We start from the raw sequence: 55000 nt of genomic DNA, 5'->3' as shown, positions 1-55000 counted from the left end.
GGGTGAGTGAGTGGGTCAGTCAGTCAGTGGGTGAGTGGGTCAGTCAGTCAGTGGGTGAGTGAGTGGGTCAGTCAGTCAGTGGGTGAGTGAGTGGGTCAGTCAGTCAGTGGGTGAGTGGGTCAGTCAGTCAGTGGGTGAGTGAGTGAGTGGGTGGGTCAGTCAGTCAGTGGGTGAGTGAGTGGGTCAGTCAGTCAGTGGGTGAGTGGGTCAGTCAGTCAGTGGGTGAGTGAGTGAGTGGGTGGGTCAGTCAGTCAGTGGGTGAGTGAGTGGGTCAGTCAGTCAGTGGGTGAGTGAGTGGGTCAGTCAGTCAGTGGGTGAGTGAGTGGGTCAGTCAGTCAGTGGGTGAGTGGGTCAGTCAGTCAGTGGGTGAGTGGGTCAGTCAGTCAGTGGGTGAGTGAGTGGGTCAGTCAGTCAGTGGGTGAGTGAGTGGGTCAGTCAGTCAGTGGGTGAGTGAGTGGGTCAGTCAGTCAGTGGGTGAGTGGGTCAGTCAGTCAGTGGGTGAGTGAGTGGGTCAGTCAGTCAGTGGGTGAGTGAGTGGGTCAGTCAGTCAGTGGGTGAGTGGGTCAGTCAGTCAGTGGGTGAGTGAGTGAGTGGGTGGGTCAGTCAGTCAGTGGGTGAGTGAGTGGGTCAGTCAGTCAGTGGGTGAGTGGGTCAGTCAGTCAGTGGGTGAGTGAGTGAGTGGGTGGGTCAGTCAGTCAGTGGGTGAGTGAGTGGGTCAGTCAGTCAGTGGGTGAGTGAGTGGGTCAGTCAGTCAGTGGGTGAGTGAGTGGGTCAGTCAGTCAGTGGGTGAGTGGGTCAGTCAGTCAGTGGGTGAGTGGGTCAGTCAGTCAGTGGGTGAGTGAGTGAGTGAGTGGGTGGATCAGTCAGTCAGTGGATGAGTGAGTGGGTGGGTCAGTCAATCAGTGGATGAGTGAGTGGGTGGGTCAGTCAGTGGGTCTATCAGTCAGTCAGTCAGTGGGTCACTGGGTGGGTCAGTGAGTCAGTCAGTCAGTCAGCAGGTCAATCAGTCAGTCAGTGGGTCAGTCAGTCAGTCAGTGGGTATATCAGTCAGTCAGTCAGTCAGTCAGTCAGTCAGTGGGTATATCAGTCAGTCAGTCAGTCAGTCAGTGGGTCACTGGGTGGGTCAGTGAGTCAGTCAGTCAGTCAGCGGGTCAACCAGTCAGTCAGTCAGTGGGTCTTTCAGTCAGTCAGTCAGTCAGTGGGTATATCAGTCAGTCCCCCCAGCTCCTCTCTGGAGCTACAGATACACCCCCCAGCTCCTCTCTGGAGCTACAGATACACCCCCCAGCTCCTCTCTGGAGCTACAGATACACCCCCCAGCTCCTCTCTGGAGCTACAGATACACCCCCCAGCTCTTCTCTGGAGCTACAGATACACCCCCCAGCTCCTCTCTGGAGTTACAGATACACCCCCAAGCTCCTCTTTGGAGCTACAGATACATCCCCAGCTCCTCTCTGGAGCTACAGATACACCCCCCAGCTCCTCTCTGGAGCTACAGATACACCCCCCAGCTCCTCTCTGGAGTTACAGATACACCCCCCAGCTCCTCTCTGGAGCTACAGATACACCCCCAGCTCCTCTCTGGAGCTACAGATACACCCCCCAGCTCCTCTCTGGAGCTACAGATACACCCCCCAGCTCCTCTCTGGATCTACAGATACACCCCCCAGCTCCTCTTTGGAGCTACAGATACATCCCCAGCTCCTCTCTGGAGTTACAGATACACCCCCCAGCTCCTCTCTGGATCTACAGATACACCCCCCAGCTCCTCTCTGGATCTACAGATACACCCCCCAGCTCCTCTCTGGATCTACAGATACACCCCCCAGCTCCTCTCTGGATCTACAGATACACCCCCCAGCTCCTCTCTGGATCTACAGATACACCCCCCAGCTCCTCTCTGGATCTACAGATACACCCCCCAGCTCCTCTCTGGATCTACAGATACACCCCCCAGCTCCTCTCTGGATCTACAGATACACCCCCCAGCTCCTCTCTGGATCTACAGATACACCCCCCAGCTCCTCTCTGGATCTACAGATACACCCCCCAGCTCCTCTCTGGATCTACAGATACACCCCCCAGCTCCTCTCTGGAACTACAGATACACCCCCCAGCTCCTCTCTGGAGCTACAGATACACCCCCAGCTCCTCTCTGGATCTACAGATACACCCCCAGCTCCTCTCTGGAGCTACAGATACACCCCCAGCTACTTCCTTGTGTAAGTTCCTTCCATCCAACCGCACCACGATGTAACAGTTTTCAGACAGGTGTCGTCTGTCTCGAAGTTCCGGACGTACTCAAACTTGCTCTTGGCCATTCTGTCGCTGCTGGTGAAAACCCTGGCTACTGGTCAGAGGATGCACGTCTTGATGCCTCCTGGTAATCTACACAGCACTGGACCAAACTTGAGGGTTCTGTGTGAAAGGACAGAGCAGATTAAATCAATGTAGAAGAGAGAGCAATGGGAGAAGAACAAGCAGCACAAGGTTGGCTGTGGTCTTCATGTCAAATTCTGCTTTCTTAATAGTAGACATACAGGCAATATTTTAGTGAAGCAAATATGTCAGGTAAGACCAGAAACACACCCACCCACAGGCTCAACCTGGTCTCAGAGCGTTTCCTATTATTCTGTACGTAAATCCGAAACACTCCATTTAGTATGATGTTTCGTATGGTATGTATTAATCTGTGGATGTCCATCATCCAGTTCCTGTGATATTACAAATTACAATTCGTATGATATGTTACAAATTCCAATTTTGTTGTGGCTAACGTTAGCTAGCTGGCTAACAAGGTTAAAGGGTTCATTAAGGTTAGCTAAAAGGGTTAAGGTTAGGGAAAGGGTTAGCTAACATGCTAAGTAGTTGCAAAGTTGCTAAAGTTGTCCGTCATGAGATTCGAAGACGGAATCTTCCGGTTGCTAGACATTCGCGTTATACGCCCATCCATCCACCCTGACAAACCAACCTCCTTTAATTTTTGCCTTATTAAGTAACCTTGCGCCTTATGTAGCCATACTAGAAGGTAATATCAGGCTGACAGGCTAGCTAGCTACATTACCAAAAATATGGGAACACCTGATCGTCAAACATCTCATCCCAAAATCATGGGCATTAATATGGAGTTGGTCCCCCCCCCTTTACTGCTATAACAGCCTCCACTCTTCTGGGAAGGTTTTCCACTAGATGTTGGAACATTGCTGCGGGGACTTGCTTCCATTCAGCCACAAGAGCATTAGTGAGGTCGGGCACTGATGTTGGGCGATTAGGCCTGGCTCACTGTCTGCGTTCCAATTCATCTCAAAGGTGTTCGGTGGAGTTGAGGTCAGGGCTCTGTGCAGGCCAGTCAAGTTCTTCTACACCGATCTCAAGAAACCATTTCTGCATGGACGCATTGTCATGCTGAAACAGAAAAGGGCCTTCCCTAAACTGTTTCCACAAAGTTGGAAGCACAGAATCCAAACCATGAAAAACAGCCAGAGACCATTATTCCTCCTCCACCACAAAACTTTCATCCATCTGACTGCCAGATGTTGAAGTGTGATTCATCACTCCAGAGAACGCGTTTCCACTGCTCCAGAGTCCAATGGCAGCAAGCTTTACACCACAGCAGTCGACGCTTGGCATTGCACATGGTGATCTTTGGCTTGTGTGAGGCTGCTCGGCCATGGAAACCCATTTCACGAAGCTCCCGACGAACTGTTCTTGTGTTGACGTTGCTTCCAGAGACCGTTTAAACTTGGTAGTGAGTGTTGCAACCGAGGACAGACGATGTTTACGCGCTACGGCGGTCCGAGCATGTGACTGAGCATGTGTGGCCTACCAATTCGCGGCTGAGCAGTTGTTTCTCCTAGACGTTTCCACTTCACAATAACAGCACGTACAGGTGACTGGGGTAGCTCAAGCAGGGCAGAAATTTGATGAACTGACTGACATGTTGGAAAGTACCACGTTGAAAATCACTGAGCTCTTCAACAAGGCCATTCTACTGCAGATGTTTGTCTATGGAGATTGCATGGCTATGTGATTTTCTAGACCTGTCAGCAACTGGTTTGGCTGCAATAGCCGAATCCAATAATGTGAAGGGATGTCCACATACTTTTGTATATAGTGTATTTACAAATGGTTGTCATCCTCTTCGGTCCATGATTTTAATAATTCCTTAAAACAATGGTATAACTTCGTTTACTTTAGGTGAATCAATGTAAGTGGTGCTATTGTCGACGCTGTGCTGTAAGTTATTAATATAAATGTTTTTGTGAGAATGTAGCTGACAAAGGACAGAACACAAGTTATTTTCGCCAGTGATTGTATGCAATCCATCCATCAAATAGGTCCTCCACGAACATATACTTCGAATTTCTGTTCCGGGACAGTATCTCATCTACGATCTCAATACAAAAAAGTAAGAAACAAAAACAAGCGATTATAAAATGTTTTTGTTGATTTTCTTTTGGTTCGGTTTCTGTGCCTAATTCCCTTTTAAAAAATAATAAAAAACAAAGCTTACAGACGACTAATATGTCATTTTGTTGCAGCTGCCTCAAATCTGCTGCATGGTCCTTCAGCGCCCCCGCCTGGTGAAAATAGAACAATGAAGCGGAAGAAGACCACCACTTCCCATGATTCTTAGCGTCGTGCACGTCTGCATTTGTTTTGAACATGGAGGAGAGGGAAAGAAGAGGAGATAAACAACAAAAATGTCCAGAATCAGAAAAGAAAGAGAGAGAATCAACAAGTGCATGTGCTTCAGATGCAACCGAACATACGGCAGAAGAAGAAGATGATATCGCGGCAAAGTTGGACGTCACCTCCGATAAATTTGATCCACTCCTGGCGCTATACTCGACTACAGTGCCTCTTCCATACCCAAACGTGAAATGCTTCAACAACATAGCCGAGTATGAGAGCTTTCTAAAGGGGGGACGGGGCCGCGCCAAGCCGGAGAACGTGGAGAAAAAACAGAGGAAAGCCAGGAAAGGTGTAGCAGATCCGGAGAGGATAGAGAAACTGAAGAGGTTGATGGTGAACAACCCGATAGTGGGAGAAGATGGAGAGGAGGGGACCAGCGGCACTGCCCGCCGTTGTAGAATACAGAAGGCTGCCAAGAATGTCCTGACCAGGATGTCTCGTATGTCGTGAATTATTTCTACATATTGTAGGCCTGCTCTGAATCCTTGAGTTTTTGGTGGTGTGGTTTTAGATCAAAACATGACCTCTTTCATTCTTACTTATGATCATTGTCTCATATTGTTACATATTTAGGCAAATTAAAACTCTTCATTGATATGTGGGGCATTATTGATGAGTCAAACTTGTGGTTGACAGCCAGGTGAATTCTATTTAATGTCTACTTCCTGTTTATACAGTCCATACAGGAAGTCCTCTGGGGGAGATGCACCGCTGCGTGCAGGAGAGGATCAGAGTGAAAGTTCACATCAGAACCTTCAAGGGGCTCCGTGGAGTGTGTTCTGGCTTCATAGTGGCCTTCGACAAGTTCTGGAACATGGTGAGAGCTCTTACCCGGTCCCTACCCATGCCCTCCACCGCCTTTCGACAGGTGGCTTGCAGACTAGACTATAGTCTTATGTAAGACAGTGCTCGAATAGCCTTACACATCGCTGTCCTCTCAATCTCTCCCTTCACCCTCTATTCCCTCTCCTCTCTCTCCATGTTAGGCGATGGTAGATGTAGATGAGACCTACAGGGAACCTCTGCTGGGTGAAGCTCTCTACCACGAGAAGGCCCTCACTGTCACACGGGTAGGTCTGGTGCCACCGAAGGACTCTGATCCTCTAGTCTAGTGGTGCATTCTAGAGAATGTTGTCTTGGATGCAGATGATGACATTTCCAGATCATGTGCCACTCACTAAAAAAAGTACAGCCATTATCATTCTCTGCAATCAGAAAACAAACTCATTAGCTATCCCTCTCTTTCCCTAGCTCTTTGACAAGCTGAAACTCCAGGAGAGTGCGGCGCTGAGAGAATATGAGGAGAAGAAGAAGCAGATAGACAAGAAGAAAGTTGAACCCTTCCATCCCCCGCCTGAGACCCAAACCAGAGACCGCAGACGAGGTGACCCCAATAGAGGGGACCCCAGAAGGAGAGGAGACCCTAGGGCAGTGGATCCCCGACTTGCAAGGGCCACAGTTGGGCCCCCAGTGGGCGATGACCCCGGAGCCCTAGGGGTCACAGGTAAGACCCAGGGGTCAAATGTTAAAGGTCAGGAGTCAGGGACTGAGGGGCCGAAGAGAAGAGGGTCCCAGAATAAAGAAGTGTCCCAGCCCTACGGGAGGGTTCATACGCGCCACGTCAACCAGCTCTTCATACGGGGAGAGAACGTGCTTCTAGTCAACCTACAACCACTCTGAATTGTGTGTTCTAGCCAGCAGGGGTGGCAACCTAGCCTGGACCTGGAAGCCAGTCTGTTCCTGCTCTCTTGCCAACTCCTTTTGGAGCTTTCATGCCAAACGCGAGCAGAAACCGACACTGCCACCCGGGCTAGTGGCCACCCGGGCTAGTGGCCACCCGGGCTAGTGGCCACCCGGGCTAGTGGCCACCCTCCAGGGAAGTTACTTGACCGGAAGGTCCAATGCGTTGAAGTTTTATCAAGACCCATCCACCAAGACCTACAGTATCTACACTGGTTTAGACCAACCTGGAAGTCTCACTGCTACTGCATATCATATTGATATTCTCTGCTTTACGCAGACAGGCATTAACTAGAAATAAAACATGAACTACCAAGCTGTCTTCTCTTGTCGTTTCTCATCTGGTCTTTGCCTCTGGGTCATATGAAATATGAAACACAGTATTGAAATGCGGGCATGGTGTGCACAACTGTAAATAACCACCAGAGGGCACTATACTCATTCGAATGCAGGCATGGTTTGCAGAGGGCATTATAGACTCATTCTAAGACATCTCACTGAGTCGTTGGAAAATAAACATAAATATTTAAATGATTGTAAAAAGTGTTCATATAAAGATGGAACTGTAAAGAGAAATGGGAATTTCTTTGATTTCACTTTATCCGGATATAGTGAGGATTAAAATGTGATCTAAAAGTAGCCTAACCTAATAAATGTCGTAAATATGCAGATTATAATCTCAAACACAACTGCATCAATGCAGAAACCCATAAATGTCATCCATGCTATGCCCAGCCTGCCAACTCCAGATAACACATGGAGGAAAGCCTACTGTTAGTCCCATTATCTTGCTTTTCTCTGTCAGAGCAAAAATGGCAGCGTGGTCTGGTCTCAGAGGACCTCGTGTGTGTTATTCATAATGGAGAAGCTTCAGATGGCACTAAGCAGCAACTCTTATTTGTCTAGACATTTCATATTGTGCTTTATTCTTTCATGGCCACATCAGCTTGATTGCAGGTCATTGGTTTTGTGTAGCTGCTGCTTTGTCTATAAACTAGGTCACCCAAGGACAATAAACCTGAACCTTCAGTATTGCACATTTTCCATAATATCTGGGAGCTGTGTTGTGCAGTATATGTTAATTGTTCAAACTGTGTCTGAGACAAGACATTATCCTGCAGTACCTGGCTTTACTTTCTTATATCTCAATCTGATCTATTAATTCCCAAGCCAAGGTCCTCCACATGGTTGCATACCGATGCACTGGCCAGATGGCTGTACTGTGTGTGTTGGGCTGCACTGTGTGTGTGTTGGGCTGCACTGTGTGTGTGTGTTGGGCTGCACAGTGTGTGTGTGTGTGTGTGGGGCGGGCTGTACTGTGTGTGCGTGTGTAGGGCTGCACGGTGTGTATGTGCGTGGTGGGGTTGTATGTATGTGTGTGTAGGGCTGCACTGTGTGTGTGTGTGTGTGGGGCGGGCTGTACTGTGTGTGCGTGTGTAGGGCTGCACGGTGTGTATGTGCGTGGTGGGGTTGTATGTATGTGTGTGTAGGGCTGCACTGTGTGTGTGTGTGGGGGGGGCTGCACTGTGTGTGTCTCAGCAGGTTCCAAGGCCACTGCTCTACTCCAATGCAGTAGTAACCATGTTGGTCTTAAGTGAAATAAACACTCCATTACCAAACTGTAATCAACTGTTTTAATGTCAGATACAGGATCATGATGGGCCAATCAAATCAAACAAAAAGAAAAACGACATCTTCAAGGCTTCTTTCCTTGGTGATGCTTCGCTTGTTCTTTTTACACATTTGCATGAACTAGTGTTTTCTTTCCAGTAACAATCCCACATTACCAAAGATCTCAGAACAATTGTAATAAGTAGAAAAAAATTAAATAAAACGAGAGAATAAACAACCCCCTAAAGACATAATCTCTTAGAAAAAACAAACAAGGGTGGATAGATTTTGGTCGTTTCCAACAGGTAATGCCTCCTCTCAGACAGACTACTGTGTGTGCAGGGTTGGGGTCAATTCATAAAGTAAACCAAATTGTAAAATATCTAATTGAAGACAATTGGAATTTCAGTGTACCTCCAGAATTGAAATGGAATTGACCCCAACTCATGGAAGACTGCGCCTGAGGAGTCTACATGTGAGGTACTTCACTGGCCTGGTACAGATGGTCCTGACTTCAACATGTACAGAGTGTGCATCCCAAATTGCACCCATGTCCAATATAGTGCACGATATTTGAGCCGAGTCCTATGGGCCCTGGTTGGAAGTAGTGCACTACAAAGTGAATAGGGTGCTATATGGGATGAACACCCCAAAAATCCTCTCCTTAATCTGGACCGTCTGAGAAACCTCCTTCAGAGATACTGTATGCTCTGGGGTGACGTTTCCCCCAAGTACAGATCTAGGATCAGCTTCCCCTCTCACAATCCCAACCATTGGGAGTGTGGGTGGGGGGGTGGGGGGGTGCAAAACTGAACCAGGATCAGCATCTAGGGGCAACTTCCCCTACTCCCAGAGGGCACAGTAAGAACCACACATACATACTGTGCTGTAGACTCCTAACCACTGTATCGTCTGTCTCCTGTAAGTTATAATGAAGGAAAAAGGCCTCCGTCTCACAGGCACCATGTGCTGAACTTAAAGAACACAGCCCACCAGGAGGTTGTTCCTACAGCTACTGATTATCTTACTTGGATGCAAGGAAAAAAAAAAGGTTATAGTTCTTTAAAAAATATATACCCATAAGAAAGGCCACAAAGGAGATCTGTGTTATCATTACCACAGCTTCCTCATTTAACAGCTTTTAATCATTTCTCATTCATTCACTTATTAAATCCATCCATCAATAAACGATTGATTGATCTGTTAAATCTAATATTGAACAGAAATTCCACATTGGGAGTGTGGAACGCTGATATATAAAGTAAGTATTAAAAGACCGACTCCATCGCAATGTACCTTGCCATAGCAACGTCTTGATTGACATCTGATTCCGTCCAATCGACACACACTTCTTCACGGCATCATCATATCATAGTCAAGAACTCAATAACTTATTTGTCCGTTGCATTATAGTAATATTTACAGTCGTAGGGAAGGGACAGGTCGAGGTAACATTCTAAAAGAGATGGGGAGTTATTGGGGTGGGGTTATGATATGAAACTATCTTTTTCCTACTCTGGACATTTAAAATGGTTAAGGAAAGCAAAACCTCTACTGACATTGTCTTCAAGGAAGATTCATATGGGCAATTCCATGGTAACAGAATGATTTTTAAAATGCAATTCAAAACAACATTATTGCAAAGTTAAGCCATACAAGTTTAAAAGTCATCCTTGTACATATAATTGTATGGGTTGTTTAACTTTGAAATCATTGGTTTTTGTTTGGCTTACATTTCAAAGTAAAAAATCTGAGTCTCATTCTGTTACGGTTTCTCACTCCCTCCCTCTTAGTTGTTCTCTCTTTCTCTCCGATTCAAACCCGAACAGCACACAACCATTACTGGACACCCTCTTGGAACTTGATTCCAAGTTCCAACTTTTTAAAACATACATACATTCATATCTCTATACATCACTTAAAAGAGAGAAACAGGAAGTGGAGGGGTGGCAGTCAGTATTTGATATTTGACAACATTCAAGTACTCTTTGTTTGCAGCTCTTTACAATCCTTCACAGACGGTCGATTGGATGGAGAGAAAAATAGAAACAACAGCCCTCCCTCCTCTCTTTCACTTCTCTTCCCTCACTTCCTGAAGTTGCAGAAATCTGAAAATGCGTCCAATCCTTGCTTGGGCTGCTGCTGTACCATGCCAGAGCCCATAGACATGGCTGGCATCCTGATCCCCATGCCCATAGCACCAGGCATGCCCATGGTCATGTTAGCCTGGGGCATGGAACCCATGTTCATGCCCATTCCCATCATGCCCTGGCTGTGGGCCATGCCCATCCCAGCACCAGGGTGCATCATGGGTGTTGTTGCCGGTCTGATGGGGGCGGTTGCGAGGCCCATGCCGGCGAATCCCTGGGAGAGCATGTTGACGGGTGGGAGGGGCTGGCCTCCTAGAAAAAAGAAACAGGAAGAAGTGGAGTCAGAAGACCGCATGGCCTCACACACACAGGTTCACACACTCTCCTCATACACTCCACAAGTTGTACCAAGCATCCTTCTATTCCATACTGAACAAGGAATCCCAAGTATAGAACTCTTAAGGTTAAATAAAAATGAATAAAAAAAAACAATTCTTCCATTCTGACTGAACCGAAAGCCTTGTGCCCATCCTGATAACAGGAAGAAAGTTCCACACCCTGGGGATCTTGGATGCTCCACAACTGAATGGATCTCAAATCAACATTTTGTTCAACAGACATTCAGCAGCGTTTTGAACACCCTCCAGACAAACACAATACTCTTTCTATCCCAGTCTATACTACCACACACTTGGCTCACCTTGGAGTGTGTTGAGGGTGGGCTGGACAGGTTTGGGGGGCTGCACGCCAGGTGCCAGGAAGTCCAGACTGATGTTGACCGACGAGTCAGACCAGGTGGAGGGGATCGCTGACCCCATGGTACCCAGCATGACTTCATGCTGCTGGGGCTGCAACGGCCCGCCCATCAACTGGAAGGAGGGGGAGGGGGGGGGGGGGTGACAATTTGGTAGACAGTTCCAATAGATAGTAATATTAGAGGTACCTATATAATGGTGACATATGGAGGTTAACCTTTTGTGACTAAGTATTTTCATTTTTGGAAAAATAACGTTCCCGTAGTAAACGGGATATTTTGTCAGGACAAGATGCTAGAATATGCATATAATTGACAGCTTAGGATAGAAAACACTCTAAAGTTTCCAAAACTGTAAAGATATTTTCTGTGAGTATAACAGAACTGATGTTGCAGGCGAAAGCCTGAGAAAAATCCAATCCGGATGTGCCTCGTGTTTTGAAAGCGCTGCGTTCTAATGCGTCCCTATTGAGCAGTGAATGGGCTATCAACCAGATTACTTTTTCTCCGTATTCCCGAAGGTGTCTACAGCATTGTGACGTAGTTTTACGCATTTATGTTGAAGAATACCCATAAACGGCTACATTGCGCAAGTGGTCACCTGATGGCTCTGAGTGATTCTCGCGTAAAATACAGAGGTAGCCATTACTCCAATCGGTCCTACTGAAAAACCAATTGTCCCGGTGGATATATTATCAAATAGATATTGAAAAACACCTTGAGGATTGATTAGAAACAACGTTTGCCATGTTTCTGTCGATATTATGGAGCTAATTTGGAATACTTTTCGGCGTTTTCGTGACTATTTCGCCTACAAAAATAATATTTTTGGAAAAAAGGAACATTGGCTATCTAACTGGGAGTCTCGTAAGTGAAAACATCCGAAGCTCATCAAAGGTAAATTATTTAATTTGATTGCTTTTCTGATTTCCGTGACCAAGTTACCTGCTGCTAGCTGGACAAAATGCTATGATAGGCTATCGATAAACTTACACAAATGCTTGTCTAGCTTTGGCTGTAAAGCATATTTTGAAAATCTGAGATGACAGGGTGATTAACAAAAGGCTAAGCTGTGTCTCAATATATTTCACTGGAGATTTTCATGAATAGGAATATTTATGTGCGTTGCGTTATGCTAATTAGTGTCCGTCGATGATTAAACCAAAGTGGTCTTTAAGTAGGTCAGGTTTTACTATTCTGCTAAACCAAGCTGGTCTTTAAGTAGGTCAGGTTTTACTATTCTGCTAAACCAAGCTGGTCTTTAAGTAGGTCAGGTTTTACTATTCTGCTAAACCAAGCTGGTCTTTAAGTAGGTCAGGTTTTACTATTCTGCTAAACCAAGCTGGTCTTTAAGTAGGTCAGGTTTTACTATTCTGCTAAACCAAGCTGGTCTTTAAGTAGGTCAGGTTTTACTATTCTGCTAAACCAAGCTGGTCTTTAAGTAGGTCAGGTTTTACTATTCTGCTAAACCAAGCTGGTCTTTAAGTAGGTCAGGTTTTACTATTCTGCTAAACCAAGCTGGTCTTTAAGTAGGTCAGGTTTTACTATTCTGCTAAACCAAGCTGGTCTTTAAGTAGGTCAGGTTTTACTATTCTGCTAAACCAAGCTGGTCTTTAAGTAGGTCAGGTTTTGTTATTCTGCTAAACCAAGCTGGTCTTTAAGTAGGTCAGGTTTTACTATTCTGCTAAACCAAGCTGGTCTTTAAGTAGGTCAGGTTTTACTATTCTGCTAAACTAAGCTGGTCTTTAAGTAGGTCAGGTTTTACTATTCTGCTAAACCAAGCTGGTCTTTAAGTAGGTCAGGTTTTACTATTCTGCTAAACCAAGCTGGTCTTTAAGTAGGTCAGGTTTTGTTATTCTGCTAAACCAAGCTGGTCTTTAAGTAGGTCAGGTTTTACTATTCTGCTAAACCAAGCTGGTCTTTAAGTAGGTCAGGTTTTACTATTCTGCTAAACCAAGCTGGTCTTTAAGTAGGTCAGGTTTTACTATTCTGCTAAACCAAGCTGGTCTTTAAGTAGGTCAGGTTTTACTATTCTGCTAAACCAAGCTGGTCTTTAAGTAGGTCAGGTTTTGTTATTCTGCTAAACCAAGCTGGTCTTTAAGTAGGTCAGGTTTTACTATTCTGCTAAACCAAGCTGGTCTTTAAGTAGGTCAGGTTTTGTTATTCTGCTAAACTAAGCTGGTCTTTTTTAAGTAGGTCAGGTTTTTAACATGCACATATTATCTATGCAAACAACCTTGTATTAGATTGAATGGTTTTCTGACTCAAACGGGTTCCTTCTCATTGTGTGTGTGTGTGTGTGTGTTTGTCCCTAGGGAAGGTGGAGCATCTGCAAACCTTGGCTCTCTGCCGTTTCTCTCTCGTGTGTGTTTCTCTAAAGCACAGGCAGTTACTGCCACTCCTCTCATTAACAGTGGATCAGACACAATAAATACAATTTACGATGTAAATTAATGTACTGTCTGTCCTGTATTCTTACCAGTGATCTGGACTGTGGCATGGTGCTGCTGATGGTCTGTGTGTTGGTCATATTAAAGGTGAGGCTCTGAGAGGCAGAGAGCGACTGGGTCTGACCTGGACCCATCAGATCAAACAGGTCAGCGGAGGCTGGAGCTGGTGCAGAGCTGGCCGACAGAGCCCCAAACAGGTCAGTGTTGCTGGGGGCCAGAGGTTGGGCAAAGGGGGTGGGGACGGGGGCCTGGCCACCAGGGAAAGCATTCCAGTCCCCAAAGTCACCGTTCCCACTGGAGGCTGGAGAGGAGAAAAGAGAAGAAAAATGTTATAGTGGATAAACTAGACTATTAAAAAAATTATAAACTATAAAAATCTCTGAATATTCTAATGCTTTCTAAACTCACCAGGTACTGTGGAGAGACCGACAGAGGCAGCAGGAGAAGAGAAATCAGCAAATCCTCCTATCAGGTCTGGAAAGAGACATGCATACAACACTTTAATGAGTGAATTGTGACAGCTTCCAGACACGGGCCCAGAGACCCTCCATGATGTCCTGTAACTACACTACCTCCCCGTAACCCTCCATGATGTCCTGTGTCATGACGTGGCCCTCTTTGGGTATAGCGAGTACCCCCCCTTCTTACACCCAAGTTCTGTTATCTCAAGGTCGTAAATTCCAGAAGGAGACTCTCTCCCTCATGGCCATGCAGAAAGAGACAGAGAGAACAAAGGAACTTCTTCTACCTCACAGAACTTGAGAACTGAACAATGTCCATGTTTTGGAGAATGTGTAAATGATTGGTGGAGAAGCCAGCTACGACCAGTCCATTTTGTTTTATGATCGTGACCTCAGAAAAGACAACACAGCCACATTACCATAACTCTGCTTATTTAGTAAGCCACCGATTGTGCAAGTTCTCCCACTTAAAAATATGAGGCCTGTCAACTATGACAGACAAAATGAGGAGAAAAAAATCCAGAAAATCACATTATAGGATTTTTAATGAATTTATTTGCAAATTATGGTGGAAAATAAGTATTGTCAATAACAAAAGTTTCTCAATACTTTGTTATATACCCTTTGTTGGCAATGACAGAGGTCAAACGTTTTCTGTAAGTCTTCACAAGGTTTTCACACACTGTTGCTGGTATTTTGGCCCATTCTTCCATGCAGATCTCCTCTAGAGCAGTGATGTTTTGGGGCTGTTGCTGGGCAACACAGATTTTCAACTCCCTCCAAAGATTTTCTATGGGGTTGAGATCTGGAGACTGGCTAGGCCACTCCAGGACCTTGAAATGCTTCTTACGAAGCCACTCCTTCGTTGCCCGGGCGGTGTGTTTGGGATCATTGTCATGCTGGAAGACCCAGGCACGTTTCATCTTCAATGCCCTTGCTGATGGAAGGAGGTTTTCACTCAAAATCTCACGATACATGGCCCCATTCATTCTTTCCTTTACACGGATCAGTCGTCCTGGTCCCTTTGCAGAAAAACAGCCCCAAAGCATGATGTTTCCACCCCCATGGAAACACCATGGGGGTCCACCTTCCACCTTCACAGTAGGTATGGTGTTCTTTGGATGCAACTCAGAATTCTTTGTCCTCCAAACACGACGAGTTGAGTTTTTACCAAAAAGTTCTATTTTGGTTTCATCTGCCATGCTCCCAATCTTCTTCTGGATCATCCAAATGCTCTCTAGCAAACTTCAGACAGGCCTGGACATGTACTGGCTTAACCTCTAGCACTTAGCCATCCCGGATCCGGGATCGTGAATACAGACTCAAGCTCATTACCATAACGCAACGTTAACTATTCATGAAAATCGCAAATGAAATGAAATAAATATGCCATCTCTCAAGCTTAGCCTTTTGTAAACAACACTGTCATCTCAGATTTTCAAAATATGCTTCTCAACCATAGGAAAACAATCATTTGTGTAACAGTAGCTAGCTAGCGTAGCATTTAGCGTTAGCATTAGCGTTAGCATCCAGCAGGCAACATTTCAACAAAAAACAAGAAAAGCCTTAAAATAAAATAATTTACCTTTGAAGAACTTCGGATGTTTTCAATGAGGAGACTCTGTTAGATAGCAAATGCTCAGTTTTTCCAAAAAGGTTCTTTGTGTATTAGAAATAGCTCCGTTTTGTACATCACATTTGGCTACCAAAAAAAAACAAAAATTCAGTCCTCAAAACGAATTCCTGTCGCATTCACAGCCATATAAGGAGATTAGAAAACAGAGCTTCAGAAATTCTGCTCATTTCCTGTTTGATGTGTCATCTTGGTTTCGCCTGTAGAATGAGTTCTGGGGCACTCACAGACAATATCTTTGCAGATTCTGAAACTTCAGAGTATTTTCTTTCCAAAACTGTCAATAATATGCATAGTCGAGCATCTTTTCGTGACAAAATATTGCGCTTAAAACGGGAACGTTTTTTATCCAATAATGAAATAGCGCCCCCATAGACTCAACTGGTTAACCTCTCTGGGATATGTGGGACGGTAGCGTCCCACCTGGCCAACATCCGGTGAAAATGCAGAGCGCCAAATTCAAATAAATTACTATAAAAATTCAACTTTCAAATCACACATTCAATGTACCAAAATAAAGCTACACTTGTTTTGAATCCAGCCAACGTGTCAGATTTCAAGAAGGCTTTTCGGCGAAGGCAAACGATGCTATTATCTGAGGATAGCACCCCAGTAAACAAAGAGAGAAAAGCATATTTCAACCCTGCAGGTGCGACACAAAACGCAGAAATAAAAAATATAATTCATGACTTACCTTTTGACGAGCTTCTTCTGTTGGCACTCCAATATGTCCCATAAGCATCCCAAATGGTCCTTCTGTTCTATTAATTCCGTCGATATATCTCCAAAATGTCCATTTATTTGCCGCGTTTGAGCCAGAAAAACACTGGTTCCAACTTGCGCAACGTGACTACAAAATATCTCAAAAGTTACCTGTAAGCATTGTCCAAACATTTCAAACTACTTTTGTAATACAACTTTAGGTATTTTTTAACGTAAATAATGGATAAAATTGAAGACTGGATGATCTGTGTTCAATACCGGAGGAAAACAAAGTGGAGCGGGCTTTCAGGTCACGCGCCTCTGACAGAGTACACTTCCCTCGAGCCTCATTCTGAACAGTGTTACTTCTTCATTTCTCAAAGGAAAAAACTCAACCAATTTCTAAAGCCTGTTGACATCTGGTGGAAGCGGTAGGAACTGCAAGAAGGTCCCTTTGAAATCTGGATTCCCAATGAAAACAATTGAAAAGAGTGACCTCAAAAAAGCAAAAATCTGAATGGTTTGTCCTCGGGGTTTCGCCTGCCAAATAAGTTCTGTTATACTCACAGACATGATTCAAACAGTTTTAGAAATTTTGAAGTGTTTTCTATCCAAATCTACTAATAATATGCATATCTTATCTTCTGGGGATGAGTAGCAGGCAGTTGAATTTGGGCATGCTTTTCATCCAAAATGCCAAATGCTGCCCCCTATCCTAGAGAAGTTAATGTGGAAAAAGTTTAACTTGTCTCTGTAGAAACCCAATCAATGTGGATATTATTTAAAAGATCCACTTGAGAAGTAAATTTGGCAATTTCACTTGTTAGTTAAATTGTATGAGACATCGATATCCAGTCAATTGCGATTGGCTGGATATCTTAATGTGATCCACGTTTGGGTATCACATACAGTGGGGCAAAAAAAGTATTTAGTCAGCCACCAATTGTGCAAGTTCTCCCACTTAAAAAGATGAGAGGCCTATAATTTTCATCATAGGTACACTTCAACTATGCCAGACAAAATGAGGAAAAAAAATCCAGAAAATCACATTGTAGGATTTTTAATGAATTTATTTGCAAATTATGGTGGAAAATAAGTATTTGGTTACCTACAAACAAGCAAGATTTCTGGCTCTCACAGACCTGTAACTTCTTCTTTAAGAGGCTCCTCTGTCCTCCACTCGTTACCTGTATTAATGGCACCTGTTTGAACTTGTTATCAGTATAAAAGACACCTGTCCACAACCTCAAACAGTCACACTCCAAACTCCACTATGGCCAAGACCAAAGAGCTGTCAAAGGACACCAGAAACAAAATTGTAGACCTGCACCAGGCTGGGAAGACTGAATCTGCAATAGGTAAGCAGCTTGGTTTGAAGAAATCAACTGTGGGAGCAATTATTAGGAAATGGAAGACATACAAGAGCACTGATAATCTCCCTCGATCTGGGGCTCCACGCAAGATCTCACCCCGTGGGGTCAAAATGATCACAAGAACGGTGAGCAAAAATCCCAGAACCACACGGCAGGACCTAGTGAATGACCTGCAGAGAGCTGGAACCAAAGTAACGAAGCCTACCATCAGTAACACACTACGCCGCCAGGGACTCAAATCCTGCAGTGCCAGACGTGTCCCCCTGCTTAATGAACACAATGACTAAGTGGACTCTGCAATGCAGCAGAATTCCACCCTTAGGTGCCTTCTGGAGGAAGTACAGAATGGTCACACTCTACAGCGTGACTACCTATCCAAGCAACCGGAGCCCTGTACTCACAGGACTAAAGACGATAGGTTTCAGACTTTGCCTCCCTCATGTGTCCCTCAGTCTTCTCCTCTTGGCCATTCGGCACTGAGTAATATGGAGCCTTTTGGCCAACAACAACAAAGCTTGGCTTCTCCTCTTGGCCTTTCAGCCCCAATTTCCCCACAGGAGGAAGCCAACCCTCTCCGCCCACTTGGCGCGGAATACCTTGACAAACTGGTCAAGAACTTCCGTACCTTTGACCCCGTTCCAGGTCAGCCTAAAGACACAGACGTTTCTAGCTGACATATAGGATGCATTGGATGGCTACCCGAACACTACGGGTTCTGACAGGTTTTACCTATTGAAGCGAACGTCGAAAAGACACGTGACGAGGTTAATTCGCCTACAACAGCAACACGTGCTAAATGACTCCACTAAACTTGCAACAGTTTTGAAATGGGAATTCAGTGGTTCTGCGACTCGCAAACAAGACTGTTTAACTTGTCATGCGCTAATTGATTTGGGCGTGACAATATCGCTCATCTGTCAAACATTGTTCAATTATCTCAAAAGGGCTTTGAAACCACCTCAACATTGGTTAAAAGTGGAACGATGCGATACTACACTTCGAGGGGTCACTCAGACTACCTCGCCTCTCACATTGAGTCATGCTGAAACTACACTTCCAGGACGTATCGCTCGTTCTTGCCTCTGTGTATGTTACCAGCCACGAATCTGAACCCCTGCAACTTAGAGCAGACATGATGGATCGGTTACTCCCACTGATGGATTAGAAAACCAACCATGTATGGTCACAGGCCACAGTGCCTTCTCCACTGACCACACCGTCTTCTCCTAACTCCAGCTGCAACGCAATCATTCCCGAGGGGTATCTGTTGAAAGCACTCCTTGGGAAAAAGACGTTTAGAAACCTCTTGGTGCAGAATCCAAGGAGATATTAAGATATCTCGATACATTCCATCAGCCAACCTGACTGACCATTCTTTTCAAGATTTCGAGCCAGCTGCCTCTGTGAATGAGCAACTTCCCTCCTCCTTGCAGTTGTGCAATACTGTAGTTGAGATGAACTTCTCTTGCCCTTTGGACACTTCCGCAAGCACTGCGGACATCTCAGCAAGAAAAACAGATGCGCAGAGTATACTCTGCTTCCGATGATACACCTTCCGACTGTCACCTCTTACAATGACACTAATGGCACCAGTCCAGCAACTGACCCGATGACTCCCACTGGTGAAACACTGCGATATCACAGACCAATATCCTCGTCTCAGTTTGCAGGTACTGAAGAGGTTGCCACACGCGGACGTGGTGGTGACTGACAGGCCAAGACAGCCACTGAGGGTGTTGAAGCACAAACACCAGGAGATTTGGTTGAAAAGTTACAGCCATTCTCATAACAACATGGACCCTGACAACTCGTACATAGGGTCCGACCTTTTAGTTTGCGCCACGGACACCAAAAGCACCCGCTGGTGGGAGGGTGCCGAGACACAAAGGGGGAGAATAGTCGCCCAGACCCATGATGAGCCTCATCGAGACTACGGACAACACCGTACGAGGCCGCCAGAGCAGAAAACAAATCTTGCTGTAAACTCCCCTATGAGAAGAGTGAGGAGCAGACAGGCCCCTAGATGGGGAAAATCTTAGAACACATCTTAGATATTAGTAGAAAGAGGAGGAAGGGAAGCTAAGGTACACAATAGTACATTTTGCATTTAGAAGGTGCTCTTTGGTTAAAGGGGTAGATTGGTCACCAAAAAGGAGGACCAAGGCACTCTTCATATAATTGATTAAAAATGCCTTTATTAGTATGGCATGTTCAATAGAAACAAAGTTTTTAAAAACCAACACGTTTTGGCTGCATTGCCTTCGTCAGGGAGTACAACAAAAAAAGGAATACAATGTCCTCTTTTGAACAGCCTTTCAATTAGCCCTAATTGGAAGAGAGTGGTTACACAATTGATTGGACACACCTAGTAAGCAATACTATACACATTAAAAGGTGAAATACTGTAGCTAGGTTATCATAAAAATACAACTCCAAGCTAGAAGTATCAGAACACTAAAAGGTAGTTCTAACCTTAAATATGACTGGGAGAAGTGTCAAGAATAAGAAAGCAATATATTCCATAGTACACTAGAACACCGTACGACATTTGGAATGAGACTAACGTGATGTAAATAATAATTAATTAATTAGAAGACTAATTGATCAGATATTAAAATATCTGAAAAGTTATATTAGGAAAATTATAACTTTGTAATCTCAAGATTTTCTTTGGTGCCCCAACTTCCTAGTTAATTAAGTAATAATAGAGAATTGATTTGATAAAATAACAGTCTTCACTTTTATGATGCCAAAGACACGGCACCTGTAACTACACTACCTCTCCCTAACCCTCCGTGATGTCCTGTAACTACACTACCCCCTCCCTAACGCTCCGTGATGTCCTGTAACTACACTACCCCCTCCCTAACCCTCTGTGATGTCCTGTAACTACACTACCTCTCCCTAACCCTCTGTGATGTCCTGTAACTACACTACCCCCTCCCTAACCCTCCGTGATGTCCTGTAACTACACTACCCCCTCCCTAACCCTCCGTGATGTCCTGTAACTACACTACCCCCTCCCTAACCCTCCGTGATGTCCTGTAACTACACTACCCCTCCCTAACCCTCCGTGATGTCCTGTAACTACACTACCCCCTCCCTAACCCTCCGTAATGTCCTGTAACTACACTACCCCTTCCCTAACCCTCTGTGATGTCCTGTAACTACACTACTTCCCCTAACCCTCTAGGATGTCCTCTCAGTGTGTGTAGTTACCGGTGGCTGCTGCAGGCTGGCTGGGTCCTGTATCTACCATCAATAGGTCAGCCAGACCACTACTGGAGGCCTGGGGTGCTACTGCGGACAGAGTCTGGAACAAAGAGAAGGAGAGGAGAGATGTGAGTAGAGACAGAGGGAGCGAGACTGCACTGTCCACACCAGATGGCAACAATAAGCTAGAGTGAACCAGCATGGACTGAATGCACATGGACGCATGTGCACATACCTGTTTTGCAGAGGTATCAGGGCTCTTGTCTCCTGTGTAGTGGGCTGCGGCTCCCAGGGACACAGTTTTGGATGGAACCCCGCCTCTCTTCTTGGTTGCGGTGGTTTCTGTTGCCTGGACGATCTGGACGCTCTTGGTCGTTACGGTTTCCTCCTCGTCTTTGAACACTGACCTCCCAGACTGGCCATTCTGCGACGGGCGACCTCGCTCCTCCTCGTTGTCACTAAGGAGACCAAAGAGGACGCTTTGTTTTGGGGATAATTCAATAGAAAAAGTGTGGGACTAAAGTATGACAGAACATCAGGTTTTTGATATACTGTAATATTTGTTTATTTAAACCTTTAGAGCCATTGATGTTAATAGCCTGTTGCTAGGGCGACCTGGCAAGAAGGCAAAACAGGGAAATAGCAGCGTGTATATAAAATATTACAGAAAAATACAAAAAAGACAAAGTGTCACAAGTTCCAGATACATTTGAAGATAAGAAACAACTGCTGCTAATCAAACAGTGTTGTCAGAGTCTTAACAGGCAAGGACACTAACTCCCCTAACTTTAATATATTTTGAAGCATGTTCCAAGATGAAGGGGCATTATGGGAAAAAATATTGTTTCCCCATGTCAGTTCTAGCCTTAGGAACAGACAAGGACAGCAGTGACTGTGAACGAAGACTGTATTAATTGACTGATCTGGTCAGTGAGGAACAGAGATACAAAGGGAGTTGTTCCATCAATGCTTTAGCCTCCTGGTGGAGAGAGACGACACTGCACCACAGCATACACATCACAGTGATGGCTGAGGCCTGAATATAAACAATATCCCCATACTCCAGCACCGATAACCAAGTGCTTTGATTAAGATCCGTTCTGACTAACATTGAAAAGCATGATTTGTTCCTAAAATAGACACCCAATTTCAACTTACAATTCAGCTTTTCATCTAACCAAATCCCAAGATACTTATAGGAGATGACCCTATCAATTTGCTGGCCTTTTATAGTTAAAATCTGTAGGTGTTAACTTTCAGGGAAGCGAAAAACCATACATTTAGTTTTCCTTGCATTAAGCAATTGCACAGTGCTCTTATGGCCTCAGAGTTTGGAGATAACCAGTCCCAGTTTAAAATCGCCAATAGGGACCATTTCATTTCATCCCCCCACTGTTCAGACAGAGAATCTAAATCTAAGTTCACAGGTTTCGATAACTGCAGTTTTAAAATATAACAAAAATACCCTAGTTCAGTAACCACACATCTATTTTTAATATAGATGGCTATACCTCTCCCGTTACTCTGTCAGTCACATTGATAAACATTATATCCATCCATGCCTGTAGACTGACTCAGAACTGATTTCTTAAGACAGGCCTGGAACAGAACTAAGACATCTGGGTCAGCAGTGTGAATGCAGACTGTTATCATGTCCATTTTCAGCATCAGACTCCTCACATTAATATGCATCAGTCCCAACCCTGATCTAGTTTTAAAATCATTTGGAGTCGGAAGTTCATCCATGGCCAATGGGACTGGGTTTGGGTGAATGTTTCCTGACCCATAGCCAATGGGACTGGGTTTGGGTGAATGTTTCCTGACCCATAGCCAATGGGACTGGGTTTGGGTGAATGTTTCCTGATCCATAGCTAATGGGACTGGGTTTGGGTGAATGTTTCCTGATCCATAGCCAATGGGACCGGGTTTGGGTGAATGTTTCCTGATCCATAGCCAATGGGACTGGGTTTGGGTGAATGTTTCCTGACCCATAGCCAATGGGACTGGGTTTGGGTGAATGTTTCCTGACCCATAGCCAATGGGACTGGGTTTGGGTGAATGTTTCCTGATCCATAGCCAATGGGACTGGGTTTGGGTGAATGTTTCCTGTCACCAAAAGCAGAATAATAATAAAACACCTTGATTTGTTGCTTCCTAAAATCTCTCTGCACTTAGATGATTTAAAATAATCCAAACTATAGTCATCTGATCCAACAAAGAGTTTTTAGCCAGACCAAACCCTGTAGATGAGAAAGGCTTATGAAGAGGAGTCAAATGGTAACACAATGGGATCCCTCTGAAAGATACAAGCTGCTATACTATCAGTTAAAGTAGGATTTGGAGGTATCTCTGGGTTAGGGAGATGAGATAGTCTCAGTTATCAAAAACAATGTAATGAGCCATAACCCATGAAGGTAGCAATTAAAACCATTTGTACAAAAACACTAATTTTTAACCACTGAATCCAACAGTTCACTAAAACAAAAATAAAACAAATAAAAGTATGCAGAGTCAGTCTTTTGAAATCTTAAATTCCCTAAAAATGTTCAGTTGTAGCCTACAGGTCCAGCAGTCAGAAACCAAGAGTGCCCCCAAGCAAAATAAAAATGCGCTGACAGGGATTTCGACCAGTGTGTGTGGATCTGGTCAATGTGCCCAGTGTGTGTGCGGATCTGATCAATGTGCCCAGTGTGTGTGGATCTGGTCAATGTGCCAGGTGTGTGTGGATCTGGTCAATGTGCCCAGTCGCCTTGCAGTAGGCTACCGCACAGTGAGGCAGCAGCAGGCCCAGTAGACCAGCCAATCAGCGGTGGCGAGCCCACCCGTTGGGGAAATCCTGGGTTAGGAAGCCCAGCGCATCTAGATGTTATGTCACAGTGCAGAAACCGACCTGCGGCTGCCACCACATAAAACACAGCAATGCAAGAGGGTCAGAAGACTCCGTCAGATGGAAAACCTGACCGTCGTGTCTAGTCACAGCACAGATGTATCCTCTCTCGGCTTTCAGGGCGGGCACCATACCCGTCTCCTCGTGTAGAAACCAGCAGATAAAATCGCTTGTAAACCAAAGCAATGTTAACACTTTGATCCTGTAGCATTTTAGATCTTACCTGTTGTTTGAGGACAACTCTCTCAGCCTATAACGGTTTTGCGAAGTAATAAAAAAAATTGTAACACTTGAAACAGTGTGACAACACGCTCAGCGAAACTGCCCTGCAGCAATCTTGAATCTAGGTTGGCATGTTATAGTGGAGGACAGAGGGTAGCTCTCTAACATACTGTAATGTGATATGAGGAGGACAGAGGGTAGCTCTCTAACATACTGTAATATGATATGAGGAGGACAGAGGGTAGCTCTCTAACATTCTGTAATATGATATGAGGAGGACAGAGGGTAGCTCTCTACCATACTGTAATATGATATGAGGAGGAGAGGGTAGCTCTCTAACATTCTGTAATGTGATGAGGACGACAGAGGGTAGCTCTCCAACATACTGTAATGTGATATGAGGAGGACAGAGGGCAGCTCCAACTTCTCCCTGTACCTCAGTTTGTAAGGCTCTACCTCCCGCTCTCTATTTTAGTTATTAATACATTTCCTTAGTCTTTCTTGCAAATTCAACCAGGGGAACTGTTCTCTCTCTCCTAACCTGAATCTGTCTGGTGAGTCATCCCTGTCCTAACCTGAATCTGTCTGGTGAGTCATCCCTGTCCTAACCTGAATCTGTCTGGTGAATCATCCCTCTCCTAACCTGAATCTGTCTGGTGAGTCATCCCTCTCCTAACCTGAATCTGTCTGGTGAGTCAACCTGGATCTTTCTGGTGAGTCATCCCTCTCCTAACCTGAATCTGTCTGGTGAATCATCCCTCTCCTAACCTAAATCTGTCTGGTGAGTCATCCCTCTCCTAACCTGAATCTGTCTGGTGAGTCAACCTGGATCTTTCTGGTGAGTCATCCCTCTCCTAACCTGAATCTGTCTGGTGAGTCATCCCTGTCCTAACCTGAATCTGTCTGGTGAGTCATCCCTGTCCTAACCTGAATCTGTCTGGTGAGTCATCCCTGTCCTAACCTGAATCTGTCTGGTGAATCATCCCTCTCCTAACCTGAATCTGTCTGGTGAGTCATCCCTCTCCTAACCTGAATCTGTCTGGTGAGTCAACCTGGATCTTTCTGGTGAGTCATCCCTCTCCTAACCTGAATCTGTCTGGTGAATCATCCCTCTCCTAACCTGAATCTGTCTGGTGAGTCATCCCTCTCCTAACCTGAATCTGTCTGGTGAGTCAACCTGGATCTTTCTGGTGAGTCATCCCTCTCCTAACCTGAATCTGTCTGGTGAGTCATCCCTCTCCTAACCTGAATCTGTCTGGTGAGTCATCTCTCTCCTTACCTGAATCTGTCTGGTGAGTCATCTCTCTCCTTACCTGAATCTGTCTGGTGAGTCATCTCTCTCCTTACCTGAATCTGTCTGGTGAGTCATCTCTGCTCTGCTTCTTGAACTTGTTGATTGTGTCATCGATGGTGCTGCCAATCTTATCACTGATCTCCCCCAGTTTGTCACTGAAGGGAAACTGGCCTTGGTCTCTCTTCCAGTCCTCATCCCACTTCCCTCTGCTGCTTCCCTCATTACCGCCAGAGCTGCTAGAATCATACCGGTCACTCGCTGGAGAGGGAGAGAGAGATAGAAAGAGAGAGCGAGAGAGGGGGGGAAGAAGAGAGAGCGAGAGAGGGGGGGAAGAAGAGAGAGCGAGAGAGGGGGGGAAGAAGAGAGAGGGGGGGAAGAAGAGAGAGGGGGGGAAGAAGAGAGAGGGGGGGAAGAAGAGAGAGGGGGGGAAGAAGAGAGAGGGGGGGGAGAAGAGAGAGGGGGGGGAGAAGAGAGAGGGGGGGAGAAGAGAGAGGGGGGGGAGAAGAGAGAGGGGGGGGAGAAGAGAGAGGGGGGGAGAAGAGAGAGGGGGGGAGAAGAGAGAGGGGGGGAGAAGAGAGAGGGGGGGAGAAGAGAGAGGGGGGGAGAAGAGAGAGGGGGGGAGAAGAGAGAGGGAGGGGAGAAGAGAGAGGGAGGGGAGAAGAGAGAGGGAGGGGAGAAGAGAGAGGGGGGGAAGAAGAGAGAGGGGGGGAAGAAGAGAGAGGGGGGAAGAGAGAGAGGGGGAAAGAGGGAGAGGGGGGAAAGAGGGAGAGGGGGGGAGGAGAGGGAGAGGGGGGAAGAGGGAGAGAGGGGGGGAAGAGGGAGAGAGGGGGGGAAGAGGGAGAGAGGGGGGGAAGAGGGAGAGAAGAGGGAGAGAGGGGGGAGAGAGGGGGGGAAGAGAGAGAGGGAGAGAGGGGGGAAGAGAAAGAGGGGGGGAGAGAAAGAGAGGGGGGGAAGAAGAGAGAGGGGGGAAGAGAGAGAGGGGGGAAGAGGGAGAGAGGGGGGGAAGAGGGAGAGAGGGAGGGAAGAGGGAGAGAGGGGGGGAAGAGGGAGAGAGGGGGGGAAGAGGGAGAGAGGGGGGGAAGAGGGAGAGAGGGGGGAGAGAGGGGGGAGAGAGGGGGGGAAGAGAGAGAGGGAGAGAGGGGGGAAGAGAAAGAGGGGGGGAAGAAGAGAGAGGGGGGGAAGAAGAGAGAGAGAGAGGGGGGAAGAGGGAGAGAGGGGGGGAAGAGGGAGAGAGGGGGGGAAGAGGGAGAGAGGGGGGGAAGAGAGAGAGGGAGAGAGGGGGGGAGAGAAAGAGGGGGGGAGAGAAAGAGGGGGGGAGAGAGGGGGGGAAGAGAGAGAGAGAGGGGGAAGAGAGAGAGGGGGGGAAGAGAGAGAGGGGGGGAAGAGAGAGAGGGGGGGAAGAGAGAGGGGGGAGAGAGAGGGGGGGAAGAGAGAGGGGGGGAAGAGAGAGGGGGGGAAGAGAGAGGGGGGAGAGAGAGGGGGGAGAGAGAGAGAGGGGGATAGTTGATAATTGAATGCTTATATCAGATTATATGCAACGCAGGACACACTAGATAATATCTATCATGAACCATGTGTAGTTAACTAGTGATTATGATTGTTTGTTTTTTATAAGATAAGTTTAATGCTAGCTAGCAACTTACTTGGCTTACTGCATTTGCGTAACAGGCAGCCTCCTTGTGGAGTGCAACGAGAGAGAGGCGGGTCGTTATTGCGTTGGACTAGTTAACTGTAAGGTTGCAAGATTGGGTCCCCCGAGCTGACAAGGTGAAAATCTGTCGTTCTGCCCCTGAACAAGGCAGTTTAACCCACCGTTCCTAGGCCGTCATTGAAAATAAGAATGTGTTCTTAATTGACTTGCCTAGTTAAATAAAAGGTATACAAATAAAAATACATAAAAATAAAAAAATTACGGCAAATCGGCGCACAACAATACCGATTTCCGATTGTTATGAAAACTTGAAATCGGCCCTAATTAAAAACGGCCATTCCGATTAATCGGTCGACCTCTAGTACAGACTCAGTGAGCATAGCCTTGCTATTGAGAAAGGCCGTCGTAGGCAGACCTGGCTCTCAAGAGAAGATAGGCTATGTGCACACTGCCCACAAAATGAGGTGGAAACTGAACTGCACTTCCTAACCTCTTGACCAATGTATGATGACCATATTAGAGACACATATTTCCCTCAGATCCACAAAGAATTCAAACACAAATCCAATTTTGACAAACTCCTATATCTCCTGGGTGAAATACCAGTGTGCCATCACAACAGCAAGATTTGTGACCTGTTGCCACAAAAAAACGGCAACCAGTGAACAAACACCATTGTAAATACAACCCATATTTCTGTTGATTTATTTTCCCTTTTGTACTTTAACTATTTGCATATCATTACAACACATTTAAAATGTCTTTATCCTTTTGGAAGTGTAATGTTTACAGTCATTTTTTATAATCTACTTCACTTGCTTTGGCAATGTACACGTTTCCCATGCCGAGCGAGAGAGCGAAAGAGCGAGAGCGAAGGATTGTTAGTATGCCCTTTACAAGAGTAAAGGACACTCCAATGTATGTCTGTGTGTTCCAGATTGACTTACTGTATCTGCTGAACCCTCCCCCCATACTGTCAGAGGACTTACTGTATCTGCTGAACCCTCCCCCCATACTGTCAGAGGACTTACTGTATCTGCCGAACCCTCCCCCCATACTGTCAGAGGACTTACTGTATCTGCCGAACCCTCCCCCCATACTGTCAGAGGACTTACTGTATCTGCCGAACCCTCCCCCCATACTGTCAGAGGACTTACTGTATCTGCCGAACCCTCCCCCCATACTGTCAGAGGACTTACTGTATCTGCTGAACCCTCCCCCCATACTGTCAGAGGACTTACTGTATCTGCTGAACCCTCCCCCCATACTGTCAGAGGACTTACTGTATCTGCTGAACCCTCCCCCCATACTGTCAGAGGACTTACTGTATCTGCTGAACCCTCCCCCCATACTGTCAGAGGACTTACTGTATCTGCTGAACCCTCCCCCCATACTGTCAGACGACTTACTGTATCTGCTGAACCCTCCCCCCATACTGTCAGAGGACTTACTGTATCTGCTGAACCCTCCCCCCATACTGTCAGAGGACTTACTGTATCTGCTGAACCCTCCCCCCATACTGTCAGAGGACTTACTGTATCTGCTGAACCCTCCCCCCATACTGTCAGAGGACTTACTGTATCTGCTGAACCCTCCCCCCATACTGTCAGAGGACTTACTGTATCTGCTGAACCCTCCCCCCATACTGTCAGAGGACTTACTGTATCTGCTGAACCCTCCCCCCATACTGTCAGAGGACTTACTGTATCTGCTGAACCCTCCCCCCATACTGTCAGAGGACTTACTGTATCTGCTGAACCCTCCCCCCATACTGTCAGAGGACTTACTGTATCTGTTGAACCCTCCCCCACACTGTCAGAGGACTTACTGTATCTGCTGAACCCTCCCCCCATACTGTCAGAGGACTTACTGTATCTGCTGAACCCTCCCCCCATACTGTCAGAGGACTTACTGTATCTGCTGAACCCTCCCCCCATACTGTCAGAGGACTTACTGTATCTGCTGAACCCTCCCCCCATACTGTCAGAGGACTTACTGTATCTGCTGAACCCTCCCCCCATACTGTCAGAGGACTTACTGTATCTGCTGAACCCTCCCCCCATACTGTCAGAGGACTTACTGTATCTGCTGAACCCTCCCCCCATACTGTCAGAGGACTTACTGTATCTGCTGAACCCTCCCCCCATACTGTCAGAGGACTTACTGTATCTGCTGAACCCTCCCCCCATACTGTCAGAGGACTTACTGTATCTGCTGAACCCTCCCCCCATACTGTCAGAGGACTTACTGTATCTGCTGAACCCTCCCCCCATACTGTCAGAGGACTTACTGTATCTGCTGAACCCTCCCCCCATACTGTCAGAGGACTTACTGTATCTACTGAACCCTCCCCCCATACTGTCAGAGGACTTACTGTATATGCTGAACCCGCCCCCCATACTGTCAGAGGACTTACTGTATCTGCTGAACCCTCCCCCCATACTGTCAGAGGACTTACTGTATCTGCTGAACCCTCCCCCCATACTGTCAGAGGACTTACTGTATCTGCTGAACCCTCCCCCCCATTCTGTCAGAGGACTTACTGTATCTGCTGAACCCTCCCCCCCATACTGTCAGAGGACTTACTGTATCTGCTGAACCCTCCCCCCCATACTGTCAGAGGACTTACTGTATCTGCTGAACCCTCCCCCCCATACTGTCAGAGGACTTACTGTATCTGCTGAACCCTCCCCCCATACTGTCAGAGGACTTACTGTATCTGCTGAACCCTCCCCCCATACTGTCAGAGGACTTACTGTATCTGCCGAACCCTCCCCCCATACTGTCAGAGGACTTACTGTATCTGCTGAACCCTCCCCCCATACTGTCAGAGGACTTACTGTATCTGCCGAACCCTCCCCCCATACTGTCAGAGGACTTACTGTATCTGCTGAACCCTCCCCCCATACTGTCAGAGGACTTACTGTATCTGCTGAACCCTCCCCCCATACTGTCAGAGGACACGCCGATGTATTTGTCTTTGTTCTTCTTTGCCTTCTTCCTCTCCTCTCTCAGTCTATCATCATCCTGGATTAGATCCACCATCTCCTTCACCTTCTGACGCACGTTCACTCCCTGGTCCTTACCGTTCTCATCTACACAGAGGGAGAGGAACAAGTAAAAATGAGGGGAGATGAAGGTTATTGACAAGCTGGTGATATGACTCAAGACAGCTGTTGTGCCATTCGCCTATAAACAAACAGAGGTGCCTTTTCAGAAAAACACTGAACTCTAAAAACTGCAACAGGACTGCAGATCAAAACGTAGGAAGCGGCTCAGTGTATTCAGAATGTCAGGTGGGAGAACATGTTTTGAGAAGACAAAATGCAGAACAAGTCCACAGCAGTGTGTGAATAATAAACATGCACAGTGGTTGTGGTGAGTAGCCTTGTTAAACAGTCTGTCAGTCTGGGTTCACAAGCCTACGTGGTGGTGAGGGGAGTGATTTACCTCTGCTTTGGAGCAGAGCAGTGTGTGGTAGAGCTGCTTGTGGTTTACGCAGTGCTTATGAATGCTACAACACTGACTGAACACTGGCCCCTTTGTCTGGTTCTAAACTAACACTTCATCACAAAACACTCAGAGATGTACTTAAGACAGTTAACATGGATTCTACTCCACAGTCGAGACAGCGAGAGAGAGAGAGCGAGACGGCAGACAGAGAGAGAGAGAGAGCGAGCGAGACGGCAGACAGAGAGAGAGAGAGAGAGAGCGAGACGGCAGACAGAGAGAGAGAGAGAGCGAGACGGCAGACAGAGAGAGAGAGAGAGCGAGACGGCAGACAGAGAGAGAGAGAGCGAGACGGCAGACAGAGAGAGAGAGCGAGACGGCAGACAGAGAGAGAGAGAGCGAGACGGCAGACAGAGAGAGAGAGAGCGAGACGGCAGACAGAGAGAGAGAGAGCGAGACGGCAGACAGAGCGAGAGAGAGAGCGAGACGGCAGACAGAGAGAGAGAGAGCGAGACGGCAGACAGAGAGAGAGAGAGCGAGACGGCAGACAGAGAGAGAGAGAGCGAGACGGCAGACAGAGAGAGAGAGAGCGAGACGGCAGACAGAGAGAGAGAGAGCGAGACGGCAGACAGAGAGAGAGAGAGCGAGACGGCAGACAGAGAGAGAGAGAGCGAGACGGCAGACAGAGAAAGAGAGAGCGAGACGGCAGACAGAGAGAGAGAGAGCGAGACGGCAGACAGAGAGAGAGAGAGCGAGACGGCAGACAGAGAGAGAGAGCGAGACGGCAGACAGAGAGAGAGAGCGAGACGGCAGACAGAGAGAGAGAGAGAGCGAGACGGCAGACAGAGAGAGAGAGAGTGAGACGGCAGACAGAGAGAGCGAGACGGCAGACAGAGAGAGAGAGCGAGACGGCAGACAGAGAGAGAGCAGAGTACTTGCCTACAAAGTGGTAGCTCTCCAGAGATCGTAGATCGTAGATGTGTTCTCTGGAGCTGGTGACAACTCTCTCTGAACCGTTCCTGATGAGGTGGGACAACAGCAGCAGAGACTGGGGAGAAGAGATGGAAAACTGTTGTTATAACTTCTCATGATGACCCTTCTATGTCATGTTTAGAGAGTTGAATAGCTATGGCTTATGTCTTGGTCCTAGAAAGAAAGAAAGTCAGAGTCTATATGCTCCCAATCTAACCAAGGTATACCGATTACATTGTTAGAAGCATACACCGAGTGTACAAAACATTAGGAACACCTGTTCTTTCCATGACAGACTGACCAGGTGAAAGCTATGATCGCTTATTGATGTCACTTGTTAAATTCACTTCAAATCAGTGGATGAAGGGGAGGAGACATGTTAAATAAGGATTTTTAAGCCTTGAGACAACTGAGAACTGGGCAAGACAAAAGATTTAAGCGCCTTTGAACAGATTATGGTAATAGCTGCCAGGCGCACCGGTTTGTGTCAAGAACTGCAACCCTGCTGGGTTTTTCACGCTCAACAGTTTCCTGTGTGTATCAACAATGGTCCACAAAGGACATCCAGCCAACTTGACACAACTGTAGGAAGCATTGGAGTCAACATGGACCAGCATCCCAGTGGAACGCTTTCAACACCTTGTAGAGTCCATGCCCCGATGAATTGAGCCTGTTCTAATGGCAAAGGGGGTTGCAACTCAATATTAGGAAGGTGTTCCTAATGTTTAGTACACTCCGTGTATATAGTGTGCAACTTTCATGCTTATGACAGGTTATAGCTTCTCTCGGACCTTGTAGACCCTTCTCCAATTCTTCTTGTTCTCCCGGAGCATCCTGATCCACAGCATGTTCATCGCCTCTGGAAACTGCTCATACATAAACGTACATCTGAGGGGGGGGGGGAATAGACAGAGAGAGCGAGAGAGGACACAGAGAGCCAGAGAGAGAGGGAGGAGAGAGAGAGAGGGAGGAGAGAGAGAGAGAGAGGAGGGAGAGAGAGGGAGGAGGGAGAGAGAGGGAGGAGGGAGAGAGGACACAAACAGAGACAAACAGAGAGCCAGAGAGAGAGGGAGGAGAGAGAGAGGAGGGAGGGAGGACACAAACAGAGAGCCAGAGAGAGAGGGAGGAGAGGGAGGAGGGAGAGAGGACACAAACAGAGAGCCAGAGAGAGAGGGAGGAGAGAGAGAGGAGAGAGAGAGGAGAGAGGGAGGAGAAGAGAGAAAGAGAAAGAGAGAGAGGGAGGAGAGAGGCAGTGGGAAGAGAGAGGGAGAGCCAGAGAGAGAGGAAGAGGTATAGAGTTTAGCTACATGGGAACGGTATTTAATTTAAATAACTATTTTTCCTGTAAAGTAGTGTGGGTGTGTGTGAACAGCGCCCCTACCTGGAAATATCGGCCATCTGCTGTCCTGAAGGTCCCCAGGGGTCATCGTTGGTGGCCTCCCTCACTTTAGACTCCACCTCTGAGTAGTTCATCACCACATTGGTTCTACAGGGGGAGGTAAAGGTAAGATATACACTGCTCAAAAAAATAAAGGGAACACTAAAATAAAACGTCCTAGATCTGAATAAATGAAATATTTTTATTAAATACTTTTTTCTTTACATAGTTGAATGTGCTGACAACAAAATCACAAAAATTATCAATGGAAATCAAATGTATCAACCCATGGAGGTCTGGATTTGGAGTCACACTCAAAATTAAAGTGGAAAACCACACTACAGGCTGATCCAACTTTGATGTAATGTCCTTAAAACAAGTCAAAATGAGGCTCAGTAGTGTGTGTGGCCTCCACGTGCCTGTATGACCTCTGGCGCTCGTCGGATGTGGCAGAACTTGATAACTATTACGGACTACAAAGGGAAACTCAGACGCAAGCTGCCCAGTGACGTGGGCCTACCAGACGAGCTAAATGCCTTTTATGCTCGCTTCGAGGCAAGCAACACTGAAGCGTGAATGAGAGCACCAGATGTTCTGTACGACTATGTGACAACACTCTTGGTGGTCAATGTGAGCAAGACCTTTAACAGGTCAACATTCACAAAGCCGCTGGGCCAGATGGATTACCAGGACGTGCACTCAAAGCATGCGCAGACCAACTGGCAAGTGTCTTCACTGACATTTTCAACCTCTCCCTGACCGAGTCTGTAATACCTACATGTTTCAAGCAGACCACCATAGTATCTGTTCCCAAGGAAGAGAAGATCACTTTCCTACATGATTACTGCCCCGTAGAACTCACGTCAGTAGCCATGAAGTGCTTTGAAAGGCTGATCATGGCACACAACAGCATCCTCCCAGATACCCAAGGCCAATTCGCATACTGCCCCAACAGATCCACTGATGATGCAATCTCAATCGCACTCCACACCGCCCTTTCCCACCTGGACAAAAGGAACACCTATGTGAGAATTCTGTTCATTGACTACAGCTCAGCGTTCAACACCATAGTGCCCTCGAAGCTCATCACTAAGCTAAGGACCCTGGGACTAAACACCTCCCTCTGCAACTGGATCCTGGACTTCCTGACGGGCCGTCCCCAGGGGGTGAGGGTAGGCAACAACACATCTGCCACGCTGATCCTCAACACTGGGGCCCCTCAGGGGTGTGTACTTAGTACCCTCCTGTACTCCCTGTTCACTCACGACTGCATGGACAAACATGACTCCAATACCATCATTAACCTCTCTGGGGTAGGGAGCAGTATTTTGACATCCGGATGAAAAGCGTGCCCAAAGTAAACTGCCTGTTACTCAGGGCCAGAAGCTAGGATATGCATATAATTGGTAGATTTGGATAGAAAACTCTACAGTATCTAAAACTGTTAAAATAATGCCTGAGTATAACAGAACTGATATGGCAGGCGAAACCCCAAGGACAAACCATCCCCCACAAAAAATGTTCAGCTTAACACTTTTTTCAATGGCTATTACTTTAATAATAAAGCCAAGGCCTCCCAGATTGCAGTTCCTAGGGCTTCCACTAGATGTCAACAGTCTTTAGAAAGATTCAGGCTGGTTTTTGGAAAAATGACCCAGAAATTGTAGTTTTTCTAGGTGGCTCCCATTTTGGCTGTAGTGTTTCCAAGCGCCTGGAAGAAAGCGCCTTCTTTATTATTTTTCTGTCTCTTAAATGTTATCATTTATTTACGTATTAGGGTACCTAAGGTTTGATTATAAAGTTGTTTGACTTGTTTGGAAAAGTTTATTAGTAATGATTGGGATTCATTTTGATGTAGGGAAAATGGGTGGATTATTGACTGAAGCGATGGAGTTTTTATGGATATAAAGAAGGACATTATCGAACAAAAGGCCCATTTGTGATGTAACTGGGGCCTTTTGGAGTGCCAACAGAAGAAGATCAAAGGTAAGGCATTTTTATATCGCTATTTCTGACTTTTGTGTCGCACCTGCCTGGTTGAAAAATGTTTTTCATGTTTTTGTATGCGGGACGCTGTCCCCAGAAAACCGCATGGTTTGCTTTCGCCGTAAAGCCTTTTTGAAATCTGACATGGCGGCTGGATTAACAAGAAGTTAAGCTTTATTTTGATGTATAATAACATATTTTCAAGAAAGTAAAATATTTGAATTGAGTATTTTTGAATTTGGCGCTCTGCAATTTCACTGGATGTTGGCCAGGTGGGACGCTACCGTCCCACCTACCCTAGAAAGGTTAAGTTTGCTGATGTCAAAATAGTGTTAGGCCTGATCACTGACAACGATAAGTCAGACTACAAGGAGGAGGTCACTGTGATGCCAGAACAACAACCTCTCCCTCAATGTGAGCAAGAGGAGATGATCGTGAACTACAGGAAAAGGCCCCCATTAACATCGACGGGGCTGCAGTGGAGCAGGTTGCATCCTGACCGGTTGCATCACCGCTTGGTATGGCAACAGCTCGGCATCTGACTAAGGCACGATATAGGTTAGTCCATACGGCCCAGTACATCACTAGGGCCAAGCTTCCTGCCATCCAGGACATATATACTAGATGGTGTCAAAGGAAAGCCCAAAGAATTGTCAAAGACTCCAGCCACCCAAGTCATAGACTGTTCTCTCTGCTACCGCACGTCAAGCAGTACCGGAGCACCAAGTCTAGGACCAAAAGGCTCCTCAACAGCTTACCACCACCAAGCCCTAAGACTGCTGAACAATTAATAAAATGGCCACCGGACTATTTACATTGACCTCCCCCCCATCCCATTTGTTTTGTACACTGCTGTTACTCGCTGTTTATTATCTATTCATAATTACTTCACTCCTACCTCCATGTACAAATGACCTTGACTAACTTGTACCCCTGCACATTGACGTGGTACCGGTACTCCCTACATATAGCCTAGTTATTTGATTTTGTTATTTTGTATTATTTTTTACTTTAGTTAATTAGCCAACTATTTCCTTAACTCTTTCTTGAACTGGACTGTTGGTTAAGGGCTTGTAAGTTAGCATTTCACGATAAGGTCTACACTTGTTGTATTCGGCGCATGTGACAAATAAAGTTTGATTTGATTTGAGTTAGTGTGAGAGAAGCTATGCTGTTTCATGGTAAATGAAGGGTGGGGTGCCCCCAAGCAACCTAGTATCAATGTCTGAGGTACAGAGCTACACATGGCCCAGAGCTACTAAGTAGAGTCTGTAATTGACTTGCTTTAAGAGTAGTTTTATACAGTTTCAAAGATACAGACAAGCTGCAAAGTAATAAAAACCGAAGCAGGCATAATCACAGTTATTAAGGTCAAGGCTAGGAGCTAGCATAAAATGTGGAAGCTAAACAGGGAACTGTGTCTGCTTATTCCCAGACCTTGGTAGCAAAACAGGGCTGTTTAGCTAGTCAAACTTTATTTACAGTTCAAATATAGCTCACAAACAAATATTGTGCAAGAATTGGTGATCTGAAAAACTTCCCCACTAAGCATGAGCACTGGGAATCTGGCCAGGCTGAAAGAAAACCAGAGAAATAGGAATATATTGAGCACTGATATTCAACATATCGGCCGAGGCCTAGCATAGGCTACAGTTACCCAGACCAAGGATGATCTATCTACTGACTTCCACTCTGTTCAGACATAACCCCATGCAGTAGGACTCAGCTCTCTGCTCAGCTATAACCCCATGCAGTAAGACTCAGCTCTCTGCTCAGCTATAACCCCATGCAGTAGGACTCAGCTCTCTGTTCAGACATAACCCCATGCAGTAGGACTCAGCTCTCTGTTCAGACATAACCCCATGCAGTAAGACTCAGCTCTCTGCTCAGCTATAACCCCAGGCAGTAAGACTCAGCTCTCTGTTCAGACATAACCCCATGCAGTAGGACTCAGCTCTCTGTTCAGACATAACCCCATGCAGTAAGACTCAGCTCTCTGCTCAGCTATAACCCCATGCAGTAAGACTCAGCTCTCTGTTCAGACATAACCCCATGCAGTAGGACACAGCTCTCTGTTCAGACATAACCCCATGCAGTAGGACTCAGCTCTCTGTTCAGACATAACCCCATGCAGTAGGACTCAGCTCTCTGTTCAGACATAACCCCATGCAGTAGGACTCAGCTCTCTGTTCAGACATAACCCCATGCAGTAGGACTCAGCTCTCTGTTCAGACATAACCCCATGCAGTAGGACTCAGCTCTCTGCTCAGCTATAACCCCATGCAGTAGGACACAGCTCTCTGTTCAGACATAACCCCATGCAGTAGGACTCAGCTCTCTGTTCAGACATAAACCCATGCAGTAGGACTCAGCTCAGCTATAACCTCATGCAGTAAGACTCAGCTCTCTGCTCAGCTATAACCCCATGCAGTAAGACTCAGCTCTCTGTTCAGACATAACCCCATGCAGTAGGACACAGCTCTCTGTTCAGACATAACCCCATGCAGTAGGACTCAGCTCTCTGTTCAGACATAACCCCATGCAGTAGGACTCAGCTCTCTGTTCAGACATAACCCCATGCAGTAGGACTCAGCTCTCTGTTCAGACATAACCCCATGCAGTAGGACTCAGCTCTCTGTTCAGACATAACCCCATGCAGTAGGACTCAGCTCTCTGCTCAGCTATAACCCCATGCAGTAGGACACAGCTCTCTGTTCAGACATAACCCCATGCAGTAGGACTCAGCTCTCTGTTCAGACATAAACCCATGCAGTAGGACTCAGCTCAGCTATAACCTCATGCAGTAAGACTCAGCTCTCTGCTCAGCTATAACCCCATGCAGTAAGACTCAGCTCTCTGTTCAGACATAACCCCATGCAGTAGGACACAGCTCTCTGTTCAGACATAACCCCATGCAGTAGGACTCAGCTCTCTGTTCAGACATAACCCCATGCAGTAGGACTCAGCTCTCTGTTCAGACATAACCCCATGCAGTAGGACTCAGCTCTCTGTTCAGACATAACCCCATGCAGTAGGACTCAGCTCTCTGTTCAGACATAACCCCATGCAGTAGGACTCAGCTCTCTGCTCAGCTATAACCCCATGCAGTAGGACACAACTCTCTGTTCAGACATAACCCCATGCAGTAGGACTCAGCTCTCTGTTCAGACATAAACCCATGCAGTAGGACTCAGCTCAGCTATAACCTCATGCAGTAAGACTCAGCTCTCCGTTCAGACATAACCCCATGCAGTAAGACTCAGCTCTCTGCTCAGCTATAACCCCATGCAGTAGGACACAGAAGGCAGTGAGGTCCGTCAGTTTTTCAATCCCTTATTGCTAAAGTTTGGATTTAGAGGATAAGCTGATCTTAGATCTGTGCCTACAACTTCTACCCAGAGCATAGATTTAGCAGAGCAGCGGAATTGAAGACACAAAGCAGGCCAATGTTTTGGGCCACAAGGACCCTCTTACTGGGCCCTGTCAGACAGACAACTGAGAGGAGATGAGAGAGGACACACCCGCTCTGTGTTTCTGAAGGCTTGTAGTGTAAAGTACTGTAGAAGACAGAGAGTGACTGTTGTAATGTCAAAGTTACAAAATATCATCCTCTTAATAACTAGTAAAGGGCTAGTTGGTGCTAAGAGCAATTCAAATAGCCTATGAGTTCTTAAAGCTGAGATATGTAACTTCTGGAGCGACCCAATCAAATTCCCATAGAAATGTATGTTATAGATGCGAGTCTAAGAAGCGGTAGATCTGTTCTATGGGCGCTATTTCTATGCTTCCCGTCCTCAAGTTTCGTTTTTGCATATTTTACCTTTGGTTTTGTACACCAGCTTCAAAAACAGCTGAATGTACAATATTTTTGGTTTTGGAAAATCTATTTCACAGCGGTTTAGATGGTACAATGATTCTCTACACTACACTTACTTGTTTTGTCACAAACAAAGATTAGGCCGACAATTAGAATTGTAGCAACCAGGAAATGGCACTTTGAAACGTAGTGAAAAACCTTAACGTGATATAGCCTAACATTTAGACAAGACAGTTATCTTTTCTCAGAAACTTGCTAGCTTCCTCTGTCCCACATATCAACCTGATCAAAAGGAAGCCTCTGATCGTGTGTGTGTGTGTGTGTGTGTGTGTGTGTATATATCTATGTGTGTAATCTGTGACACACAATATGGCAACGGCTTCCGTTTCATTGCACGTCTCTCTTCAATACACGCACCAATTTCATTCATGCTGTAACTAGTACAAATAAAGTCTTTGGGCCTATTTATTTAATATTGTAACAATGTTTCCATGTGACTGCCGGCAAGACTTCGACACAGGATTGCCAGTCCCTTGATGGCTGTACTCTGATGGGCGTTTTCCCACTCACAACATCTCTACATCTCTACTCAAGGCCCTTGTTTCCCACCTCGTTTCCAAGGTGTTTCCCAGAGCCTTCGTTAGTAATGTTGCTCTTAAAATCCAGACCACTCGTAGAGCAGCCAAAGTACACTGTTAGGTATTTTATTCAAAGAAGATCTCCGCTATAAACATAGTCTTCAAAAAGTATTCACACCCCTTGACTTCCGGCGCCGACAGAGATGGCCGCCTCGCTTCGCGTTCCTAGGAAACTATGCAGTATTTTGTTTTTTAGATACACAGATGATAGGATAGAGGGATAGATACAGAGAGGATAGGAGGATATGATAGAGGGTAATATACATAGTGGATAGGATAGAGGGATATATACATAGAAGATAGGATAGAGGGATAGATACAGAGAGGATAGGAGGATAGGATAGAGGGATAGATACATAGAGGATAGTAGGATAGGATAGAGGGATCGATACAGAGAGGATAGGAGGATAGGATAGAGGGATAGATACAGAGGGGATAGGAGGATATGATAGAGGGTAATATACACAGATGATAGGATAGAGGGATAGATACAGAGAGGATAGGAGGATATGATAGAGGTTAATATACATAGTGGATATGATAGAGGGATATATACATAGATGACAGGATAGAGGGATAGATACATAGAGGATAGGAGGATAGAGGGATATATACATAGTGGATAGGATAGAGGGATATATACATAGAGGATAGGATAGAGGGATATATACATAGTGGATAGGATAGAGGGATAGATATATAGAGGATAGGAGGATATGATAGAGGGATATATACATAGTGGATAGGATAGAGGGATATACAGTGCCTTGCGAAAGTATTCGGACCCCTTGAACTTTGCGACCTTTTGCCACATTCAGGCTTCAAACAAAGATATAAAACTGTATTTTTTTGTGAAGAATCAAAAACAAGTGGGACACAATCATGAAGTGGAACGACATTTATTGGATATTTCAAACTTTTTTAAGAAATCAAAAACTGAAAAATTGGGCGTGCAAAATTATTCAGCCCCTTTACTTTCAGTGCAGCAAACTCTCTCCAGAAGTTCAGTGAGGATCTCTGAATGATCCAATTTTTACCTAAATGACTAATGATGATAAATACAATCCACCTGTGTGGAATCCAAGTCTCCGTATAAATGCACCTGCACTGTGATAGTCTCAAAACGTCCATTAAAAGCGCAGTGAGCATCATGAAGAACAAGGAACACACCAGGCAGGTCCGAGATACTACTGTGAAGAAGTTTAAAGCCGGATTTGGATACAAAAAGATTTCCCAAGCTTTAAACATCCCAAGGAGCACTGTGCAGGCGATAATATTGAAATGGAAGGAGTATCAGACCACTACAAATCTACCAAGACCTGGCCGTCCCTCTAAATTTTCAGCTCATACAAGGAGAAGACTGATCAGAGATGCAGCCAAGAGGCCCATGATCACTCTGGATGAACTGCAGAGATCTACAGCTGAGGTGGGAGACTCTGTCCATAGGACAACAATCAGTCGTATATTGCACAAATCTGGCCTTTACGGAAGAGTGTCAAGAAGAAAGCCATTTCTTAAAGATATCCATAAAAAGTGTTGTTTAAAGTTTGCCAAAGCCACCTGGGAGACACACCAAACATGTGGAAGAAGGTGCTCTGGTCAGATGAAACCAAAATTGAACTTTTTGGCAACAATGCAAAACGTTATGTTTGGCGTAAAAGCAACACAGCTGAACACACCATCCCCACTGTCAAACATGGTGGTGGCAGCATCATGGTTTGGGCCTGCTTTTCTTCAGCAGGGACAGGGAAGATGGTTAAAATTGATGGGAAGATGGATGGAGCCAAATACAGGACCATTCTGGAAAAAAACCTGATGGAGTCTGCAAAAGACCTGAGACTGGGACGGAGATTTGTCTTCCAACAAGACAATGATCCAAAACATAAAGCAAAATCTACAATGGAATGGTTCAAAAATAAACATATCCAGGTGTTAGAATGGCCAAGTCAAAGTCCAGACCTGAATCCAATCGAGAATCTGTGGAAAGAACTGAACTGCTGTTCACAAATGCTCTCCATCCAACCTCACTGAGCTCGAGCTGTTTTGCAAGGAGGAATGGGAAAAAATTTCAGTCTCTCGATGTGCAAAACTGATAGAGACATACCCCAAGCGACTTACAGCTGTAATCGCAGCAAAAGGTGGCGCTACAAAGTATTAACTTAAGGGGGCTGAATAATTTTGCACGGACAATTTTTCTGTTTTTGATTTGTTAAAAAAGTTTGAAATATCCAATAAATGTCGTTCCACTTCATGATTGTGTCCCACTTGTTGTTGATTCTTCACAAAAAAATACAGTTTTATATCTTTATGTTTGAAGCCTGAAATGTGGCAAAAGGTCGCAAAGTTCAAGGGGGCCGAATACTTTCGCAAGGCACTGTATACATAGTGGATAGGATAGAGGGATCGATACATAGATGATAGGATAGAGGGATATATACATAGATGATAGGATAGAAGGATATATACATAGATGATAGGATATAGGGATATATACATAGATGATAGGATAGAGGGATATATACATAGATGATAGGATAGAGGGATAGATACATAGATGATAGGATAGAAGGATAGATACATAGATGATAGGATAGAAGGATAGATACATAGATGATAGGATAGAGGGATAGATACATAGATGATAGGATAGAGGGATAGATACATAGATGATAGGATAGAGGGATAGATACATAGATGATAGGATAGAGGGATAGGATAGAGGGATAGATACAGAGAGGATAGGAGGATATGATAGAGGGATATATACATAGATGATAGGATAGAGGGATAGATACATAGATGATAGGATAGAGGGATAGATAACACTTCCGGTGCCGACAGAGATGGCCACCTCGCTTCGCGTTCCTAGGAAACTATGCAGTATTTAGTTTTTTTACATGTTATTTCCTACATTGGTACCCCAGGTAATCTTAGGTTTCATTACATACAGTCGGGAAGAACTACTGAATATAAGAGCAACGTCAACTCACCATCAGTACGACCAGGAATATGACTTTCGAGAAGCGGATCCTGTGTTCTGCCTTCCACCCAGGACAACGGAATGGATCCCAGCCTGCGACCCAAAGCAATGACGTCGTAAAAGAGGCAAACGAAGCAGTCTTCTGGTCAGGCTCCGGAGAGGCAAACGAGGCAAACGAAGCAGTCTTCTGGTCAGGCTCCGGAGACGGGCACATCGCGCACAACTCCCATATACCCCCCCCCCCCCCCCCAAGCAGACAAATCGATGGCCCTGAACAAACTTCATTTGACTCTTTGCAAACTGGAAACCACATATCCCGAGGCTGCATTCATTGTAGCTGGGGATTTTAACAAGGCTAATCTGAAAACAAGACTCCCTAAATTGTATCAGCATATGGATTGCGCAACCAGGGCTGGTAAAACCTTGGATCATTGCTATTCTAACTTCCGCGACGCATATAAGGCCCTCCCCCGCAGTCCTTTAAGAAAAACTGATCACGACTCATTTTTGATGCTCCCTGCCTACAGAAAGAAGCTAAAACAAGAAGCTCCCGCGCTCAGGTCCGTTCAACGCTGGTCTGACCAATCTGATTCCACGCTTCAAGACTGCTTTGAAGACCTGGACTGGGATATGTTCCGCATTGCTTTCAACAACAACATTGACAAATACGCTGATTCGGTGAGCGACTTCATTAGAAAGTGCATTGACGATGTCGTTCCCATAGCAACAATTAAAACATTCCCAAACCAGAAACCGTGGATTGATGGCAGCATTCTCGTGAAACGGAAAGCACAAACCACTGCTTTTAACCAGGGCAAGGTGACCGGAAACATGACCGAATACAAACAGTGTAGCTATTCCCTCCGCAAGGCAATCAAACAAGCTGAGCGTCAGCATAGAGACAAAGTAGAGTCACAATTCAAATGCTCAGACACAAGAGGTATGTGGCAGGGTCTACAGTCAATCACGGATTACAAAAAGAAAACCAGACCTGTCACGGACCAGGATGTCTTGCTCCCAGGAAGACTAAATAACTTCTTTGCCCGCTTTGAGGACAATACAGTGCCACTGACACGGCCCGCTACCAAAACCTGCGGACTCTCCTTCACTGCAACCGACGTGAGTAAAACATTTAAACGTGTTAACCCTCGCAAGGCTGCTGTCCCAGACGGCATCCCCAGCTGAATCCTCAGAGCATGAGCAGACCAGCTGGCTGGTGTGTTTACGGACATATTCATTCAATTATTTTTCCCAGTCTGCTGTTCCCACATGCTTCAAGAGGGCCACCATTGTCCCTGTTCCCAAGAAAGCTAAGGTAAGCTAAACGACAGACCCTGGGTCTCGACCCCGCCCTGTGCAACTGGGTACTGGACTTCCTGACGGGCCGCCCCCAGGTGGTGAGGGTAGGTAACAACACCCTGCTGATCCTCAACACTGTGGCCCCACAAGGGTGCGTTCTGAGCCCTCTCCTGTACTCCCTGTTCACCCACGACTGCGTGGCCATGCACGCCTCCAAATCAATCATCAAATTTGCGGACGACACTACAGTGGTAGGCTTGATTACCAACAACGACGAGACGGCCTACAGGGAGGAGGTGAGGGCCCTCGGAGTGTGGTGTCAGGAAAATTACCTCACACTCAACGTCAACAAAACAAAGGAGATGATTGTGGACTTCAGGAAACAGCAGAGGGAGCACCCCCCTATCCACATCGACGGGACAGTAGTGGAGAGGGTAGAAAGTTAAGCTCCTCGGCGTACACATCACAGGCAAACTGAATTGGTCCACCCACACAGACAGAGTTGTGAAGAAGGCGCAGCAGCGCCTCTTCAACCTCAGGAGGCTGAAGAAATTTGGCTTGTCACCAAAAGCACTCACAAACTTCAACAGATGCACAATGGAGAGCCTGGTACGGCAACTGCTCTGCCCACAACCGTAAGGCTCTCCAGAGGGTAGTGAGGTCTGCACAACGCATCACCGGGGGCAAACTACCTGCCCTCCAGGACACCTACACCACCCGATATCACAGGAAGGCCATAAAGATCATCAAGGACAACAACCACCCGAGCCACTGCCTGTTCACCCCGCTATCATCCAGAAGGCGAGGTCAGTACAGGTGCATCAAAGCAGGGACCATGAGACTTTAAAACAGCTTATATCTCAAGGCCATCAGACTGTTAAACAGCCACCGCTAACATTGAGTGGCTGCTGCCAACACACTGACTCAACTCCAGCCACTTTAATAATGGAAATTGATGCAAAATGTATCACTAGTGTTGGAGAATAATCAGAATTAGTTGGTAACATAGGTAAGATGTTTTATATTCATCATATGTTTAAGTTAATTCTCATCAGAATGTGTTTGTATAATACTGTGGCGGGGTTGCAGTATCTGTTCTATGTCAAGACTAAGTTGCTTGGGCCGGAGAGAGGTCAAGCGTGTATCTCTTGGCTCCACAATGTCTGTGTGCCAGTCAGTGTGTCTCTGTGATCTTGTCAAGATAGGATGGATTTGATATATGCCTGTTGATATGGAGGATTGGTTTATGGTTCTGAGTTTGAGAAAAGAACATAGTTTAGGAGACAAAGCTGAACGATAAATTATGCCTATGCTGTCTGGCTATGTGTGTCTTTGCTATAAAGGATCTCAGTTGCAATGTGTAAGGGACTCTCAGAGAATTCATTGATAGACACTGAATTGATCTGAGAGTCACAGGGTTGTGATAGAGCTCATATAATTAAACATGGACTTTGTGATAACTAACTCTGACTTGTGTGTGGTTTGCTCTCATGATTTGGTAAAGAGAGGAAATTTCCACGACACTAGCCACTTTAAACAATGCTACTTAATATAATGTTTACGTACCCTACATTACTCATCTCATATGTATATACTGTACTAGATACCATCTACTGCATCTTGCCTATGCCGTTCTGTACCATCACTCATTCATATATCTTTATGTACATATTCTTTATCCCTTTACACTTGTGTGTATAAGGTAGTAGTTTTGGAATTGTTAGGTTAGATTACTCGTTGGTTATTACTGCATTGTCGGAACTAGAAACAAGCATTTCGCTACACTCGCATTAACATCTGCTAACCATGTGTATGTGACAAATACATTTGGTTTGATTTTTGATTTGATTTATTCCACATTCTTGTTACACAGCCTGAATTCAACAACAAAAATATCAACCATCTACACACAATACCCCATAATGACAGCGAAAACATATTTAGAAATGTTTTGCAAATGTAATGAAAATTAAATACAGAAATATTGAATATTGCACAAGCCAGGTGTTCAAAGCTCTTAGAGATTTACCCAGAATTCAAACCACTGAGTCAATACTTGTTAGAATTCCCTTTGGCAGCAATTACCCAGAAAGACTCATAGCTGTAAGTCTCTAAGAGCTTTGCACACCTAATTGTACAATATTTGCCCATTATTCTTTATTTTTTTAATTCTTAAAATTCTGTCAAATTGGATGTTGCTCATTGCTAAATCCATTTTCAAGTCTTTACATAGATTTTCAAGCAGATTTATACTGAACAAAAATATAAATGCAACATGTAAGGTGTTGGTCCAATGTTTCATGAGCTGAAATGAAAGACCCCAGAAATGTTCCATACCCCAAAAAAACGTATTTCTCAAAACATGTGTGCACAAATTTGTTTACATCCCTGTTAGTGAGCATTTGTCCTTTGCCAAGATAATCCATCCACCTGACAGGTATGGCATATCAAGAAGCGTATCATTACAAAGGTGCAACTTGTGCTGGGGACAATAAAAGGCCACAAATGTTTTGTCACAACACAATGCCACAGATGTCTCAAGTTTTGAGGGAGCTTGCAAGTGGCATGATGACTGCAGAAATGTCCACCAGAGCTGTTGGCAGGGAATTGAATGTACATTTTTCTACTATATACCGCCCCGCCTCCAATGTTGTTGTAGATTTGGCAGTACGTCCAACCGGGCTCACAACCGCAGACCACGTATAACCACGCCAGCCCAGGACCTCCAAAACCGGCTTATTCATCTGCGGGTTCGTCTGAGACCAGCCACCTAGACAGCTGATGAAACTGAGGAGTAGTTTGGTCTGTAATAAAGCCCTTCTGTGGAGAAAAACCAATTCTGACTGGCTGGGCCTGGCTCCCCAGTGGGTGGGCCTATGCCCTCACAATGGCTGCACCTCTGCCCATTCATGTGAAATCAATAGATTTGGGCCTAATTAATTGATTTCAATTGACTGATTTCCTTCTATGAACTGTAACTCACTAAAATCGTTGAAATTGTTGCGTTTAGATTTTTGTTCAGCATAAGTCCAAATTGTAACTAGGCCACTGAGGAACATTCATCGTCATCCTGGTAAGCAACTCCCGAGTGGCGCAGTGGTCTAAGGCACTGCATCTCAGTGCAAGAGGCGTCACTACAGTCCCTGTCACTACAGGGTTTGGCCAGGGTAGGCGTCATTGTAAATAAGAATTTGTTCTTAACTGACCTGCCTAGTTTAAAAAAAAAAAAAAAGGTTAAATAAAAGAATTATAACTCCAAAGTAGATTTGGCCTTCTGTTTTAGGTTATTGCCCTGCTGAAAGGTGAATTCATCTCCCAGCCTCTGGTGGAAAGCAGACTGAACCAGGTTTTCCTCTATGATTTTGCCTGTGCTTAGCTCCATTATGTTTATTTTTTATTTTGAAAAACTCCCAAGTCCTTAACTATTACAAGCATACCCATAACATGATGCAGCCACCACTATGCTAGAAAATATGGAGAGTGGTATTGAATTTGACCCAAACATAACACTTTGTATTCAGGACAAAAAGTGAATTGCTTTGCCACATTTTTTGCAGTATTACTTTAGTGCCTTGTTGCAAACAGGATGCATGTTCTGGAATAAACTTCCTTCTTTTCACCCTGTCAATTAGGTTAGTATTGTGGAGTAACTACAATGTTGATCCATCCTCAATGTTCTCCTATCATAGCCATTAAACTCTAACTGTTTTAAAGTCACCATTAGCCTCATGGTGAAATCCCTGAGCAGTTTCCCAATCTAACAATAGGTGACCTTCTTTGGAGGCATTGGAAAACCTAACTGGTCTTTGTGGTTGAATCAGTGTTTGAAATTCACTGCTTGACTGAGGGACCTTACAGATAATTGTATGTGTGGGGTACAGAGATGATGTAGTCATTCAAAAACCATGTTAAACACCATTATTGCAAACAGAGATGTCCATGCAACTTATTGTGTGACTTGTTATGAACTTATTGAGGCTTACTATAACAAAAGGGGTTGAATATTTTTTGGCTCAAGACATTTCAGCTTTTTATGTTAAATGAATTTGTGAACATAAAAAAATAATTCCACTTTGACATTATGGGCAGGGTATTTTGTGTAGGCCAGTGACAACTTCTAAATTGTATCTATTTTAAAGGGAAAAAAGGTACAAAAAGTCAAGAGGTGGGACTACTTTCTGAAGGCACTGTAGAATCAAGATCAGAAGGAAGTTGACTACAAATACAACGTTGCTACAGTATTTGCAATGTTTACAAACAAGAGAAGGATAAAAATGATGATTCAAATGAAAACAGATGACTGCAATAAAATATACATTGGCTACATGGACCTATATAACGCAATGTTGACTTAATGTGTTTCATGATGTGTGACAACATGTGCGCAATGACGTACCCAATCTGTGATTTAGTGCATTAGTATTGGTTAAGCATAACAAGCCACATCAGTGTTTTTGCAGCCATAGGTGGTAATATCCCTCTAGGAGCTGATCCATCATTATTGAGGAATAATATATGTGCTTGTTTGGGAAACACTTAAAAAGTTGTCTCAATCATTCTCTCTCTCTACTTTTTTGCAGGAATGTGTTCTTGGACAGGAACTGTGCGCTTCTGCTGTTGCCAAAGCTCACCAAACCAGCTGTTAAAGCTTTTAAGTGGAGATTGCATTCTCCCACTACTTCCCAGAGCTCTACGGTAGGCCTGTGTGTGTGCTGTACGGTCTATCTCAGGTCATTACTCAGCAGTGAGGGACAGTAAACTATACGAGAGGAGGACAAAAGAAAACAATAAGCCGGCTAAACCAGGTGTGGCTCTTGCTCAGAGGTGGAACCATTCAGCCATTCGTTCAAGCCTTTAGTTTCAATCTCTGCTGACAGCGACTGTACAAGGTCTAGGCTAATCTGGTTTATTCCCATGAATGCCATGCAATGCAACTGGGCTATGCAATCCACTCTTAGTTTCTGTCCCAAATGGCATCCTATTCCCTATGGGTCCTGGTCAAAAGCAGTGGACTATTTAGGGAAAACTGTGCCATTTGGGACACACTTGCAGATAACTTTATTTTTAATCAAACTCTGGCGAGCTACTCTAGCTAATAATGTAGCAACAGAAATGTCTTCACAATGCAACTGTATGAAGTGTGACATTGCCTATTGATTGTCCAATCAATCTATAGTTGCATTCAGCAAGTAATTGTTTATTACAGAGTTACACATTACAGTGCTCTCTCTTGTACTGTCAACAGAGTGACTGATAGTGATCTAGGCTCCAACTTTCTGCTTCTGCATGCAAAGCTCCTCCATTTTGCAAATGCAAGAGGCCCATAACAAACATACACTCCAGTCAAATGTATTGTTATTGTTTTTAGAATTTAGCCTATAGCTAGCATACTAACAAGTATACAGGTAGCTAGGCAGACGTTTGAGTGAGATATGCAGGTGTTCTAGGCTTACTTGGATCATCCTATACTTTGTAAAAAAAAATATATATATATATATAGCAATTTATTATAGTTATGTCAACTGAGATGTGGCCGTTTTGATAGACCTGAGACATGAGAAAAGCAAAAAGTTCTGGTTGGTATGCTTGTTACTTTCACACCCGGAAGTTGGCTTGTCAGAATACATCCAATTAGCATTCAAGGCCTTTGCCACAACTAATAGTACCCATGTTTACAGAAAGATTTCCCCTTACGTAAGTGCATACGTTTGGTTTTGAGCTGGCCAATTCCCTAGCTCAGTAAATGTGCTTGCTAGCTAACCAAACTGACTGTGAAACTGCGCAAAAAACTATTTCAATCTAACGTCGTTACGCTAGATAATTAGCTAGCTGGATAACAGCCATGTCATCTTTCTAAAAACAGATAACGCGGCTAGAAAGTTACGTTATCAATCGCTCGTCGGATAGTTCCAGACAAGATTAAAATGGTTAAAAAGTCGAATGGCGAAAAAGTAGATTTTGTCCCGTGTTCTGACTGTTACAACTTGCTACTGAAGCTAACTAGCTTCCTGCTGCTCCGTGACGTCAAAGTGTTGGGTACGTGTCTCTCTCAAACAGGTAAACTCAAGTGTTGAACTCGGATATAGTGAAAATACTTACGCTTTATCAACCAATTCCCGGACTTTCCACATATTCATCATCTTGGCTCTCTACAACGCGGCTTTCCGCCTCAGTAACCCGTATTCCAGGCTCTCAAAACCCGATAGAGCGGAGCGCTGTCACCGAAACCAAACCTTGAACCAAAGACAGTTTACAGTATGAACTGGAACCTCTGAGGGGGCGCACGCATTGGACAGGACAGGTTACTACGGATACGTCCTTTCAACGTCACGAGGAAGAAAACATGCGTTGACCAGCATAGGATATGAAAAAAATATATATTAAAAAAGTGTCCCTTTTGGAATGTGTTTTATGAAATGAATTAGCCATGCATTCAAGAGTGGTGCTAAATCAGATAATTACATTACCAACCAAGGGGGATTTGTTTTAGGACATTGATTCCTATATAGAATCTATATTATAGAAAATGTTTTCTCTTGACTCCTTTTTTCATTGAATTTGACTTCAGAATAAAAGACAACCCTAACCCTAGCTTCTTGTCACACAAGCATTTCGCTACACCCACAATAACATCTGCTAAATATGTGTATATGACTAAAAATATTATGGGAGTCGCTTCTTTTTGGGTGGTTGTAGAAATGGCTCTTTACTGGATTTTGATAATGAGCGGGTATCTTCCTAATTCTGCTCTGCATGCATTATTGGTGTTTTACGTTGTACACAGGGGATATTTTTGCTGAATACTGCGTGGAGACTCTCATTTTGGTGTTTGTCCTATTTTGTTAATTCTTGGTTGGTGAGCGGACCCCAGACCTCACAACCATAAAGGGCAATGGGTTCTATAACTGATTAAAGTATTTTTTGCCAGATGCTAATTGGTATGTCAAATGTTATGTTCCTTTTGATGACATAGAAGGCCCTTATTTCCTTGTCTCTCAGATCGTTCACTGCTCTGTGGAAGTTACCTGTGGCGCTGATGTTTAGGCCGAGGTATGTATAGTTTTTTTGTGTGCTCTAGGGCAACAGTGTCTAGATGGAATTTGTATTCATGGTCCTAGCGACTGGACCTTTTTTGGAACACCATTATTTGGTCTTACTGAGCTTTTACTGTCAGGGCCCAGATCTGTACAGAATCTGTTCAGAAAATCTAAGTGCTGCTGTAGGCCCTCCTTGATTAGGGACAGAAGTACCAGATCAATAGCAAACATAAGACAATTGACTTCAGATTCTAGTAGGGTGAGGCCGGGTGCTGCAGACTGTTCTAATGCCCTCGCCAATTCGTTGATATATATGTTGAAGAGGGTGCTGCTGATGCTGCTGTTTTGGTTTGTTTGTTTGTCAATTAGGGTGTGCAGGGTGAATATGCGGTCTGTCATACGGGAATTTGGTAAAAATCCAAATGACATTTTGCTCAGTACATTGTTTATGCTGAGGAAATGTTAGTCTGCTGTTAATGATAATGCAGAGGATTTTCCCAGGTTGCTGTTGACGCATATCCCACGGTAGTTATTGGGATCAAATTTGCCCCCACTTTTATGGATTGGGGTGATCAGTCCTTGGTTCCTAATATTGGGGAATATGACAGAACTAAGGATGATGTTAAAGAGCTTCACTATAGCCAATTGGAATTAGTTGTCTGTATATTTTATAAATTCATTGAGGATACCATGAACACCACAGGCCGTTTTGGGTTGGAGGCTTTGTATTTTGTCCTGTAACTCATTCAAGGTAATTAGAGAATCCAGTGGGTTCTGGCAGCCTTTAATAGTTGATTATAAGATTTGTATTTGATCATGTATATGTTTTTGCTGTTTGTTCTATGTTATAGAGCCAAAAAGCTTGGATAAGTGGTTTATCCATCCATCTCCATTTTGGATAGATAACTCTTCCTGTTGTTGTTTGTGGTTAGATTCTGAAGTGGTTAGAGTCTATGGATTCTTCAATTACATTGAGCTGATTTCTGACCTGCTGTTCCTTCTTTTTCCGTATTGTATTTCTGTATTGTTTTAGTGATTCACCATAGTGAAGGCGTAGACTCAGATTTTCTGGGTCTCTATGTTTTTTGGTTGGGTAGGTTTCTCGATTTCTTTCTTAGGTTTTTGCATTCTTCATCAAACCATTTGTTATTTTTGTAAATTTTTGTTAATTTTGCCTAATTGTTTTTTGGTAGATTTCCACACTATTTTCCTTCTATCAATAGCATTTTGTAATATTTTTTAGTTCCTTTGGCTTTGACGTGTCGGACCATTGAGTGCAATGGACCATTGAGTGCAACTTCTGTTCAAGTAGAGTGTGATTTTGCTGTGATCTGATAGGGGTGTCAGTGGACTGACTGTGAACGCTCTGAGAAACTCTGGGTTGAGGTCAGTGAACTGACTGAACGCTCTGAGAGACTCTGGGTTGAGGTCAGTGAACTGACTGAACGCTCTGAGAGACTCTGGGTTGAGCTCAGTGGACTGACTGAACGCTCTGAGAGACTCTGGGTTGAGGTCAGTGAACTGACTGAACGCTCTGAGAGACTCTGGGTTGAGGTCAGTGGGCTGACTGTGAACACTCTGAGAGACTCTGGGTTGAGGTCAGTGGGCTGACTGTGAACGCTCTGAGAGACTCTGGGTGGAGGTCAGTGGGCTGACTGTGAACGCTCTGAGAGACTCTGGGTTGAGGTCAGTGGACTGACTGTGAACACTCGGAGAGACTCTGGGTGGAGGTCAGTGGACTGACTGTGAACACTCTGAGAGACTCTGGGTTGAGGTCAGTGGACTGACTGTGAACGCTCTGAGAGACTCTGGGTGGAGGTCAGTGGACTGACTGAACGCTCTGAGAGACTCTGGGTTGAGGTCAGTGGACTGACTGTGAACGCTCTGAGAGACTCTGGGTGGAGGTCAGTGGACTGACTGTGAACGCTCTGAGAGACTCTGGGTTGAGGTCAGTGGGCTGACTGTGAACACTCTGAGAGACTCTGGGTTGAGGTGATTGATAAAGTCGTCTACAGTACTACTGATGAGTGATGAGCTATAGGTGGACCTACCGTAGGAGTCCCCCTCGTGGCCTACCATTGACTATGTACATACCCAGGATGTAACAGAGCTATAGGTGGACCTACCGTAGGAGTCCCCCTCATGGCCTACCGTTGACTATGTACATACCCAGGATGTAACAGAGCTATAGGTGGACCTACCGTAGGAGTCCCCCTCGTGGCCTACCATTGACTATGTACATACCCAGAGTCCGACAGAGCTGCAGAAGTTGTGACCCGTTTTTGTTGGTTATGTTGTCGTAGTTGTGTCTAGGGGAGCATATGGAGGAGGGAATGCTGTCACCTCCAGGTAAATGTTTGTCCCCCTGTGTGCTGAGAGTTGTGGCATTCAGACTAGTTCATGTCCCTGAGCCTGGAAATTGTTGATCTCCCCCTCTAGGGTGGAGAAGCTTTCATCTATAATGTATGGGGATTATATTGGGGGGGGGATAAAGTTAGCACACATGAGGACATTTTTCTCTGTTGAGATAATTTCCTCATTCATTTCTAGCCAGATGTAAAATGTTCCTGTTTTGACTAATTTAGGGTTAGGTATGCTCTTTACAAAATTAGCATACCCCCTGAGTCTCTTCCCTGTTTCACACCTGGTAGTTTGGTGGATGGGACTACCAGCTCTCTGTAACCTAGAGGGCATCCAGTTGGTCTGTCTCTTTTTTACCATGTTTCTTGTAGGATGACAATGTCTGTATTTCCAATTTATTTGATGAAGTCTGGGTTCCTGCTCTTTAGGCCAAAGGTAGATGACCTCAGACCTTGTTTATTCTAGCATGAGATAGTAAAAGCCTTGTGTTCTATAGTGTCTTGTGTTGTTTTTGTGTGGTTTATGCCCGTACCATCACAGTTGTTGTGAGCAGAGCATGTTAAGCAACTGATACATACCTCTTAGGTCGCAGGATGGGGCTTAGGCAGGTGTAATAGTGGGGTTTAGGCCTGTTGCTCTGCTCAGGTCCTGGACATATGTCCTGCTGTCATGTTAATGTACTTGCCGCAGGGACGGGGGGCATGGGGTGGGCAGGAGGGGCATAGGTCGGATATGGCGGAGCCTATATAGAGTGTGGCCAGGGTTTACTTGGGGTGGTTTTAGCTGGTTGGGGTGTGGCTGGTGATGCTGTGGTCTGGGTGTAGGTGCTCTTAGCGTGGGTTATCTCGGTGCATTCTCTCTCTCTTTCTCTCTGTTAGTACGAAATAAATTAAGAGGAAAAATAGCCATACGAGAGGAAGAAAACAAGAGACAGCACTTAACGACCCAGAATGCACTGCACCCAAGGGAGCAACCTCAATTACCAGCTCACGCTGGAAGAGGAGGACTCTGGGAGAAATGATGGCTTAGATGGAGATGGCTGGGTGTGAGGTGTGTGTGTGTGTGTGTGTGTGTGTGTGTGTGTGTGTGTGTGTGTGTGTGTGTGTGTGTGAAAAAGAGACAGAGAGAAAGAAACAGAGAGAGAAAGAGAGAGAGAGATCAACCAGCACTAAACCATGCTATACTCCTCTGGGAGGGTCTAAGCGGGAAGGGATGTTTTTCAGGATGTGTGCTTGCGTGTGAGTGTGGGCACGACTATGAGTGTGTGTGTATGGGTAGATGGGGGTGAGGGGGCAGCCCAGGCCTTAATGTTTTAATCAATTCCTAAAATTGGGCTAAAAAAAGTCTATCACTGAACATTTCTATAAAATAATGGAGAAATCAACTCCATATACCAAGGTGTCACATTACAAGTAAAACATTTGAAGACATTAATGTCCCTCCAGTTCCTATTGTTCCTGGCAATGGATGAATCAGATCCACATCTGATGTACAGAGAGAAGGAAAGCAAAGCATTCATGTTCTAAATGTAAACAGCCCAAATAACCTGACTGCCTTCAACGTCAAAGCTGCGTTCAGAATCTTTCTCCTTCAGAAAATACTCTTTGTCCCCAAAACACTGCTTTTGGACATGTGACTAAATCTCCCTGTGTCATCCTGTGATATGTGAGCATGAGAAATGCCCACCACAACACCTTTTAGACTTTACAGAGAATGAAAACGTTTTTAAGATTGTTAAAAACTACATTTTATCTGACGTTCCTGTCAAAGTGTGGTAAAATTACATTTTCATTGAATATACTGAACAAAAACATAAACACAACATGCAACAATTTCAAAGATTTTACTGAGTTACATTTCATAGAAGGAAATCAGTCAATTGAAATAAATTCATTAGGCCCTAATCTATGGATTTCATGACTGGGCAGGAGTGTAGCTATGGGTGGGCCTGAAAGGGCATAGGCCCACCCACTTGGGAGTCAGGTTCACGCACTGGGGAGCCAGGCCCAGCCAATCAGAATTAGATTTTCCCCACAAAAGGGCTTTATTACAGACAGAACTGGGAAGGCTTATGGTAGAGAAATTGATATTAAATTCTCTGGCAACAGCTCTGTTGTGCATTCCTGTAGTCAGCGTGCCAATTGTCAGCGTGCCAATCCCTCAAAACTTGAGACATCTGTGGCATTTTGTTGTGTGACAAAATTGCACATTTTAGAGTGGCCTTGCATGTATGTAATGATCATGCTTTAATCAGCTTCTTAATATGCCACACCTGTCAGGTGGATGGATTATCTTGGAAAATGATA

At 45.1% G+C, this 55000-nt stretch overlaps 2 protein-coding genes and 1 pseudogene across 4 annotated transcripts; 1 reads left to right on the top strand and 2 right to left on the bottom strand.

Moving 5' to 3' along the window:
- The window catches only part of LOC118938761 (putative tRNA(His) guanylyltransferase pseudogene), a 3753-nt pseudogene extending 1432 nt beyond the window's left edge, over window positions 1–2321 (bottom strand).
- Window positions 2322–3265: 944 nt separating this feature from the next.
- Window positions 3266–6751, top strand: lsm11 (LSM11, U7 small nuclear RNA associated). Its single transcript, XM_021561698.3, has 4 exons — window positions 3266–5134; window positions 5373–5512; window positions 5682–5765; window positions 5947–6751. Exons 1-4 carry the CDS (start codon window positions 4666–4668, stop codon window positions 6373–6375), a joined length of 1122 nt encoding a protein of 373 aa, XP_021417373.1. The 5' UTR covers window positions 3266–4665; the 3' UTR covers window positions 6376–6751.
- A 1304-nt stretch (window positions 6752–8055) lies between these two features.
- On the bottom strand, window positions 8056–49605 carry LOC110489118 (clathrin interactor 1). 3 transcript variants are annotated; one of them, XM_036943295.2, is made up of 12 exons: window positions 49396–49605; window positions 32580–32684; window positions 31990–32086; window positions 31166–31274; window positions 29701–29871; window positions 25179–25383; window positions 20958–21180; window positions 20729–20822; window positions 13749–13814; window positions 13370–13641; window positions 10837–11005; window positions 8056–10448 (listed from the first exon to the last, which is right to left on the bottom strand). In XM_036943295.2, exons 1-12 carry the CDS (start codon window positions 49434–49436, stop codon window positions 10132–10134), a joined length of 1869 nt encoding a protein of 622 aa, XP_036799190.1. In that variant the 5' UTR covers window positions 49437–49605; the 3' UTR covers window positions 8056–10131. The 3 variants fall into 3 exon arrangements, with proteins under 3 accessions (XP_036799190.1, XP_036799189.1, XP_090054241.1); XM_036943294.2 differs by lacking the exons at window positions 29701–29871; window positions 31166–31274; window positions 31990–32086; window positions 32580–32684; window positions 49396–49605 and adding an exon at window positions 27724–29149; XM_090198115.1 differs by lacking the exons at window positions 25179–25383; window positions 29701–29871; window positions 31166–31274; ... (1 more) ...; window positions 32580–32684; window positions 49396–49605 and adding an exon at window positions 25077–25166.
- Between the last annotated feature and the right edge of the window lie 5395 nt (window positions 49606–55000).

The sequence above is a fragment of the Oncorhynchus mykiss genome, chromosome 14 (genome assembly GCF_057628025.1).
Source record: "Oncorhynchus mykiss isolate SJ-2025 chromosome 14, ASM5762802v1, whole genome shotgun sequence".
Classification (NCBI taxonomy): domain Eukaryota; kingdom Metazoa; phylum Chordata; class Actinopteri; order Salmoniformes; family Salmonidae; genus Oncorhynchus; species Oncorhynchus mykiss.
The sequence above is the reverse complement of the archived record's forward strand: the minus strand, read 5'-3'. Positions and strand labels throughout refer to the sequence as shown.

What these genes read in the sequence shown, in the direction of transcription:
- lsm11 (XM_021561698.3), top strand. Translation starts at nt 4,666, where the DNA reads ATGGAGGAGAGGGAAAGAAGAGGAGATAAACAACAAAAATGTCCAGAA. An exon ending in TGTCCTGACCAGGATGTCTC is followed by an intron (nt 5,135 to 5,372) that starts GTATGTCGTGAA and finishes CTGTTTATACAG; the next exon opens with TCCATACAGGAAGTCCTCTG. An exon ending in TCGACAAGTTCTGGAACATG is followed by an intron (nt 5,513 to 5,681) that starts GTGAGAGCTCTT and finishes TCTCCATGTTAG; the next exon opens with GCGATGGTAGATGTAGATGA.
- LOC110489118 (XM_036943294.2), bottom strand. Translation starts at nt 28,546, where the DNA reads ATGGGGGGAGGGTTCAGCAGATACAGTAAGTCCTCTGACAGTATGGGG. An exon ending in GGGAGGGTTCAGCAGATACA is followed by an intron (nt 25,384 to 27,723) that starts GTAAGTCAATCT and finishes CTCCCTCTCCAG; the next exon opens with CGAGTGACCGGTATGATTCT. An exon ending in GACTCACCAGACAGATTCAG is followed by an intron (nt 21,181 to 25,178) that starts GTAAGGAGAGAG and finishes TGGTCTCCTTAG; the next exon opens with TGACAACGAGGAGGAGCGAG.